At 46.3% G+C, this 55,476-nt stretch overlaps 3 protein-coding genes across 9 annotated transcripts in view; 1 reads left to right on the top strand and 2 right to left on the bottom strand.

Annotated features, from left to right (window-relative positions):
- CCDC61 (coiled-coil domain containing 61) overlaps nucleotides 1-2,695 on the bottom strand; it is a 20,381-nt gene extending 17,686 nt beyond the window's left edge. Inside the window, exons 1-2 of one of the 2 annotated variants that reach the window (XM_083753968.1) lie at nucleotides 2,627-2,695; nucleotides 914-1,133 (exon numbers count right to left, since the gene is read on the bottom strand). In XM_083753968.1, the coding sequence (XP_083610094.1) occupies nucleotides 914-1,061 (148 nt within the window). In that variant the 5' untranslated portion in view covers nucleotides 1,062-1,133; nucleotides 2,627-2,695. Of the gene's footprint in view, nucleotides 1-913; nucleotides 1,147-2,626 lie in introns of those variants that run through there. The other variant, XM_083753969.1, reaches the window with a different exon arrangement.
- Nucleotides 2,696-11,614: 8,919 nt separating this feature from the next.
- On the top strand, nucleotides 11,615-15,177 carry NANOS2 (nanos C2HC-type zinc finger 2). The gene is made up of 2 exons (XM_083754424.1): nucleotides 11,615-11,890; nucleotides 11,979-15,177. Exon 2 carries the CDS (start codon nucleotides 13,132-13,134, stop codon nucleotides 13,666-13,668), a length of 537 nt encoding a protein of 178 aa, XP_083610550.1. The 5' UTR covers nucleotides 11,615-11,890; nucleotides 11,979-13,131; the 3' UTR covers nucleotides 13,669-15,177.
- A 4,665-nt stretch (nucleotides 15,178-19,842) lies between these two features.
- On the bottom strand, nucleotides 19,843-51,468 carry LOC310851688 (uncharacterized protein). 6 transcript variants are annotated; one of them, XM_083754324.1, is made up of 8 exons: nucleotides 50,676-51,468; nucleotides 43,668-43,718; nucleotides 34,470-34,497; nucleotides 33,963-33,993; nucleotides 31,797-31,854; nucleotides 27,967-28,004; nucleotides 23,831-23,861; nucleotides 19,843-20,994 (listed from the first exon to the last, which is right to left on the bottom strand). In XM_083754324.1, the coding sequence occupies exons 1-8, from the start codon at nucleotides 50,682-50,684 to the stop codon at nucleotides 20,617-20,619; spliced, it is 624 nt and encodes a 207-aa protein (XP_083610450.1). In that variant the 5' UTR covers nucleotides 50,685-51,468; the 3' UTR covers nucleotides 19,843-20,616. The 6 variants fall into 6 exon arrangements, with proteins under 6 accessions (XP_083610450.1, XP_083610449.1, XP_083610451.1 ...); XM_083754323.1 differs by lacking the exon at nucleotides 50,676-51,468 and adding an exon at nucleotides 45,212-45,514; XM_083754326.1 differs by lacking the exon at nucleotides 50,676-51,468 and adding an exon at nucleotides 45,212-45,464 and having other exon boundaries at nucleotides 20,872-20,994; nucleotides 27,971-28,004.
- Between the last annotated feature and the right edge of the window lie 4,008 nt (nucleotides 51,469-55,476).

The raw sequence follows: 55,476 nt of genomic DNA, 5'->3' as shown, positions 1-55,476 counted from the left end.
ATTTGAATTCAGCCTGATCTTTTATTTCCCTTCGCTTCCCTCCCCCTCCCCTTTTATGAAGATCACCCGCTCTAAGACCCCACAGCTAATTCTCCCCTGACCTCCTCGCTGGTACAAGTAGGACCAATTCAGCCAGCTGGCCCTGGGGATTATCTAATTAATTTTTTGATTTTTATTGTTATTCATGTTTTTATATTGTATTTTATGCTGCTTTTATAATTAAGTGTTTTAAAGTGTTTTAAATTTGTTGTTAGCCGTCCTGAGCCCGGTTTTTGAACCGGGAAGGGCAGGGTATAAATAAAATTATTATTATTATTATTATTATTATTATTATTATTATTATTATTACAGTGGTGCCTCGCAAGACGAAATTAATCCGTTCCGTGAGGCTATTCATATAGCGGTTTTTTCATCTTGCGAAGCAAGACCATTGACAGCTTAGCGGATTAGCGCTATTAGCGGCTTTTAGCGATCAGCTGTTAAGCGGCTTATCAGCGGATCAGCTGATAAGCGGCTTAGGAAAAGGGGGGGAAGGGAAAAAAACCCGCAGGAACTCACAAGACATTTTCGCCTTGCGAAGCAAGCCCATAGGGAAATTCGTTTTGCGAAGCGCCTCCAAAACGGAAAACCCTTTCGTCTAGCGGGTTTTCCGTCTTGCGAGGCGTTCGTCTTGCGGGGCACCACTGTATTATTATTAAAGACACGGGGCTTCAAGTGCCCAGCAGAGGCAGGGACAAAGCAGAGCCAGAAGGGCAACTGGCTCATCTCTGCACATGCCAGATAGTCAAAGCAGAGAAAGGCGGTGTTTGGTTTCCCATCTAGCAGCACAGTGTAGCTGGGCATTTCACAGCTCTTCCCTCTCCTAAGCTGTTCACATCAGCGCAGCTTTCTCAGTGTCAGATTCTTTACTCACAAGCAGCATCAAACTCCCCCCGCCACTGGTCCGTGGTGAGCCGGTCCTCCACTTCGACTTCCAGAAGGTTCCCGTCCACCGACATCCGGACGATGTGCTCAACGCCACGGAAAACATAGTCCGCTTGCAGCCCGTGCAGCTTGGCCATGTTGCGACCAGCAATCTCTCTGCCCGCCTCACAGGGCAGAAAGTGGGCAGCCTTGAACAGCAGCCTTATTGTCTATGTGGGGGGAAACAAGAGCCCGGAGGTTTATCAGCAGGGTGTGAAGCAATCACAAAATCACACACAGACACACACATCAGATGTCCCTTGGACGATGCTTTCTCCCACCCCACAGGTTCAGAATTAAGAAAAATGTTTCTGCCAGGAGAGAATGGCCAGTAACTGAGAACTGTTAATTTTTTTTGTCTCCCCCATAGTGTCCGAGAGTCACTTAATGCCATTTTCCTGAATTTGTCTCATGGCCCAGTGTGGCCACGACTGACCAGACTGATGGAGGGACAGTGCTGGATTCAGTGAGATTGGGAAAACATAGCAAAATAAGGAGAGACAAGTGGGAGGGGAAATGGGATGCAAATCTAAATAATGGCAGCAAGGGACTGAAAAGCTCCACCCAGAGGATCTGCAACAGGGATACGGAAACTGTGATAATAAGCATAATGGTGGATTAATTAGCATCAAATTACTGTATTTTTTGCTCTATAAGACTCACTTTTTCCCTCCTAAAAAGTAAGGGGGAATTTGTGTGCGTCTTGTGGAGTGAATGCAGGCTGCGCAGCTATCTCAGAAGCCAGAAAAGCAAGAGGGATCGCTGCTTTCACTGCGCAGCGATCCCTCTTGCTGTTCTGGCTTCTGAGATTCAGGGAAAAAAAATTCTTGTTTTCCTCCTCCAAAAACTAGGTGCATCTTATGGTGTGTCTTATAGAGCGAAAAATACAGTATCTTTGCAGGTTCCCCATGTCCGAGGCAGGAAGCTGGACTTGACCGGCCTTTCGCCTGACCCAGCCAGGCTATCCATATATTTTTAACTGGGGGTGGGGACTTCAATTAGCATTTAGCAGTGACAAGGAGGGGATAATTACCCTTAAGGACAGGAGATGCTTGGCATTAATGGCAGGAGGCAATATTGGGAGTTACTGGAGTCCGAGAAAGCAGCCTTCCTATGGTCTTAATAGGGAGGGCGTTAATTAGCATTAACTGTGGGCAGGGCTACTGTTTGGGGTCGGAATCAGGATTCTTAATCTTTTAATGGGCGTTAATTAGCAAAAATTAGCATTCATTATGGGAGGGCTATTGATTGGGGTCTGAGGCATAGCTGTCAACTTTTCCCTTTTCTTGCGACGAATCCTATTCGGAATAAGGGAATTTCCCTTTAAAAAAAGGGAAAACGTTGACTGCTATGGTCTTCTCACGTCCTTAATAGGGGGGTTAATTAGTATTAATTAGTCTTAATTGCATATGGTTAATTAGCATTAATGGGGGGAGACGGTTATTAGGCCTAAGAGGGGCTCCTGTTTGGACTCTGAGGCTGAAGTCTAATTGCGGGGGGGGGGGGTCGTTAATTAGCGCTAATTGCCTGGGGTTAATTAGCATTAATGGGGGGAGGCGGCTATGAAGAGACTAGGAGAGGGGTTACTGGTTTGTGGGAGGCAGGAATGAGGTGGGTTCGGGGGTTTAAATAGGGGACGGAGCCCCCCCAAAAGCCAACTTACCTGCGCGCCGCCCCCACCTCAACTGCCGTCTCCAGCGAAAGCCGCCTCCTCGCCGCTCTCCCATTGGCCGCCCGCTCAACCACTCCCGCGTCGCTATTGGCTCGTGGCGACGTCAGTCACCTCCCAGAGCTCCCTCGGAAGCCACGCTGGCCGTCAGTCAGAGCGGTGGCTCCGCCCCTAACACTACAAGCCCCTCCCCTCCCTCTCCTCGAGTGTGTGGGCGGGCGAGGGGGCGTGGAGCACCCAATCCGAGACGGGAAGCTCGACCCGGCGGCGCTTATTGGTCCAAGGGACCTCGGACATCAAGGAAGAATCCCGCCCAGAGCTGCGCCCGCCTCTCGACGCCGGCTACTGGCGCCTCGGCTTGTCACTCCTCAAGGCACCGAACGTCCTCCTATGGCTGGGCGGGCGCGGAAACGCGCTGCTCTATTGCCCTCTAGGGGCTGTCGAGCGCGTTGCTCTTATAGCTGCTGAGCGATCCGGTCCGAGGGAAAGCTCTCCAGCTGGGATCGCGAGAGATCCAGGGCAGGTGAGAGCAGACGGTGGGAAGGGATCTTGCACGTGTACAGAAACAGAAAGTGAAAGCAGCACCTCGCGCACCTATTAGGGCCGAAGCGATTTTTCTTTCTTTGCCATAACTTTTATTGGGTTTTTAAGGAAAGTGATGTAAAGTAAAACCAAGACACAACAGTCAAACCAGGTAGGATGAAAATAGAGACCGAAAGTGATCATTATATCAGGTATGCCCTATATTGCATTAATTAATTAATGAAACACTATTTTTTTTAAGCTGCGTCAAACAGCAATAGCAAAGTGAGGAAGGACTTGAAAAGGCATGACGTGACTGAAAACTAGGTATATTTTCTATATGTCCAGCGAGGCTGAGAGAAGAGATGGGTGCAATTGCTAATTATAAACACGTGAGATGAAGGCCCAATATACAGCTGCAAAACAGCCCCATATAGGCGTTCAGCCAATGATCTTTATTTGCCAAGTGATTTTTCCCCCTGAAGCAAAGTCCAAAATGAACGAACAAATTATATTGCAATGTAGTGTTGTGAACCACCCTGAGGGTCTAGGGCAGTAAACAAAGGTGATTAATAATAATAATAATAATAATAATTAATAATTGGGACACCCTAAGGAAAAGCCTCAGATATGCAGATGACACAACCTTGAAGGCAGAAAGTGAGGAGGAATTAAAGAACCTTTTATTGAGGGTGAAAGAGGAGAGCGCAAAATATGGTCTGAAGCTCAACATCAAAAAAATGAAGATAATGGCCACTGGGCCCATCACCTCCTGGCAAATAGAAGGGGAAGAAATGGAGGCAGTGAGAGATTTTACTTTCTTGGGCTCCATGATCACTGCAGATGGTGACAGCAGCCAGGAAATTAAAAGACGCCTGCTTCTTGGAAGAAAAGCAATGACAAACCTAGACAGCATCTTAAAAAGTAGAGATATCACCTCGCCAACAAAGGTCCGTATAGTAAAAGCTATGGTTTTCCCAGTAGTGATGGATGGAAGTGAGAGGTGGACCATAAAGAAGGCTGATCGCCAAAGAATTGATGCTTTTGAATTCTGGTGCTGGAGGAGACTCTTGAGAGTCCCATGGACTGCAAACCTCTCCATTCTGAAGGAAATCAGCCCTGAGTGCTCACTGGAAGGACAGATCCTGAAGCTGAGGCTCCAAGACTTTGGCCACCTCAGGAGAAGAGAAGACTCCCTGGAAAAGACCCTGATGTTGGGAAAGATGGAGGGCACAAGGAGAAGGGGATGGCAGAGGAGGAGATGGCTGGACAGTGTTCTCAAAGCTACCAGCATGAGTTTGACCAAACTGCGGGAGGCAGTGGAAGACAGGAGGGCCTGGCGTGCTCTGGTCCAGGGGGGTCACAAAGAGTCAGACACGACTAAACGACTAAACAACAACAAGGAAAAGCAGGACATTCTGGGATCAAATCAGAAACCAGGGTGGCTTCTGTAAATGGAAAATAGGGACACTAGGAGGTCTGTTGCTGTCTGACAGTGAAGATAGAGGATGGGTAGGCAAACTAAGGATCGGGGGCCGGATCCGGCCCAATCACCTTCGGCCCATGGACGGTCCGGGAATCAGCATGTTTTTACATGAGTAGAATATGTCCTTTTATTTAAAATACATCTCTGGGTTATTTGTGGGGCATAGGAATTCGTTCATCCCCCCCCCCAAATATAGTCTGGGCCCCACAAGGTCTGAGGGACAGTGGACCGGCTCCCTGCTGAAAAAGTTTGCTGACCCCTGAGATAGAGCATAGCTGATCATATCCTCTGTGAGTTTGTCTTAACCCTAATTTAAAGCCATCCATGGACTCAGCTATACAGCTGCAAATATAACATTTTAAGTGTATTATACAATTGTGACACTACATGGCGCTGGTGAGCTAATGGCAAATTCAATGCATTTTTTTTAAAAAAAGATTTTTTTTAAAGAAGGATTTTCACAGCTTCAGTGGCGTAGCGTGGGTTGTCCGCACCCGGAGCAAGGCAAGTGTTTTGCGCCCCTAACCCGTGGATTTGCGCCCCCTAACCCTAACACCCAGATGTTGCGCCCGGTGCGGCCGGGCCCCCCCCTGCACCCCCCACGCTACGCCACTGCACAGCTTATACCGTATTGGCCCGAATATAAGACACACCTGCAAATAAGCTGCACCTTTAAAATTCAAGGCTTGCTTGTGGGTGTGGCCCACCTCCCGGCACTACTGCCTTCTGGCATTCCCAGCGCAAGCCGGCACCAGGGAAGGCTTGTGAGGAGGCTGCGCATCATTGCCCCATGCTGCTTGGCTGCTCTCGGGGGGGGGGGCGGAGCTGCGCCGCTTTGCCGGCAGCCTCCCCCCTTCCCCCTTCCTAAGGCAACTGGGGGAGGCTTGGGAGTGGTGGGCAAGCAACACACAGCTGCTTCCGGGGAAGGCTGTGAATATAAGCCATACTTTAACTTTTCACGGCCCAAATTGTGGGGGGGGGGGGGGGAGTGCGGCTTATATTCGAGTCAATACGGTATGTGTAGATTTCAGCTGAGTCCGTTCCTAGTCATGGTCCTTTTATTGCTGGGGCTGATGGGAGATGTAGTTCAGCAACTCCTGGAGAGCCTCAAGGTCCATCACCCCTGGAATCTCGGACCGCTCGGAGATTTCAGTGGCGTGCAACAGGCCAGCAACTTCCTAGACGGCTTTAAAAGGATTATAGACAAATTCCCTTCCAGATTAGACATCCCTTTTATTTCAGTGTATTATAGGAAAAAAGGATACTTTGTAATGGGTATGAACTTTTGTATACCTTTTGACAAGTATCGAGAAATATAATTAAATGCAAAAGAGAAAGAGAGGGAGGATTAGGAAGGGAAGCCAGGGGCTTTCAGCGGATGGTGCAGATGGCAGCCACTCTTCTGCCAGGCTCAGTGTTTGACAGATGAACATCTGGAAGAATTTGGGTGCTGGATCGGGGCCAAAGGGGGACCAGCATTGCCTCCATGGGCCGCTTGCAAGCGCCATAACCCGCTTCTGGTCCTGATACACAAGCAACAGGTATTTCCCATGCCAGAATTAAGATTGCCGGAAGAAATATCAACAACCTCAGATATGCAGATGACACAACCTTGACGGCAGAAAGTGAGGAGGAATTAAAGAACCTTTTATTGAGGGTGAAAAGACGTCTGCTGCTTGGGAGAAAGGCGATGGCAAACCTGGACAGCATTTTAAAAAGCAGAGACATCACCTTGCCAACAAAGGTCCGTAAAGTAAAAGCTCTGGTTTTCCCAGTAGTGATGTATGGAAGTGAGAGCTGGACCATAAAGAAGGCTGATCGCCGAAGAATGGATGCTTTTGAATTCTGGTGCTGGAGGAGACTCTTGAGAGTCTCATGGACTGCAAGAAGAAATCTGAAGGAAATCAGCCCTGAGTGCTCACTGGAAGGACAGATCCTGAAGCTGAGGCTCCAATACTTTGGCCACCTCATGAGAAGAGAAGACTCCCTGGAAAAGACCCTGATATTGGGAAAGATGGAGGGCACAAGGAGAAGGGGACGACAGAGTGCGAGATGGTTGGACAGTGTTCTCGAAGCTACCAGCATGAGTTTGACCAAACTGCGGGAGGCAGTGGAAGACAGGAGTGCCTGGTGTGCTCTGGTGCAGGGGGTCACGAAGAGTCGGACACGACTAAACAACAACAACAGTATGCAGCCACCATAGGAAACCCATGATCAGGATCCGAGCACAAGAGTCTTCTCCCTTCTTGCGGCTTCTAGCCATTGGGACTCAGAAGCGATGCTGCCCCTGACTTTGTAGGCAGAGCCGAGCCCTGTGGCTAGTAGCCTTTGATAGCGGATTTCTCCAGTCCTCTTTCAACAGCCTTCCAACTTGGTGGCAGTGACTGCCTCCTGTGGGAGGCAGTTCCACAGATTAGCTATGATGAAGGACTTTTGTTTATCTCTCCCGAATCTTTGCTGGATGTCCCCCTAGTGTTATAAGGAGGGGAGGAAAACTTTTCCACCCTGCTGTATATTGTCTTATAAATTCCTATCGGGCTTCTTCCCGCCGCTTTCTCTTTTTTTATTAAAAAAACGTTTTCATTAACCGATTTCAACATAACAAATTGTCAAACCGTATGTTATGTACTGAGTTGAATAGGAGCCAAAAAGCAGCAGTCTGATTGGTCCTAGAACAATAGGATTCAGAATGCAGCAGTCTGATTGGTTTTAGAACAATGCAGCAGTATGATTGGTCTGCAGGAACCACCCAATCCAGCTCCAGGTAGAAGTGAATCCACAACCTGATTGGCTTACAGGAGAATTCCGGAATTAGCCAATCACGTGCAGCCCATTGTGTAAATTATGTATATAAAGCAGATACTTTGAGGGAACTTCCATTTCCTCCTCACCACTCTGAGCTGAATAAAGAGCATGAAATCCACTCTCGACTCTGAGTATATTTCACCGTATAATCACAAACATAGTTTCCCCCCTTCCACTCCTCCATCCCCTCTCCCCTCTCCCCTCTAGGACTTCCCTCAGCTCCTCTCACTGATTTCTCTGTACATATTATTCTTTGCATGTTATAAAATTATATATATCCTTACCTTGTCTATCTATGATGTTATCAACCAATAAATTTGTGTATGTTTATTCAAAACCTGCCAAGGAGTTCAGTTCATTTTTTTTTTAATATTTTTTATTGATTTTCGCAAACATAAAAGATAACATAAAAAACAAAAATAACAAAACATACAAACACACATAACACGACTTCCCCAAACCTCCCCTTCACTGCACCCTTATTTTTAGAACAACAATTTTTAGCAATCCTTCGTTCAAATTCATAGCTAATTTTCTTTAAAAAAAAATTTTTTTTTTAAAAAAATTAAACTTTAACGGCTATAGTTCTCTATCTCATACCCCTTGACATCTTAACATTCCAAAATTTTGCAACAGTTCTTAAGATATACTTTAAATTTTCCCCAGTCCTCTTCCACCGTCTCTCTCCTCTGGTCACGGATTCTGCCGGTCATCTCAGCCAGTCCCATCAATTCAGTCACCTTGGTCTGCCATTCTTCCAGAGTAGGTAATTCTTGAGTCTTCCAATACTTTGCTAGTAGGATTCTTGCTGCCGTGGTTGCGTACATGAAGAACGTTCTGTCTTCCTTTGGTACCATTTGGCCGACCATGCCCAAGAGAAAAGCCTCCGGTTTCTTAGCAAATGTCCTCTTAAGGATTTTCTTAATTTCATTATAGATCATTTCCCAGTAGGCCTTAATCTTTGGGCAGGTCCACCAAAGGTGATAGAAAGTTCCTTCACATTCATTGCATTTCCAACAATTATTATTGGGCAAATGATATATCTTTGCTAGCTTGACTGGGGTCATGTACCACCTATATATCATTTTCATTATATTCTCTTTTAAGGCACTACATGCCGTGAATTTAATGCCTGTGGTTCAGTTCATTTTGTTGTCTTTTTAAATAATTTGTAAAAAGCCCCCATTCTACCTTAAAGTGACAGTTCTCCTTGTCCCGCAGTTTACCGTATTTTTTGCTCTATAAGAAGCACCAGGCCACAAGACGCACCTAGTTTTTGGAGGAGGAAAACAAGATTTTTTTTTTCCTGAATCTCAGAAGCCAGAACAGCAAGAGGGATCGCTGCGCAGTGAAAGCAGCAATCCCTCTTGCAGTTCTGGCTTCTGGGATAGCTGCGCAGCCTGCATTCACTCCATAAGACGCACACACATCTCCCCTTACTTATTAGGAGGGAAAAAGTGAGTCTTATAGAGCAAAAAATACGGTGTATGTCAATTTGGTCAGTTCTGCATAGCTCATCAAAACGCCCGAAATGCGGCAACTTTTCCTTGGGGGAAAGTGGCTCCAGCCACTTTTCTTCCACAGCACACGTAGAATCATAGAATCATAGAGTTGGAAGAGACCACAAGGGCCATCGAGTCCAACCCCCTGCCAAGCAGGAAACACTGTCAGAGCACTCCTGACATATGGTTGTCAAGCCTCTGCTTAAAGACCTCCAAAGAAGGAGACTCCACCACACTCCTTGGCAGCAAATTCCACTGTCAAACAGCTCTTACTGTCAGGAAGTTCTTCCTAATGTTTAGGTGGAATCTTCTTTCTAGTAGCTTGGAGCCATTGCTCCGTGTCCGCTTCTCTGGAGCAGCAGAAAACAACCTTTCTCCCTCCTCTATGTGACATCCTTTTATATATTTGAACATGGCTATCATATCACCCCTTAACCACCTCTTCTCCAGGCTAAACATGCCCAGCTCCCTTAGCCGTTCCTCATAAGGCATTGTTTCCAGGCCTTTAACCATTTTGGTTGCCCTTTCCTGGTTCTGCAGTATTCTTATTGGCATGCGCCAACCCAGAACTGTACATAATATTTCGAGTATGGGTGCAACCCCATTGATTTGTATACAGTAGGTAAACATACATGGGGGTTACAGTCGTAAGGATGGTGCCTAAAGCCAAAATCACACATAGTCAAAATGCACTGAGTTCAACAGTGGGTGGGATTGCCAAAGTATTTCTTCCCCTTTAATTTTTTAAAAATTGCCAAGCACCTAAAGCTGAATGCAGGCAAGTTAAATGCATGCAAATTGTGGGCTTACTGTAATGGGAGCTGTTAGTTTGTGGGTGCCAGAATTTAATCAAGGTTTGGCGTGCTAAGCTGTGCTGCAGACATTCCCAGCCTCTGTACTCAGCAAGTGTTAAAAGCCAATTAAAAGTGTTAATTGCTAATGAAGCCAGCCTGGCCTCTGGTGTTGAGGCAATTGCCGGGAGTGATGTGCCATTAATAATAATAATAATAATAATAATAATAATAATAATAATTTATTATTTGTACCCCGCCCATCTGGTTGGGTTTCCCCAGCCACTCTGGGCGGCTTCCAACAAAGATAAAAGATACACTGAAATGTCACATATTAAAAACTTCCCTGAACAGGGCTGCCTTCAGATGTCTTCTGAATGTCAGGTAGATGTTTATCGCTTTGACATCTGATGGGAGGGCATTCCACAGGGCGGGCGCCACTACCGAGAAGGCCCTCTGCCTGGTTCCCTGTAACTTGGCCTCTCGCAGTGAGGGAACCGCCAGAAGGCCCTCGGAGCTGGACCTCAGTGTCCGGGTAGAACGATGGGGGAGGAGACGCTCCTTCAGATATACTGGACCGAGGCCGTTTAGGGCTTTAAAGGTCAGCACCAACACTTTGAATTGTGCTCGTAAACGTACTGGGAGCCAATGTAATACTTTGGCATTAAGACAACAAAGGATCAGGGACCTCCGTGCTAGATGCAAAATGGGTGGCAAGCGGTAGAGTTGGAGCAATGGTTGATGTCTGTTTCAGGGCAGGGAAAAAGGACCTCTTGGGGTGTTAATGCTGTCAGCCCCTCCACCCTATGCCTAGGTTGTAAAGGTAAAGGTAAAGGGACCCCTGACCATGAGGTCCAGGCGTGGCCGACTCTGGGGTTGCGGCGCTCATCTCGCTTTATTGGCCGAGGGAGCCGGTGTACAGCTTCTGGGTCATGTGGCCAGCATGACTAAGCCGCTTCTGGCGAACCAGAGCAGCGCATGGAAATGCCGTTTACCTTCCCGCCGGAGTGGTACCTATTTATCTACTTGCACTTTGACATGCTTTCGAACTGCTAGATTGGCAGGAGCAGGGACCGAGCAACGGGAGCTCACCCTGTCATGGGGATTCGAACCGCCGACCTTCTGATTGGCAAGCCCTAGGCTCTGTGGTTTAACCCACAGCGCCACCCGTGTCCATTTAGAACAGCGGTTCTCAACCTGTGGGTCCCCAGATGTTGTTGGACTACAACTCCCATCCTCCCTGAGCTCTTGCCTTGTTAGCTAGGGGTGATGGGAGTTGAACTACATCTGGGGACCCACAGCTTGAGAAAGGCTGATTTAGAAACTAGCTAGCACCGCTGGAAGGTTGCAGCAGCTGCTGTGGGGCTGTTGAGACTGATACAGGAGAGACATGTTTCGTTGCAGCTGGGGCAGAAGAAGACATCTCTTTGTGCTGCTGAAGATGCCCCATGGCATTTTGACTCTCTGCGCTTCTCCCAGCGGTCATTCCTCCTCTGCTCACTGCAGCGGATGCACAGCCTGACTGTCTGTCTCCAGGCACTGCCGTCGTCTGCAAAAGATTCCCACATGGCGGGGTTGATGTTGCCAGTGTTCACGTCACGTTTGCAGACGTAACACCGAGTTGGCCTGCCAGAGGCCTGGTGCCTGAAGCCACCCCCCCTTAAAGGTAAAGGTAAAGGGACCCCTGACCATTAGGTCCAGTCGTGGCCGAGTCTGGGGTTGCGGCGCTCATCTCGCTTTATTGGCCGAGGGAGCCGGCGTACAGCTTCCGGATCATGTGGCCAGCATGATGAAGCCGCTTCTGGCGAACCACAGCAGCGCACGGAAACGCCGTTTACCTTCCCGCCAGAGTGGTACCTATTTATCTACTTGTACTTTGACGTGCCTTCGAACTGCTAGGTTGGCAGGAGCAGGGACCGAGCAACGGGAGCTCACCACGTCACGGGGATTCGATCCGCCAACCTTCTGATCGGCAAGCCCTAGGCTCTGTGGTTTAACCCACAGTGCCACCTGCGTCCTTTCGTTCAAAAGCTTAGTGAGACAGGACTCACCTTTGCAGAAGCCTTGCTGATTCTTCTCCAACAAATTCTTCGTTTTCTTCCATATGCTTGGCGATCTTATTCTTCATAACGCTTTCCACCCGTTTACAAATGTAATGCACCTTCAGCTAACTGGATCTCCCCGGATCCCTCCCTCCCCATGGTCACTTTCTAGTCCTCCAGAGCAGAGATCAGTCTTAGGACAGGTTTACATATTTTTGTACGGCAGCAATTTGGCATTTGATTTCTTTGACGAATTGGAGGGGGCAAGATACAGCCTTCACCTTGTCCTTTGTTCCCTTTTTAATTTGTAATTGCGGCCTAGAATTTCATCTCTTGGCAGCAGTATTTGCCTCGTTCTTCAGACTCCCCTCTTTGAAAAGTCAGTTTGGGCACAGGGATCACGTCTACGTTTTCTGCCAAAAGACAAAAGGCAAAGGATCCTCCTTTTCTGCAATCTCCTTCTCCTCCTTTAGCACACCTTTAAGTCTCCTGTCATCCTAACAGTCAAGCTGTTTCCCTACTTCTGAGGCATTTAAAGACTTTTGTACATGTTGATGTTAACATTTTAACGATGTGTCCCTCGATTGTTTTTATTTTCCAAGCCCTTTACGCTCTGCTAATATTTCTTTGGCCGGATTTTTAGGTTCCTATTTGTCCAAATTTCAGCAAGTCTTCCGTTTTCTGAAGGAAGCCTTGTTGCTTCTTGTAGCTTCTTTGACTCTTGCTAGTTAACCATGTCAACATCTTCTTTCCCTTGTAAACTTCTGGTATATATACCTAGCTCTCCTTCTATTATTATAGTTTTGAATAACCCCCTAAGCATCCTGGAGAGATTTCACCCTCTTGGCGTTCCCTTTCAACGCTCCTTTTTTTCTTCCTTTTTCTTTACCAATTCCCTTGTTTTGCAGGAAAGTTTCCAAAGTCCAGTGTCTTTCTGCAAGAAGCGCCACTTGGTTTTCCTAAAACCGGTCTTTTATCCGAGAGGGGAATGTGGCTGAGTCTAGGGTGCCCCATGGCACAAAAGGAGCTTTCAGTTGTGCTTGCAGAGAACCAGCTCTGGACGTTTTCAGGCGAATTTTGTGCCTAAAACATAGGGCAGTTCTCTCTCTCTCTCTCTCTCTGTGTGCTTGGTCAAGTCAAGAGTTCTTTGCAGAAAACCTTGCATGTCTAGACGTATAAAGGTTAAATTCAGGACATGGTGGGGACGTGTGGGGAGGTGGGGATGAATATTTTCATACCCCTGGCCCTTTAAATTGCAAACTCCACCTCCCCAATATTAACATTGTCTAAGCAGCATTTTGGGTGTCAGTTCCACATCACTTAAGAGAGTTGTGCATGTGTAGCGCTGGCCATGCTTTCATCCTTCTCGATGCCATCTTATCCCCCTGCCTTGACCGGGGGCCAGTATTTCGACAGGTTTAAAGACTATCTCAACCTGTCGAAGGTCATCATGGAGATCATTGAGGACCGGAAGAAGAGCCAGGCTGGTTTTCAGGTCTGGGACCCCCTTGACTGCAGTGATGTGCCTTTGGGACCCCTTGAAGACCCCTTGGGGGTCCTGGCTCAGTGGGCCATCAGCAGCGGGAGCAGCGGCTCGGAGGGTGGAGCGAACGGCGAGGCGTCGCAGACCCCCCAACAAGCCACCAAGGGGATGATCTGCAACTTTTGCAAGCACAACGGAGAGTCCAAGAACGTCTACACTTCCCACCCGCTGAAACGGGCCGACGGAGTGGTGGCCTGCCCCATCCTTCGCAACTACACCTGCCCGCTCTGCGGCGCCACAGCCGGCAAGGCCCACACGCTCAAATATTGCCCGCTCAACCAGGAGAAGCAGTCGCTGTATCGCAAGTGCGGACGCAACTCGGCCGGGCGCAAGGTGAAGAGATGAAGAGAGGGACCTCCCTGCCCAGGAACGAAGAACCACCAACCCACAACTACTGTAACTAAGAACCAGAGATAAGACGGAACACATCGCCAGGCAACATTTTTGATACCGGCAACTCCAAAAAGCCAGCTTCGTTTGCTCCTACCCAACCTCCCCTTTCAAAATACATTTAAATCAAGACATTTGTTTTGTATTATTTTGCATTCTATGCCAGGAAGATGACGGATGCTGCAACAAGTGATCTTTTTTAAAAGACATTGGGACACATACGGGATATCATGAAAATACACCCTGCTTTTCAGTTTGAAGAACGGAAATCAGCCTAGTTTGTTTCCCAAAATCTGTGAGTTTATAACACTTCTGTTTCTTGCTTTTTTTAATGTCTGCAATTGTCTTAAATCTTTTCAGGGCCGCTTGTTGCATGATGGAAGCAGCTATTCCCCCCCCCCCAAAGAATCCTAAAACAAATCCCAAAAGTTGCCATTTTGTTTCTTATATCATGTGTGTTTTGTATATGTGAGAAAAGTTTATATGCTTTGAAAAGAAATATTTATATATATATATTTTTTAAAAGAAAAGTATTTATATCTATATTTGTTCTTGTGGGTGGTGGTGTTTGCATTGCAGAAGTTTATTATGTTTTGTTCCGGTGACGTTTGAGACTGTTTAATAAACAAGTTTTTATTGTTCTTGCATCAAATCATTGCCTTTCTCAGTTTTGTTCTTGCATCAAACTGTTGAAATTTCTTCAAGCTGTTCCCTGCAAGAGTTCAGGCAACAACAGCCTGACCGTAACTTGGAAAGTTTACAGTACTTGGAAGTAGGTCCTGCTTAGGCCAATGAGGCATATTGCCTTGTAAATACCTCTAGGTCTGTGCATAAATCTCTAGGTATTTTGTTAATAAAATATTATATACTGTGCACAAACATGGAATCTAACTGGGTTAGATAGCAAGACTTTTGGGGAAGATCATCAGTTGAAAATGGGGAATCCTTAAATAATTGCAGCTGAATGTTCTAACATCCTTTGGAAACCTCTGCAACCCGAGTAAATTCCGAAAACTGGGATCTATATTTCCTTAACTCTGCAAAAAATTAATGCTTCCACTTATCATGTGTGGACCGTGCAAGGCATCAATGCCTCATATCCACTAACCAGTGAAAACTCCTACTTTGTCTACATTTTGTCTTCTCAGATCTCAATAGGCATTAATTGTACACCTTTAAGCCATCACGGGGAGTAGAAACTTCTTCTTTTTAAGGTTGGGGAGAACAAAAACGTGTACTCCCTTTCCTTTCACAGAATTCATGAAATTCACAGATTTTTTTCCCCCTTCTCAAACCTCCCTATATAGGGCTGGATTTTGCACCCTGGCATCTGCAGACACTGTTGAAATTAAGTGAAAGGGATTTGGTATTACAGATGCACTTGGCATTCACAAATCACATTCACCCCCTCTTTTTGGGGTGGGGTGGGGGTAAAGGTAAAGGGACCCCTGACTATTAGCTCCAGGCATGACCAACTCTGGGGTTGCGGCGCTCATCTCGCTTTATTGGCCGAGGAAGCCGGCGTACAGCTTCCGGGTCATGTGGCCAGCATGACTAAACCGCTTTTGGCGAACCAGAGCAGTGCACAGAAACGCCGTTTACCTTCCTGCCGGAGTGGTACCTATTTATCTACTTGCACTTTGACGTGCTTTCGAACTGCTAGGTTGGCAGGAGCTGGGACTGAACAACGGGAGCTCACCCCGTCACGGGGATTCGAACCTCTGACCTTCTGATCGGCAAGTCCTAGGCTCTGTGGTTTAACCCACAGCGCCACCCGCATCCCTGTGGGGAGGGGGTAGATGCATTTTTTTCCTGGATGTAGATGTTTTCCCACCACCACCCCACATAGTAGAATGCACGAAGTCCTGATCATGATTAATCAAAGTGAGGAAAACACTGTGTGTGGCCTCGAGCTGGAGGATTAAGGAATGGGAACCCTCCCCTTTCATGTTAAAAAGAATACCACGCAGACCCCAGAACATAACAGATGAACCCTTGTGAAGCAGGTAGCCCACCCCATCCCAGTTTTTGCATCAAAGCTCCCTGTCACCTCCATATCTGGTTTTCAGCATCATGGTCAAAGGCCTGGAAACGATGCCTTATGAGGAACGGCTAAGGGAGCTGGGCATGTTTAGCCTGGAGAAGAGGAGGTTAAGGGGTGATATGATAGCCATGTTCAAATCTATAAAAGGATGTCACATAGAGGAGGGAGAAAGGTTGTTTTCTGCTGCTCCAGAGAAGCGGACACGGAGCAATGGATCCAAGCTACTAGAAAGAAGATTCCACCTCAACATTAGGAAGAACTTCCTGACAGTAAGAGCTGTTCGACAGTGGAATTTGCTGCCCAGGAATGTGGTGGAGTCTCCTTCTTTGGAGGTCTTTAAGCAGAGGCTTGACAACCATATGTCAGGAGTGCTCTGATGGTGTTTCCTGCTTGGCAGGGGGTTGGACTCGATGGCCCTTCTGGTCTCTTCCAACTCTATGATTCTATGATATATCACTAGCTAAACATCGTGATACAGTGGACCCTCAGGATGCGAACGTGATCCGTGCGGGAAGCACGTTCGCAACCTGCAGCATTCGCAACCCGCAGCGCCGTGTCTGTGCACATGCAAGTCGCGATTCGGTGCTTCTGCACATGTGCGATTTAGAGCTTCGGCGCATGTGCCACAACCCAGAAGTACTTCCAGGTTCGGCGTGGTTCGCAACCCGAAATCACACAACCCGAAGCGCCTGTAACCTGAGGTATGACTGTATACCGATACATCACGATGTCTGAAACAAGGATGGAACGATGTGGATGTAAACACTGGACTTGGCAACCCTGTGGGGAAAAGGATGTTCTCCTAAACCAGCACGTCTTTTCCTCTGTTCACACAGGGCGGGTTGAGCTTCTAGGAGTGGATAACTTTTGAGCCACAGACATAGAACTGCAACCCACCATCAGCCCCTTGCTAGCATGGCCCATGAGCAAGGATGATGGGCGTTGTAGTTTCAGTAACACCTGGAAGGGGCCAAAGTTTCCCCACACCTGTTCCAGAAGCATCCATTCCCCTCATCGATTTGAGAAGCGATAGGATGCTGGAATATTGTTGTTGTTGTTTAGTCGTTTAGTTGTGTCCGACTCTTTGTGACCCCCTGGACCAGAGCACACCAGGCACTCCTGTCTTCCACTGCCTTGGTCAAACTCATGCTGGTAGCTTCAACAACACTGTCCCACCATCTCGTCCTCTGCCATTCCCTTCTCCTTCTGCCCTCCATCTTTCCCAGCATCAGGGTCTTTTCCAGGGAGTCTTCTCTTCTCATGAGGTGGCCAAAGTCTTGGAGTCTCAGCTTCAGCATCTGTCCTTCCAGTGAGCACTCAGGGCTGATTTCCTTCAGAATGGAGAGGTTTGATCTTCCTGCAGTCCTTGGGACTCTCAAGAGTCTCCATGCTGGAATATAAACAAGGCCTTTTTTTGCCTGTTGCAAGGTTTGTTATGGCTGCCATTCGCTCTGTTTTTACCCCTCCCCCCCCTCAGAGCAACTGGCAGAAAAGAGGAATTTTGTATCTTTAGTGGAGACGGCTGGTTTGCACCGTCTCCGACAGAAAGGCCTGATCTCTAGAAATGGGCGATGGGAAACAAGGGTCAATGGAGAGGGCTCCTCCCACAATCCGGCCTTTCAGGCCCACTTTTGATGATAAAATGGAGAAAGCAAATGGAACATTTGGTCGTCTCCCAAATGAAGGCTGGGACCCCAGGCTCTAAAAGGGGAAGGCAAGCTATGAGCACAAAGTGCACACTCAAATCCTAGAGACCCAAGCTGGCTTGGCCCTTCGCCTTGGATGCATGCAGTGTTTCACCCAAGTCCTGAGGATGAGGAAAGGGCATCTAGAAGGTGGGCAGAAGTGGACATCTGGTTGGCCAACTTGAGCAGTGCTAGATTAGAAGGGATTTGGGCATGATCCAGGGCTCATCTTACGTTCTTTAGGTGGCTCCACATCACTAGTGTTCGGCAGATGAGATTCAGGTACAAACCGGGAATTAGGATTTGCACAGTTACGTTGAATTGAAGCCCTTTGTCACTCTTAGCACAATCAAGGAACTTCTGTAGAAGCGACTTCCAGCAGTTAGGAAAGAGATAGGGAAATGTTGAAAAGTGTGGGGTGAGCAAAGGACCAAAGGGAAAACATCTAAAGGACCCTTCAAGGAAACTGGGATGAGTGAATTCTCATCGTGATGGAACCTGCCAGCAAAAGGAAGGATGGATAAGCAAAGTTATGGACGGTGTCAAATCAGCAAAGCTAACAGCTAAAATAAGAGAATGTAATGGAGACTGGGTTTTTTTTAAAAGACTTTTGAACCTTTTGTGGATTATTTTAAGAAATATAATAGGAAGAATCCACAAGTGGGATTTGATCTACAAGAAACAGAAAGAATGAGAGACTATCGCATGGGTAGGCAAACTAAGGCCCAGGGGCTGGATCCGGCCCAATCGCCTTCTCAATCTGGCCCCCGGATGATCCGGGAATCAGCATGTTTTTACATAAGTAGAATGTGTCCTTTTATTTAAAATGCACCTCTGGGTTATTTGTGGGGCTTGGTTGGTGTTTTTACATGAGTAGAATGTGTCCTTTTATTTCAAATGCATCTCTGGGTTATTTGTGGGGCATAGGAATTTGTTCATCCCGCCCCCCAAAAATAGTCCGCCCCCCCACAAGTTCTGAGAGACAGTGGAGTGGCCCCCTGCTGAAAAAGTTTGCTGACCCCTGGACTATTGTGTTATGATTATGATGTAAAAAAGGGAAGACCAGGTGCAGCAAGGGGGGGGTGAGGATAAGGAAAACATCATGGAAAATGGGATGGGAAGTTGATAATATATATATATATATATAAAAAATATGTATTGGAATTATATGTGGAATTTCTGGAAATTTATATTAAAAATAAATAAAGGGAGGGGGGAAACCCCTCCCTTTGAAGAAATCAGAAGAGATGCCTAGTAGGGATTGGATACAATATAGTGTCCCTGTGCAAGCATATTGGGATAAATGGTCAGTAAGTAGGTTGTCTACAGGAGCCCAGAGGTAAGAAGGGAGAGGAGGAAGATGGAGGGGGGGGGTTCAGAGGCTGGCGGTGGGGCCACCTTCTGGGGTGTGAGCCTTGGCAGAACTCCAGCAATGCTGACCCCCCCAAAAAAGCACTTCTCTTGTGCACATATTGGTGCAACCGCTGCAGAAAACACCAGTTGCCCTAAGTGCTTCTTGCAGCAGATTGCAAAATGTGCATGATGAACGCCCAGCCACAAGCCACAAGGAAGTACCTCTTGTGCATGTGGCTATTTTTAAACGGATTACAGCCCTGCAGATGCTTCTCCCTGGTTAGCAGTGCTATCCCAGTGGAGTTTGCAAAACACAGCTGGAATCCCTTGTGCAGCCAGTTGAAAATGGCGGCTGTGTTGATCCAGCAAGCTCAGCTCCCGGAGAGGCCTGAACTGCAACTTCGCCTTGAAGGCGAAACTGCCCACTGCAGAGAAGAAGAAAAGGACAGTCCGTGGTGAACATTTATCAGCTTGAGAGCCGGATTCCATTCAGGGCTGCCTTCCAGGGGCCACATACAAAGAGTGGGTGGGGTCAGAGTCCAGGGTGGGTGGAGCAATGAATATATATTTTTTGCCTTTGTACAGTTAGCTGTTTGAAACCCGCCCACACCCGACGATCTCTAACCTCCTTCCAGGCATTATCCGAATTCAAGGCTGCGTTCTAGCCAGGAAAAAACAGGGTGTGACCTGGAGCGAATATTGAGGGCCAGGTAAATAAGCGTAGAGGGCCACATTTTACCTTGGACCTGAGGTTCCCTTGCTCTAGGACATGTCTACATGCCAAAGCAAAGCCATTTTCAAATCTTAAAAATAAAAATGCATTTGCCACTGAAAGACACTTTTTGGAACTGTAGTTCTTCATAACAACGAACACAGGAGCTAGATAAATATTAGACAACTCAGTTGGATAGAGCATGGTGCTAACAACGCCAAGGTTGCAGGTTCGATCCCCGTAAGGGGACGGTTTCATATTCCTGCATTGCAGGGGGTTGAGCTAGATGACCCCCAGAGTCCCTTCCTTGATTGATTGATTGATTGATTGATTGATTGATTGAATTTATATACTGCCCTATACCCGAAGGTCTCAGGGCGGTTCACAGAACAAAATCAGAATATAAAACCACAAAATATATAATCAAAATAAAAACAACAATCCAACAGCCTTTCATTATTCTGTGAGCCTTCTGTACCTAGTCAGACCATTGGTCCAACTACCTTAGTACTGCCTACACGGACTGGCAGCAGCTTATCTGACTTTCAGGCAGGGGAGCTGGGCCCTTGTTATGTACCGAGTTGAATAGGATCCAAAAGGCAGCAGTCTGATTGGTCCTAGAACAATAGGGTCCAGAATGCAGCAGTCTGATTGGTCCTAGAACAATAGGATTCAGAATGCAGCAGTCTGATTGGTCCTAGAACAATAGGATTCAGAATGCAGCAGTCTGATTGGTCCTAGGACAATAGGATTCAGAATGCAGCAGTCTGATTGGTCCTAGAACAATAGGATCCAGAATGCAGCAGTCTGATTGGTCCTAGAACAATAGGATCCAGAATGCAGCAGTCTGATTGGTCCTAGAACAATAGGATTCAGAATGCAGCAGTCTGATTGGTCCTAGGACAATAGGATCCAGAATGCAGCAGTCTGATTGGTCCTAGAACAATGCAGCAGTATGATTGGTCCGCAGGAGCCACCCAATCCAGCTCCAGGTGGAAGTGAATCCGCAACCTGATTGGCCTACAGGAGAATCCCAGAATTAGCCAATCACATGTCAATAATGTATATAAAGCAGACATTCTGGGGGAACTTCCATTTCCTCCGCACCACTATGAGTTGAATAAAGAGCATGAAATCCACTCTTGACCCCGAGTATATTTCAGCCCTTCTGCCTGCCAAGCAGTTGTCCTTACCACTGGGGGTGTGGTGTTAGCATGCGCGTTGTCAGAGGATTCAAACTGGACAGGGATCGGCGGGGCGGGGGCAGCAAGCTCCGCTTCCAGTGGGCAAACTGCCCACGCCTCCTTCAGAAGGCTAGCCTTACACGTCAGAACTTCAGTGTCACCCTTCCTAATCCAAAAATTGCAAACAGAAGACGAGTTTATTCCAGAAGCTGCTGTTTGCACCCCACAGTGGCAAAGAACTGGCGTTGATCTCTCCGCTGCCTCTGACCTGGTCACAGGCTCAGTGGCTCGGTGTTTTCTCGTCTGAGGAGAAATGAAAAGGAAAGGAGTGATTAGCCCCCATCTGTGCTAATTAAGATGCAGCAACCGCTCTCAATTCCCCATGGTCTAATCTGCAAAGGCCAGACTGCAAGATCCCTGCCTCTGGGCCTTGCTGATGTGGTCCAAACGATAGCAGACCAAGACATTTGGCACCAGCTGGGATGAAGGAATTGCTGGGAGGAGGCGTGCAAGACGCCATCCAACCGCCTTCGGGACTCCGGATTTGTGTAGGGTCTACTCCTGAGCCTTTTCTCCTCCCAAAGGATGGATGGCCGCTAACAGATTGAGGTTGAATCCTGACAAGACAGAAGTACTGTTTTGGGGGGACCGCAGGCGGGCGGGTGTGGAGGACTCCCTGGTCCTGAATGGGGTAACTGTGCCCCTGAAGGACCAGGTGCGCAGCCTGGGAGTCATTTTGAACTCCATGGAGGCGCAGGTCAATTCTGTGTCCAGGGCAGCTGTTGACCAGCTCCATCTGGTACGCAGGATGAGACCCTATCTGCCCGCGGACTGTCTCGCCAGAATGGTGCATGCTCAGGTTATCTCCCGCTTGGACTACTGCAATGCGCTCTACGTGGGGCTACCTTTGAAGGTGACCCACAAACTACAACTAATCCAGAATGCGGCAGCTAGACTGGTGACTGGGAGCGGCCGCTGAGACCACATAACACTGGTCTTGAGAGATCTACATTGGCTCCTAGTATGTTTCCGAGCACGATTCAAAGTGTTGGTGCTGACCTTTAAAGCCCTAAATGGCCTCGGCTCAGTATATCTGAAGGAGCGTCTCCACCCCCATCGTTCAGCCCAGACACTGAGGTCCAGCGCTAAGGGCCTTCTGGCAGTTCCCTCATTGTGAGAAGCCAAGTTACAGGGAACCAGGAAGAGGGCCTTCTCGGAAGTGGCACCCGCCCTGTGGAACACCCTCCCACCAGATGTCAAAGAGAAGAACAGCTGCCAGACTTTTATAAGACATCTGAAAGCAGCCCGGTTTAGGGAAGCTTTTAATGTTTAACAGACCACTGTATTTTAATACTTTGTTGCGAGCCTCCCAAAGTGGCTGGGGAAACCCAGCCAAATGAGCGGGGTACAAATAATAAATTATTATTATTATTATTATCCCGCAAGGCAGCAGAGGTTTAGGATCGGAGATGGGCTCTCTTCCCGGGTGGACGAGCCCCACCCGCCCCTCACTCCCCTCTATAGCACATGCAGAAACTGCCTTCTTGACCACTGGATCTAGTCTTTGTCTTGACCGCTCAATCCACCGGAGTCTGGCTTTGCATGCAGGGAAGTTCCTAACCCACCGAGGGTTTGGCATGCCCTGGGATCTTTGGATGAAGGGTGGCATGCAAATTTAATAATCATAAAATAAGTATAATAGTGTTGGGCTTGCCAATCAGAAGGTTGGCGGTTCAAATCCCTGCAATGGGGCAAGCTCCTGTTGCTCTGTCCCATCTCCTGCCAACCTAGTGGTTTGAAAGCATGCCAGTGTAAGTAGATAAATAGGTATCACTGCGGCGGGAAGGTAAACGGCGTTTCCTTGCGCTCCGGCTTCCGTCATGTTATTCCTTTGCACCAGAAACAGTTTAGTCCTGCTGGCCACGTGACCTGGAAAGCTGTCTGTGGACAAACGCCGGCTCCCTCGGCCTGAAGTGAGATGAGCACCGCAACCCCATAGTTGCCTTTGATAGGACTTAACCATCCAGGGGTCCTTTACCTTTACCTTTACAGTTCCCAGGATTCTTCGGAGGAAGTCATGCACCTTAAATGTGAGGTGTATAAAGAGCATTTAAAGCGCATGAGTCCTCCCAAAGAATCCTGGGAACTGTAGTATGCTAAGATTGCTGGGAATTATAAATCTGTTAGGGGTAAACTACCGTTCCCAGTAGGGACGCGGGTGGCACTGTGGGTTAAACCACAGAGCCTAGGGCTTGCCGATCAGAAGGTCGGCGGTTCGAATCCCCACAACGGGGTGAGCTCCCGTTGCTCGGTCCCTGCTCCTGCCAACCTAGCAGTTCGAAAGCACGTCGATAAATAGGTACCACTCCGGCAAGAAGGTAAACAGCACTGTTATAATCACCAAGGAATGCGTCGCCACAAATGTGCTAGGATCACGTGCAGGCAGATCCAGGAAAGGGAAAACCACTGGTTTGGGACAGGAAGAAGAGATTTGAGAGTAGGGGAAGTCCAGCTACAACAGACAGTGCCTTACTTTTTCTTTTGTAAGGTAGGTTTTATTTTCATCTTTAAACTGTTTTCAACTTTAAGCGCGGTGGCACTGAGATATATCTTTGCACTGGAGCATACAACATAATGATAGTTTACATGAAAACAGAAATTAAACAACAATTAGAAATAAAAATAGAAATTCAACAGAAACAGAACAGAAATTAAACAAACATTTCTGAATGTGTTAACAACATTGCGTCAAGGTGCGTATACCAAAATTATTACGGGTGCTACTGATATGAAATGATGTCTATTACTGTGTGTTCCTTAGACTGGGGGCTGGTATTTTGGATCAGTAGCGATTAGAATTTATAGGAAAGGGGAAAGGAAAAATAAAATGTGCTTCACGCACTCCAGACTGTGCTCTAGACCAGTGTTTCCCAACCTTGTGCCTCCAGATGTTTTTGGCCTACAACTCCCATCATCCCTAGCTAGCAAGACCAGTGGTCAGGGATGATGGGAGTTGTAGGCCAAAAACATCTGGAGGCACAAGGTTGGGAAACACTGCACTATGGGTGCTGTTTTACCACATGCCTCGTTATTTGTGTAATCGAGAAAGTCACACCAAAAGGCATGAAAGGGCCCTTACCTTTTGCTCTCCCCTTGGCAAGTACAGGAACCTGGGGGAGGGGGGGAAAGGACACGACTAAACGATTAAACAACAACAAAAGATAAGCCACGGCCCACATAATTGATCGCATTACACCGGTGCTTTTTTTTCTGGGGGGACGCAGGCGTTCACATAACCCCTAAACATTTTGTGAATCTAAGTTTGGCTTCTGTGTATGGTAACACTTTAAATGGGTCCTTCAACAGCATCTCGTGTGCATCTTTTCTTAGAATCATAGAATCCTAGAGTTGGAAGAGACCACAAGGGCCATCGAGTCCAACCCCCTGCCAAGCAGGAAACACCATCAGAGCACTCCTGACATATGGTTGTCAAGCCTCTGCTTAAAGACCTCCAAAGAAGGAGACTCCACCACACTCCTGGGCAGCAAATTCCACTGGCGAACAGCTCTTACTGTCAGGAAGTTCTTCCTAATGTTTAGGTGGAATCTTCTTTCTTGTAGTTTGGAACCATTGCTCCGTGTCCGCTTCTCTGGAGCAGCAGAAAACAACCTTTCTCCCTCCTCTATGTGACATCCTTTTATATATTTGAGCATGGCTATCATATCGCCCCTTAACCTCCTCTTCTCCAGGCTAAACATGCCCAGCTCCCTTAGCCGTTCCTCATAAGGCATCGTTTCCAGGCCTTTGACCATTTTGGTTGCCCTCCTCTGGACACATTCCAGTTTGTCAGTGTCCTTCTTGAACTGTGGTGCCCAGAACTGGACACAGTACTCCAGGTGAGGTCTGACCAGAGCAGAATACAGTGGCACTATTACTTCCCTTGATCTAGATGCTATACTCCTATTGATGCAGCCCAGAATTGCATTGGCTTTTTTAGCTGCCGCGTCACACTGTTGGCTCATGTCAAGTTTGTGGTCAGCCAAGACTCCTAGATCCTTTTCACACGTACTGCTCTCAAGCCAGGTGTCACCCATCTTGTATTTGTGCCTCTCATGTTTTTTTGCCCAAGTGCTATACTTTACATTTCTCCCTGTTAAAATTCATCTTGTTTGTTTGGGCCCAGTTCTCTAATCTGTCAAGGTCGTTTTGACAGATTCGTCTAATCTGTCTTGTCGTTCTTTGTGTTGGATCCCAAATTATGAAAATCCTTCCCCACAGAGGTGAGTCTAGTACCTTCGTCATGCAGCTATTGCTGTATGCAGCGACAGACTTTGGGCTTTTAAAATTTCAGCAGCACCCTGTGAGGCTCAGCTGCTTCTGTGAATGCACACCTCTTGATCCCGGTCTTTGTCAGGTAAGGTATTTTGTTTTCTGCGGGGTGGGGTGTGGGACACACAAAAGCACACACATTCTGCTGCAGTGGCGTAGCGTGGGGGGTGCAGGGGGGCCGGCCGCACCGGGCACAACATCTAGGGGTTAGGGTTAGGGGGCGCAAATCCACGGGTTAGGGGGTGCAAATTACTTGCCTTGCCCTGGGTGCTGACAACCCACAGTACGCCACTGCTCTGCTGCTTTCACTAAATGTATACTTTGGCCGGAACGAATTTCCTTTTCTTAAAAATAATAATAATAATAATTGCAACAGTTTTATCTGTTTTGATACTGTCAGGGACTCAGGAGCAGAGGCACAGGAGAGGGAGGAAATGGAGAGCGAGGGGGAGGAATCCGAGGGGAGCGTAGGCGGTGACAGTGATCAGAGGGATTCCATGAGCCTCTCCAGCGAATCGGAAGATTCACAGAAGGGAGCGCCGATGGCCAGGGCAAGGGGGGTGCCAAGGGGGAAACCCCAGAAGGAAGGGGCCAGCGGGGACTCCCAGAGCAGCAGTTGGAAATCAGGACCAGCTTCCCCACCAGAGCGCAGTGGGGGGGAGGAGTCCCAGGCATCGGGACCAGTGTTCTCACCACCAGCGAGAGGAGATGAGTCAGGATTGACCACGCCTCCATCGGAGAGCGGGGAAACGGTCAAGAGGAAAGTTACCGGCTGGGCGCACGCGCCAAGTTCAAATGTACAGGCGAGCGGCACAGCAGGCAGCCCGGATAGGGAGCCAGGTCCTAAAGCCCGCCGGAAGGAGGGGCAAGACTCAGGGGGGTCAGCGTCAGAAGAGTCCAGAAAGGAGGAAACCCCAGGGGGCAGAAGGACCCAGAGGAGGAAAGAACAACGGAAGAGGTGGAGTAAGGCTAGAGTCTTAAACTGGTGTCTAAGAGGCGGAGACTCAGATGGAGCTTCGCCGGTCTAGGTTCTAAGACGTAGAGTTGCACGCTGCGGTTTGGAAATGGAAACTAATCTCCAATAAAGACTTTTATACGTTATTACTGTGAGCTGGGACCTGGAGGCAACTCTGACAGATACGTTATATTGTTATAACCTGTCCTGGGCCCTTATATGGTGGAGAGTGGATAAGGAATATTTTGAACAGGGCTGCCATATTTCAAAAAGTGAAAAAGTTGTGGAGCTTTCTTTTGCAAAATCTTTACCCCCTCCCCTCCCACCGCAAAAAAAAAATGAAGTTTTGGAGCTATTTTTAAAGGAAATTGCCAAAAAAAAACCCCACCCCAACAGTTCGATATGGGGTGCCATGCCATGCTCCTGGGTTTCCCCAGACATCATTTTCGACGAGTGAAGGTCCGGGATATTCCGGACATACGGTAGCCCTATTTTAAATGGAAAACTAAATCTACTCCTGATGCAGAAACGCCCTCTCCATCCCTGGAACCTAAGCTATAAATAAGTTCCATTTTGTTTTGATAGTCACTAGGCAACTGCCTCTCACTCCAGGGACATTTTCTCTCTCTCTCTCTCTCTCTCTCTCTCTCTCTCCTTCCACTCAGCATCTGCTAACTCAAGGAGTGCGTAAGAAAGATCACTGAACCGTGGGCGCCTTTTCACTTCCTTCTCCTTGGAAATGCGAGTTGTATTTGAAGACCAGATGCCAGGTTGCATTAGATCTCAAAATCAAGTCTGTTTCCTCCTGCCCCGTGTGTGTGTGTAAGTGTGTTGCGTACGTACGTACGTACGTACGTACACACACACACACACACACACACAGACGGGGGATTTGAAGGGCCGATTTTTGAAATGTCGCAGGTAAACAAAACAAAACAACAATTCGAAAATGAAACATTTCCTTCGCGTGCTACCAGTTCCGGAACATTCTCCCGTGCAAACACACAAATGCGCACCCGTCAAAATGAAGGGGAACGATGTGCATGCGCTTCAGGCATGGATCGTGGCCTATCGCACAGATTTCGCTTTGAGTCCTTTACAGTGGTACCTCGGGTTAAGTACTTAATTCGTTCCAGAGGTCCGTTCTTAACCTGAAACTGTTCTTAACCTGAAGCACCACTTAGCTAATGAGGCCTCCTGCTGCCGCCGCGCCACCGGAGCACGATTTCTGTTCTCATCCTGAAGCAAAGTTCTTAACCTGAAGCACTATTTCTGGGTTAGCGGAGTCTGTAACCTGAAGCTTATGTAACCCGAGGTACCACTGTATTTAATAAACCGTTTGCAATTTAAAACCCAGCCCACCCGAAAGGCTTGAGTAAACATTTCGAATGAAACCCCAAATTATCTTATTCGTTATTGCATATGTTTGTTTATATTAAATGAATTTATTAAATTTCTACCCCACCTTTCCACCAAAAGGCTCAGCAAGGTGTACACCCCCCCCCCATTTTATCCTGACGACAACCTTGTGAGGTATATTAGGTTAACAGAGAGCAACTGGCTCAACGTCGTTCAGTGAATCCTGGTCTCCCCACATCCTAGCCCCAAGTTCACAGCAGATGAGAAAACGGCACCGTATTTTTCGCTCTATAAGACGCACCAGACCACAAGATGCACCTAGTTTTTGGAGGAGAAAAACAAGAAAAAAAATATTCTGAATCTCAGAAGCCAGAACAGCAAGAGGGATTGCTGCGCAGTGAAAGCAGCAATCCCTCTTGCTGTTCTGGCTTCTGGGATAGCTGCGCAGCCTGCAATCGCTCCATAAGACGCACACACATTTCCCCTTACTTTTTAGGAGGGAAAAAGTGAGTCTTACAGAGCAAAAAATACGGTATTTTAAAAGAGCCATTTCAGACCAGGTTGCTTAAAAGGAAAGGGGGATAAGGGGGTTGAAAACGCAGCCTCAAGCCAAGGACTCTTGATTGACTTACGTACACAGCTGCTCTTCGAGAACATAAATATCGTCTTGCTGTAAAGAAGGAGAGAAAGAGTTGATCAGAAAAACGGCCGCTAAGTGTAGACAACACCTGTAGAAATCAAGTCACTCCAGGGAGCTAAATAGTTAAAGGTTTGTATTGAGGCAGGTCTGCACCCATGATTTCTGGGCCAGCGTTTATGATTTTAGACCTCAAAAAATATTCCATGGTGAGACAGAATACAAATACAGTGGTACCTCAGGTTATGAACTTAATTCGTTCCAGAGGTCCGTTCTAAATCTGAAACTGTTCCTAACCTGAGATACCACTTTAGCTAATGGGGCCTCCCACCTCTGCGGCCGCGATTTCTGTTCTCTCTTTTTTTTAAAAAAATATTTTTATTAAGGTTTCAAAGATTATATAAAAAACAAAACAAAACAATAGTACAAACAAACAAAAACAAAAACAAGTATAATTTCAATCCCTTATTTTCTTGTAACTTACTTCCCCGACTTCCTCATACCTCCCCTTTCTGTATTCCAATTTCTAATTATTAATTCAGCAAATCCTTTCCCTTATTTTTCACTTAATTTTTAGCCTTTCTTTTCTTTTTACTTAACCATTACAGCTGGAAACCACATAATTTCTAAACCAACGTCATTCTAACATTTGCAATGTTTCCTAAGATAGTCCTTAAATTTCTTCCGATCTTCTTCCGCTGTCTCTCTTCCCTGGTCTCGGATTCTGCCAGTCATTTCTGCCAGTCCCGTATAGTCTATCACCTTCATCTGCCATTCTTCCAAGGTGGGTAGATCTTGTGTCTTCCAATACTTTGTGATGCGTATTCTTGCTGCTGTTGTAGCATACATAAAGAATGTTCTATCCTTCTTTGGCACCAATTGGCCGACCATACCCAAGAGAAGGGCCTCTGGTTTCTGATTTCTGTTCTCGTCCTGAGGTAAAGTTCTTAACCCAAGGGGTTACATCTGGGTTAGCGGAGTCTGTAATCCGAAATGTTTGTAACCTGACGTGTTTGTAACCTGAGGTACCACTGTATCTGCAACACCACACGTCAGCAGAACATGGGTTTTGAAGCTGTGTTTTGCTCTACTACATCGGAAGCAGGGGCGTCAACTATGGGAGCAGAAAGGCCTTCAGGTCCCGAAATATTGGTGGCCAGGGGTCTTTGTAAGTACTCTACGAGGAACTGCCTTCAGACCCCAGGCCCGTTGGTAGACCAACTCCGTGTTGCAAACATAACATGAAGTCTGGCAACATCAGTCTCGCCATGTAGGAATCCCTTGCAGACAGTCAGGTTGTGTCTCCATTACAGAACAGCAAACCCCTGTGTTGCAAACTTAACACAACAAGCAACACAAGCAACACGATGACCAGTATACTAGATAGCACTGCACTTATTATTGTATAATATACATGTTTTAGTACAATAAAAACAAAAACAGTGTCCACTTGTAAATTCTCTAATATATTTGAAATCAAATGAACACACGTCTGTCAATCTTTGAAAGTCCGTAAGATTATATAGTTTAATTTCGTGACTGCTGTCACCGTCTGCAGTGATCATGGAGCCCAAGAAAGTAAAATCACACACTGCCTCCATTTCTTCCCCTTCTATTTGCCAGGAGGTGATGGGCACAGTATAGTTAAAGCTATGGTTTTCCCAGTAGTGATGTATGGAAGTGAGAGCTGGACCCTAAAGAAGGCTGATCGCCGAAGAAAGGATGCTTTTGAATTCTGGTCCTGGAGGAGACTCTTGAGAGTCCCATGGACTGCAAGAAGATCAAACCTATCCATTCTTAAGGAAATTAGCCCTGAGTGCTCACTGGAAGGACAGATCCTGAAGCTGAGGCTCCAATACTTTGGCCACCGCATGAAAAGAGAAGACTCCCTGGAAAAGACCCTGATGTTGGGAAAGATGGAGGGCACAAGGAGAAGGGGACAACAGAGGAGGAGACGGTTGGACAGTGTTCTCAAAGCTACCAGCATGAGTCTGACCAAACTGCAGGAGGCAGTGGAAGACAGGAGTGCCTGGCGTGCTCTGGTCCAGGGGCTCACTAAGAGTCGGATACGAATAAATGACTAAACAACAATAGATGCTATCCTGTGGGCTAAGCGGTAAAAACCTTTTAGGTGTTCAGGTGCTGAAGTAGTAAGTGAATAACAATGTAGGACAGTGATCCCGGATGATCTGACTGTTTTGCTGGTCATAAGGATATGTAACCACTCATGACCACTGCTCCTTGTGCATTTTCCTAATCTATGAGTTGTGCTGAAGAAGATTCCAGCAAAACAGTCAGATTATCCGGGATCACTGTCCTACATTGTTATTCTCTTACTACTTCGGCACCTAAACACCTAAAAATTTTTACCGCTTAGCCCACAGGATAGCATCTATTACTTTGTTTGAATTATAGACTTATTATACTTTTACAGACTTTCAAAGATTGACAGACGTGTGTTCATTTGATTTCAAATATATTAGAGAATTTACAAGTGTACACAGTTTATTTTTGTTACTAAATCATGTATATTATGCAATAAGAATTACAGTGCTATCTAGTATACTGGTCCTTGTGTTGCTTGTGTTGTTTGTTGTAGCAGGGACCAGAGGAGGAATGACCGCTGGGAGGAACAGAGAGAGAATAAATGCCCTGGTGCATCTGCAGCAGCACAACCGGACACCTTCCTCTGCCCCGGCTGCAACGAAACATGTCTCTCCTGTATCGGTCTCAACAGCCATAGCAGGCGCTGCAAGCTCCCAGCAGTTTGAACTCACCCAAAAGCCGCACCCCTCCATTGTCTCCTGGGACAGACAGATGCCAGCGACAACTTCACACCAGCGCTGGCTAGTTTCTGAATGGTTGTTAGGAATAGTAACTGCGGCACCTGGAACCCTTCAAGGGAAATGATGTGCTCTGAATGTGCCTTAAAGGTGTAGCATGGTGTTATGTACTGAGTTGAATAGGATCCAAAATGCAGCAGTCTGATTGGTCCTAGAACAATAGGATTCAGAATGCAGCAGTCTGATTTGTCCTAGAACAATAGGATCCAGAACGCAGCAGTCTGATTGGTCCTAGAACAATAGGATCCAGAATGCAGCAGTCTGATTGGTCCTAGAACAATAGGATCCAGAATGCAAAACATTGTTCAAACGCAGGTGTTTTTTCTTTCTTTCTTTAAAAGAAGGAGAAGAGGAGTTTGGATTTGATATCCCGCCTTTCACTCCCCTTCAGGAGTCTCAAAGCGGCTAACATTCTCCTTTCCCTGATTGGTCCTAGAACAATAGGATCCAGAATGCAGCAGTCTGATTGGTCCTAGAACAATAGGATCCAGAACGCAGCAGTCTGATTGGTCCTAGAACAATAGGATCCAAAATGCAGCAGTCTGATTGGTCCTAGAACAATAGGATCCAAAATGCAGCAGTCTGATTGGTCAGGAGCCACCCAATCCAACTCCAGGTGGAAGTGAATCCGCAACCTGATTGGCCTACAGGAGAATCCCGGAATTAGCCAATCACATGGGGCCCATTGTGTAAATAATGTATATAAAGCAGACATTTCAGGGGAACTTCCATTCCTTACTACTATGAGCTGAATAAAGAGCATGAAATCCACACTTGACTCCGAGTATATTTCACATGCATATGCTTGCCTTGGAACGCCACCCAGGGATTTATTCCTGTTCTTCGCTGCTGCCAGCAGGAATGAGGCCACGGGTCATATTTCTGCCTGTTCCCTTCTGTGTCTTTGGTTGGCTTTCCTCCCCACCTAGCATAAAGATCCCAGGGTCCTGAGTGAAGAATGGCAGTGCCAAGGGCGACTCACCAGAGATTCCTGAAGCTCCTTCAGCTGTTGAACTTTCTTCTTGATCTTGTCGTTGTCTCTGAAAGTCAAGGAAGGGCGGGGGTTTCGGATGAGTGGATGGGCAAAAGGCAGCATTTTTCCTGGTCATACGAGAACTTTAGGTTTCCACCTTTCATTTAGATCGGAAGCACCTGGACACCTCCAACGCCAGACATTCATCCTGGTCTGCTTGCACCAGGTTCACATGGAAGTTACCGTATTTTTCGCTCTATAAGACGCACCAGACCACAAGACGCACCTAGTTTTGGGAGGAGGAAAACAAGAAAAAAAATATTCTGAATCTCAGAAGCCAGAACAGCAAGAGGGATTGCTGCGCAGTGAAAGCAGCGATCCCTCTTGCTGTTCTGGCTTCTGGGATAGCTGCGCAGCCTGCATTCGCTCCATAAGATGCACACACATTTCCCCTTACTTTTTAGGAGGGAAAAAGTGAGTCTTATAGAGCAAAAAATACAGTATGTTCTATCTGGTTTTTATTGAGCATTTGTTCCGATTTGTTGACGGGGCGGTTACACGGCAAGGAACATTTGCTCCACATCTACCTTGACATCTACTTACTTTCTTTCTTTCTTTCTTTCTTTCTTTCTTTCTTTCTTTCTTTCTTTCCGTCATTGAAAAAAGAAGTGGATTTCTTGTGCTAGGCCAGCAGAGCGCTTTAACTTAATCTAAGCAAACTAGTGTGTGACTGAATTACTCCTGCAAATAAATGATAGCTTGCATCAAGATAAATGCAAGACACTGTTTACACTGGCTGGCAGCAGGGATAAAGAGGCGTGAGTTCAGATCATTGATCCATCAAGCTTGATACTGCCTGCACTGGCTGGCAGTGGCTCTCCGAGGATTTAGGCAGGACTCTTCAGGATATGGTGGCGTTGTGGGTTAAACCACAGAGCCTAGGACTTGCCAATCAGAAGGTTGGTGGTTCGAATCCCTGTGACGGGGTGAGCTCCCGTTGCTCGGTCCCTGCTCCTGCCAACCTAGCAGTTCAAAAGCACCTAAAAGTGCAAGTAGATAAATAGGTATCGCTCCGGCGGGAAGGTAAACGGCGTTTCCGTGCACTGCTCTGGTTCGCCAGAAGCGGCTTAGTCATGCTGGCCACATGACCCGGAAGCTGTATGCCGGCTCCCTCGGCCAGTAAAGCGAGATGAGTGCCGCAACCCCAGAGTCACTCACGACTGGACCTAATGGTCAGGGGTCCCCTTTACCTTTACCTTCAGGATAAGAGCAGATGCTCTACCACTGAGGCACAATTTCTCCTCTTCTTTCCTCCACCCCCCTTCTTTAAAAAAAAATCCAAGGCTTTTAATGGGTGGGTACTGTTTTCCCTGATCTGCTTACAGATGGCAAGACAGCAGCAAACACCCACATTTAGGATTAACACCATCACCTGAAAGTTCATCCCTAACCGCTTTCAATCTTTTGACTAGAAAAGCAACATATTCATATTTTCAATAACCATATGTATGGTTCCCCACCCTTAAAGTGCATTTGTAGAGCATGTGAGTTTGAATTTTTAAATATATGCATATTTTATTGGGCTGTTGTTTTTATTCTGATTATATATATTGTGGTTTTTATGTTGATGCCTGAAATATACTCAGGAGTCGAGAGTGGATTTCATGCTCTTTATTCAGCTCATAGTGGAGAGGAGGAATGGAAGTACCCCCAGAATGTCTGCTTTATATACGTGATTTACACAAGGGGACCCACATGATTGGCTAATTCCGGGATTCTCCTGTAGGCCAATCAGGTTGTGGATTCACTTCCACCTGGAGCTGGACTGGGTGGCTCCTGTGGACCAATCAGACTGCTGCATTCTGGATCCTATTGTTCTAGGACCAATCAGACTGCTGCATTCTGGATCCTATTGTTCTAGGACCAATCAGACTGCTGCATTCTGGGTCCTATTGTTCTAGGACCAATCAGACTGCTGCATTCTGAATCCTATTGTTCTAGGACCAATCAGACTGCTGCATTCTGGGTCCTATTGCTCTAGGACCAATCAGACTGCTGCATTCTGAATCCTATTGTTCTAGGACCAATCAGACTGCTGCATTTTGGATCCTATTCAACTCAGTACATAACAATGCCCCACATCAATAAATAAGCAAATACATAAATCAGAAATACCTAAGTAAGATTTCTTCTGTTGACTTGAAAACTGAAGGAGAGAAAGGAAAGATAGTAAAAAAAAGGCAAATTCTCCTAAGACAAGATTGGTGACTATTAACTAAGAATCTGTCTGGAGCAAGCGGCAATTCAGATATTGCTGGACTACAGCTCCCATCATTCCCTTGACCACTGAGCAGGGGCTGATGGGAGTTGGAGTCCAACAGCATCAGCGGGTGGGATGCTCTCGTTTCCCACTGAACCCAGAGCTAGCTTGGAATTAACTGAGTTGGGAGAATCCTAGCAAATAGCTTCAAGTTAAGTCCAGCCCTGGATGACCTGTTGAGAAGGGGGAGGACCTGGCCGGGACGCTCAGCTGGTGAACCAAACCTCTCCATGTGGGAAAGACGCCACTGCAGGACCAACACGTCTTCGCATGTCTGGTCCTCAAAACAAGTCGGTCCCTTCCCTCCCTACCCACCCTGTTCTGTTCCCACCGCAGCCCTGCAGGGAAGCAAAACGTCTCACCTTCATTTTCCTCCCTTAGCCTTGAATTCTGCAAAGGTCAGGAGAAGAGGAACTTGATTAGTAGACAGTGATAATGTGGGATGTAATCCATTGCTACAGTCAAGTGCAACATTCCTTATTTCCCTAGCATGGAGGTGGAGCCAGAGAGCCAATGATGGGCAAAACCACCCCGAGTGAATGGAGGTGTAAATAAGAAAGTGTAGCACCCTGCTTGTGGTTAACGCTTAGCTGGAATGAAATATTCAACGCAGCATTAGAGAAATTAAAATAATAATTTATTTGTCAGACAAATAAATGAGAGGCATAGTGGTATATGGTTACCAAGCTCTGGCCTGCCCTCCTGCTATTATGGCCAGCACTTATATTTCCTTAATCCAGCCCCCTTGCTCCTCCTGTGGCTGCCTCTGTCCAATCAGCCTGGTTGAAATTCCTATTGGCTGTTTGCTAGAACCAATCACAAAAGATACACCCATTTCCTTTTGCCTATTATGGGAAATAAAAGCTATATATTCTTCTATCTATAAATGACAAATAAGTAGTCATATATCTTACATTTGTCTCAACAATGAACCTTAATTACCAGCTCACCTCTTGCCCTCCTTGCCCTATAGCCCTCCAAAACAGATGGTTTAATAGTTTTAAATTTTTATCTTAAACAGATGTCAAGGATCTTGAGTTCACATCATCATTGAAAGATCTCCTTCTTTTGGAGGTCTTTAAACAAAGGCCTGACAACCATATGTGTGCTCTAATGATGTTTCCTGCTTGGCAGGGGGGCTGGGCTGATGGCTGACTTAATTTCAGGATAGTTACAACTCTTACAACTATATGAAATAAGAATCCAACATTTCTTAAATCCTTTGCATAATTACATTTAAGCCAATATATTTAATACATTATCATAGATAGCTTTTTAGAAGAATAAACCTTCTCAAAGTAAAAAGGAAGGAACAGTTTACAGCCTCAAAATAAAATAGGAAGAAGCCTCTTCTTCTGTTTACACCCCCCCTTTTCCAGCCAAGCCAGTTGCTTTTTCCATTTGCTCTTGACCTTTTAACCTTAGGAAAATATGGCTCAAGTTTAATGGGAGGCACATGGTTTTATTTTACTATTTACCAACTCTTAATTATGTTTTTCTCAGCTTTTTTATATTCTGTAATATGTAGGGTCAGTGTAACCTTTGCTCTCAGCCTGTAATTCCCTTTTTACGACTTTGAGAATTGTTTTCTGCTATAAATCAGGGGCCCCCCTTGTCCAGGAGGATAAACATCTTGCCAAAGTACTTAGGCAGCTGGTCTTCTGCCTGGCATAAAACATTTGTGAATTTGAGCTCATTTTTAAGATACAACCTTGATAAAAATATATATATATAAGCCTTGATTTAAAATGCAGGCTATTATTAGATGCCTCAAAAGCAGGTTGGTTGGCGTTTCCTCTTCATCGCAATGGACCAGCCTCTCCTGGACACAGCGACCCAGGAATAGTAATAATAATAATAATAATAATAGTAATAATAATAATAATAATAATAATTTATCATTTATCATTTATCATTTATACCCTGCCCATCTCAGCCACTGGGTGGCTCCCAACAGAGTAGTAGTAGTAATAATAATAATAATAATAATAATAATAATAATAATGTGATAAAACATCAAACATTAAAAACTTCCTTAAACACTGCTGCCTTCAGGTGTCTTCTAAAAGCCAGATAGTTGTTTATTTCCTTGACATCTGGTGGGAGGGTGTTCCACAGGACGGGTGCCACTACCGAGAAGGCCTTGTGCCTTGTTCCCTATAACCTCACTTCTCGCAGGGAGGCAACCGCCAGAAGGCCCTCGGCGTGGACCTCAGCCGTGTCCGGGCTGAACGATGGGGGTGGAGATGCTCCTTCAGGTATACTGGGCCTTTGAGGCTGTTGAGGGCTTTAAAAGGTCAGCACCAGCACTTTGAATGGTGCTCGGAAACGTACTGGGAGCCAGTGTAGGTCTTTCAGGACCGGTGTTATGTGGTCTCTGTGGCCACTTCCACGAGGAACAACCAAAGAGGTGCTGCCCCAGCAGGGCTGCCAACTTGAATGAAGTACTGTGGGGGCCAAGGTAAGCTCCGCAGTGCATAATCGATCACATGACGCAGTGCACACAAACACCATTTTAATGGGGCTGCCCATCCACTTTGTGGGCCCCCGGGCCCCTCAAATATTTTATTGTGGGGGCTTAAGCCCCTATGGCCCCTGGGATGTGGCTCCTATGTGCCCCAGTGGCAGAAAGTGGCAGAAAGCAATGTCTCTGCCATAAGCTGAGTTGTACCAAGTCTGACTGTTTCTCCACCTGGCTTAATACAGTGGTACCTCAGGTTAAGTACTTAATTCGTTCCGGAGGTCCGTTTAACCTGAAACTGTTCTTAACCTGAAGCACCACTTTAGCTAATGGGGCCTCCTGCTGCCGCCGCGCCGCACGAGCACAATTTCTGTTCTCATCCTGAAGCAAAGTTCTTAACCTGAGGCATTATTTCTGGGTTAGCAGAACCTGTAACCTGAAGCGTATGTAACCATAAATACTGTATTGTCTCTACAGATCTCTGTGGTTACAGTCTGGCTTCTCTCCCAGCATTGCCAAGAGATGCTGCCAGGATGAGACCTGTGACCTTCTGCTAAGCTATAAACCTGCCACTCATGGGACGCCAAGAAGCCCCTTAAAGGTGAGGACTTCCGGAGGCGGCGCGAACGGTAATGGCTGCCCTTTCCTAACCGGGAGAGGGAAGCTACGCTGGAAAAGGGTCGTCCGCTACGGCGAAGCGGAGACCCATTCTGGAAAACCGCAGGCAGCGGAAGCCTGCGGTCTCGGGACCCGGCGGGCGCCAGGAGCTACCCCCGAAACGTTGAGGGAACCCCGTAAGGGGCTCCGGATCGCAGAGGGGGTAGCGGCGCTGTGGGTCTATGCGCATTCAGCGGAGCGAAGCCGCGTTGCCGTTGCCGGTGAGCGCCGACCTTTCTTCCTTCAACACAAGATTCCAAAACGTAACAACCCGTGAGTAATTAAGGACTTTACTAAATTTCGGGACTAAAATATTGAAAATAAGCTGAAAGCGGAGAGACGAGGAAAAGGAAGTCCGTCCTCCGCAGCCATTGATTTTTAAAGCAAAGAGCAGGAGGAGTGGAGGCATAGAGAGAACTTTTGACAGCTCAGATTGAGCACCCGCAGAAATTACTTTTCCTTTTAAAGACTGTAAGCAATTGATTTTTGGACTTTTATTAGGACTTATATATTCCTTTCTTTGTGGATTACAATTCTGTTTAAGAAGCCCAGGTGTCAGAACTGCCTGAGCAGTAGAACTGTCAGACTGCAAATTTGGATACATTCTATTTAAACTTGGAGACAGTCTGAGGGAGTTCAGAATGGTTACGTTCTTGCATTTTGGAACTCCAGTAAGCACAACTTGAAATATTGTGGCAAACCTAAAACCAACTCTGCTAAAACTACTTTTGTGAAGATCCCTAAGAATTGGTTTAGATTTTGTATGTGGAATGGACTCTTCTTCCTAGGACATTTTATGCTCCCCCTAGAGGATTGAGGACTTACAACAAAAACATTGTTTTACTTTCTATTTCCCGGCCCTCTGTTTGATTGCTACCATCTGGGCCGTAGCTTTCCCATGGGAATAACTCAGCTTGACCTTGACTGCTAGATATTTTTGGAATGAGTGGCGCAAAAAGAAAGGGATTAAGAACCAGACAAACAACTCTGACAACCGTAACTGCAGCCTCACAAGCACGCAGATCATCTGTGCCCACTTTGCCCTCGGAGGAAAAAGTTACCTCCCTGTCACAGGCAGGGGAGGAAGAAACTGAGGATTTACAACTAGAAGAGATGGCCTCAGGAGGATCTGGTTCTGTATTAGAGAGAATTCTTGAGAAATTGGAGTCTTTGGAGAGGAAAGTTGACCAACAAACTGCGAAAATTGACCTTAATACAGAAACTTTAAACAAATTATCTGGGCAAGTTGCACAGAATGCACAAGCAATCGGACAATTGAAGGAGGCTGCAGGTGAAAATCAGAAACTGGCCGAAGAGACCAGCCAAAGAGTGGGAGAGTTGGAAAAAGAAGTAAGGCCGCTCAGTAAGCAGGTCGGAGAACATCAGACCTATCTCTCTATGTTGGAACTTCGGAACAGGGAGATTAATTTAAGGATAAGATCGATACCAGAAGTGGAAGAAGGTAATCTAGCTGAGTTTCTGACCAAAGAATTCTCCAAGTTCTGGGGTTTAGAGGAGGAAGATTTTAAAATTGTGTCAGCCTTCAGACTTGGAAGACTTACAAAGAGAGAAAGGCCCAGAGACTGTTTGATTACGTTGAGATCAAAGGAGGAAAGGGACAAGATTTTGGGCCTGCACTACGGAAGCTCTTTGAACATTTCGGACAAAAGAATTGAGATTTTTAAGGACATTCCTAAACAGCTGTTGGATCTTAGATCTGAATATTTGGACTTAGTAAAACTGCTGAGAAGCAACTCAATCATCTTTAGGTGGGACTTTCCCCAAGGACTATCTTTTACCTTTAGAGGGAAGAAGATCAAAATTAGAACTTTGGAAGATAGGGATAAGTTTTTGACTGCCTACGGTGAGGACCTTCATAAAGGACTTGAACTACCCTCAGGGTCTGAACCACCACAGGTGCCTGTACCTCAGAACCCTGAAGACTCACAGAACAAAATACCATCCCAAGGAAACTAAACAGATCAATCCAGGATGTCTCTGCAACTTTTAAGTTGGAATATAAATGGCTGCAACAGCCCGGAAAAAAGGAAGAAAATCTTTCACTTATTAAAAAAGGAGCAACTAGACATTACTTGTTTACAAGAAACACATGTGACTAGGCTCCACAGAAAAATATTGGTAAATAAAAGGATAGGCCAAGAATTTATATCTTCGGATTTAGTTAAGAAGAGAGGAGTGGTGATATATGCAAAGGAGAGCCTCTCACCAAAATTTCTATTTAAAGATGAACATGGAAGAATTTTGGCAATTGAAATACAGCACCAAGGAGAGAAAATTTTGATATTAGGAATCTACGCTCCAAATGAAGGGAAATCAGAATTCTACAAGAAGTTGCATGAGATTATGCTGGATTATCTGGACTATGATAACATCATTATGATGGGAGATATGAATGGGATCGTTTCTACAAACATGGATAGGTCACAAAGCCAAAAGGTTACTAAAGAAGGCAGACTACCAAAGACCTTTTTTGAAATGACAGACAACATGGACTGGATTGATATATGGAGGACAAAGAACCCCTTAGGGAAAGAAGGAACATTTTTCTCTGAAGCCCAACTGACTTGGACAAGAATTGACCAAATATGGATTTCTAGAGGTCTGGCTCCTAAGGTGAAGAAAGTGGAAATCTGCCCAAAGACCTGCTCCGATCATAACGCGTTGAAAATGGACATGACATTATTACCAACCGGCTCCTTTAGATGGAAGATGAATGACAACTTGTTTAGAGATCAGGAGATTATCAAGAAGGCCCAAAAAACAATAAAGGACTATTTTGAGATAAATTTGAACACTGCTGTGGAAAAAAGAACAATCTGGGATGCAAGCAAAGCTGTGATGAGAGGGTTCTTGATACAACAGAACGCCATAAAGAAAAGACTACAAAATGAGAAAAAGGACAAGATTTTGGGGAAAATTAAAGAGTTAGAGAAGAAACTAAGAGTAAACCCGAAGTCACAGCCGATTTTGAGAGAAATTAAACTTCATCAGGCACAATATTCCAAACTGATAAATCAGGAAATAGAATGGAAGATTAAATCAATGAAACAAAAAACATTTGAATCGGCTAATAAATGTGGGAAACTGCTGGCTTGGCAGTTGAAGAAGAGACAAAAGCTGAACATAGTAACAAATTTGGAAATAGAAGGAAGGAATATTCAGAACCCGGTGGAAATTAGAAAATGTTTCCAGAAATATTTCAAGAAATTATACACTCAAGGGCCACAAAAGGAGGAAGAGATTGCAAAATTTTTGGAGAAAAATGGACTTAAAAAACTATCACAAGAAAATAGATCACTCCTGAATAGTAAAATAACACGACTAGAGATAGAACAGGCCATTCAGAATATGAAGTTGGGCAAGTCTCCAGGGCCAGATGGCTTGACCTCCAAGTACTATAAGACATTAAGTGACTATTTGATTCAACCACTGCTGGAGGTCAGCAATGAAATTATGGAGGGAAAGAAGGCGCCCGAATCGTGGAAGGAAGCTTTCATCACATTGATACCAAAATCAGAAACTGAAAAGACACAACTTAAGAACTACCGCCCCATTTCCCTTTTAAATGTGGATTACAAAATATTTGCTGACGTTTTGGCAGGAAGATTCAAAAGAGTTTTAAATGAGATAATTCATAAAGACCAGGCAGGCTTTCTCCCAGGAAGACATTTATTTGCTAATACAAGGAACATTATTGACATTTTGGAACTCTTGCAAACAAATATTAACACTAAAGCAGTTCTAATTTTTATAGACGCGGAGAAGGCCTTTGATAATATTTCTTGGAAATTTATGAAGGGGAATTTAAAAGAAATGGGAGTGGGGCGGGGTTTTGAAAATGGGATTGACGCGATTTACTCAGAACAAAAGGCAAAACTGATAGTTAACAATGTGGTTACAGAAGAGTTTAAGATTGAAAAAGGGACACGACAAGGCTGCCCGATTTCCCCCTTGCTGTTTATTTCTGTCCTGGAGGTGCTCTTGAACTTGATTAGAGGGGACCGGTTGGTGCAAGGGATTCAGATCGGAGTGAAACAATATAAACTTAAAGCTTTTGCAGATGACCTTGTTTTGACATTGCAAGAGCCAGAATCTAGTACAAAAAGAGTGTTACAATTGATTCAGGACTTTGGTCGGGTAGCGGGCTTTAAACTAAACAAACAGAAAACTAAGGTGTTGGGAAAAAACTTGACAGATGCAGAGTCAGAACGGTTTCAGAGAGAAACAGAACTAACTGTGGTTAAAAAAGTAAAGTACCTAGGGGTAAACATAACAGCAAAAAATCTGAGTCTATTTAAGGATAATTATGAAAAATGTTGGTCTGAAATTAAGAGAGACTTGGACAGTTGGTCAAAATTGAAGCTTTCTTTGTTAGGCCGAATTGCTGCTATTAAGATGAATGTATTGCCTAAGATGTTGTTTTTATTTCAAACATTGCAAATTGTGGATAAGACGGAGTGCTTCAGGAAGTGGCAGAGAGATATTTCTAAATTTGTCTGGCAGGGCAAAAAGCCCAGAATTAAGTTTAAGATATTAACTGATGCGAAAGAAAGAGGGGGCTTTGCCCTGCCAGACTTAAGGTTGTACTACGAAGCCGCAGCTTTCTGCTGGCTAAAAGACTGGCTACTTCTAGAGGACACTGATGTGTTAGATTTAGAAGGTTTTAACAATGCATTTGGCTGGCATGCATACTTATGGTATGACAAAGTTAAGATCAATAAGGCCTTTAAGAACCATATTGTCAGGAAAGCAGTGTTTAATGTCTGGACAAAATACAAAGACCTATTGGAAAATAAAACTCCAAGATGGCTATCACCTCTGGAGGCTAAGGCCCGAAAAAGACCCAATATGGAGGCCAAATGGCCGAAATATTGGGAAATAATAGAGAAAGAGGGTAACAATTGGAAATTGCAGAGTTTGGAAAAAATGAAAGATAAAGTGCGAGACTGGTTACATTACGCTCAGATTCAAGAAATTTTTAAAAAGGATAAAAAGTTAGGATTCCAGGTGGAGAAATCGAAGTTGGAAACAGAATTGTTAGAACCTAAGACTAAAGTACTTTCAAGAATGTATAACTTGCTGTTGAAATGGAATACACAAGATGAAATGGTTAAGTCGGCTATGATAAAGTGGGCACAGGATATTGGGCATAATATTATGTTTGAGGATTGGGAAAGGTTGTGGACCACGGGGATGAACTTCACGGCATGTAATGCTCTGAAGGAAAATGTAATGAAAATGATTTATAGGTGGTACATGACCCCAGTTAAACTAGCCAAAATATGCCATGTGCCAGACAACAAATGCTGGAAATGTAAGGAAAATGAAGGAACATTCTTTCACCTCTGGTGGACTTGTCCCAGGGTGAAGGTCTTCTGGGAAATGATATATAATGAGCTGAAAAAGGTATTTAAGTATACCTTCCTTAAGAAACCAGAGGCCTTCCTCCTGGGCATTGTCGGCCAGATGGTGCCAAAGAAGGACCGAACATTCTTTTTGTACGCAACAGCAGCAGCAAGGATACTTATCGCCAAGAAGTGGAAAACTCAAGATCTACCCACTCTGGAAGAATGGCAGATGCAGCTGATGGACTATATGCAACTGGCCGAGATGACTGGCAGAATTCGAGACCTGGGAGAAGAGAGGGTTGAAGAAGATTGGAGGAAATTTAAGATTTATTTACAAAAATATTGTGATTTGGCGGAAAGTTAAGTAGGATGTTTGATCATAAATAATTGGCCACCACAAAATCGGATCGAAATGGGATGTAAAGTGAGATTAAGAGAAACTAATTTATAGAGGATTATATTTAAATGAGTGGTTATAAAATTTGCAAATTAGATGATAAATTGCTGGGAAAAATTTATGATGATGAAAATGGCAGCGGGAGATGTGAGGAAGTCCAAAGAAGTTATGAAACTTTGTTGAGATAAAAGAAAGGTTGTTTATTTCTGTACTTTATTTTGTAAAAACCCCTAATAAAAATTTATTAAAAAAAAAAGAAGCCCCTTAAAGGTAATGGTATAGGGACCCCTGTCCATTAGGTCCAGTCGTGGCCGACTCTGGGGTTGCGGCGCTCATCTCGCTTTATTGGCCAAGGGAGCCGGCGTTCAGCTTCTGGGTCATGTGCCCAGCATGACTAAGCCGTTTCTGGCGAACCAAGGCAGCACACAGAAACGCCATTGACCTTCCTGCCGGAGTGGTACCTATTTATCTACTTGCACTTTGACGTGCTTTCAAACTGCTAGGTTGGCAGGAGCAGGAACCAAGCAACGGGAGCTCACCCCGTTGTGGGGATTCGAACTGCCGACCTTCTGATCGGCATGTCCTAGGCTCTGTGGTTTAACCCACAGCGCCACCCGCATCCCTTAAGGCCCCTTATCTCTCCCCTTATCCCTCTGAGCAGTTTTACGGTGCTCACCATTTGCCGCAAGTTTGCGTTGGCCTTCTGAAGGGATCTGATCTTTTCCATCTGTAGGAAAATTGAAAAAAATAAACAATGAACAGGAGACGAAACATGAGAACCCGTAACACCCTTCTCAAATATATACTTTGCTGTAAAAAAATTGTTTCCAGATTCCCCTCCAAAACGTTCAGCTGATAAAGCTGACCTTGAATACCCTCAATTATTCCTTAAATGCTCAAGCATTTGCTGAAACCTGATGTCCATATTTAGCATCCTTTTGTATATGACAGAATGTGGCTATTGGGGGGACGCGGGTGGCACTGTGGGTTAAACCACAGAGCCTAGGACTTGCCAATCAGAAGGTCGGCAGTTCGAATCCCCACAACGGGGTGAGCTCCTGTTGTTCGGTCCCTGCTCCTGCCAACCTAGCAGTTTGAAAGCACGTCAAAGTGCAAGTAGATACATAGGTACCGCTCCGGCGGGAAGGTAAACGGCGTTTCCGTGCGCTGCTCTGGTTCGCCAGAAGCAGCTTAGTCATGCTGGCCACATGACCCGGAAGCTGAACGCTGGCTCCCTCGGCCAATAAAGCGAGATGAGCGCCGCAACCCCAGAGTCGGCCACGACTGGACCTAATGGTCAGGGCTCCCTTTACCTTTACCTTTACCTTTATGTGGCTATTGGTACCCCTTGGCATTTGCCTGGATTTGATGGATGACACTGAATAACATATATGCAGCAGTCTTTGCTTCCATAAAATTGAGGGGCGGGGTTGTTGCTATTGGGTTGTTCTTATTTTTATTTTGGTTATGTATTTTGTGTTTTTATATTGTGATTTTATCCTGTGAACTGCCCTGAGACCTGTGGATATAGGGCAGCAACAACAACAACAAACAAATAATAATAATAATAATAATAATAATAATAATAATAATAATTGAAGTTGGCTATCATTTCTCCTCTCATGCTTAGGTTGTATATAAAGGAATAAAAATAACATGTAAATAACTAAAAGCCTGTAGCCTCAGGACGCCACAGTTTCTGCTGACCTTCCTTCCATGGAAACTGCGAGTGTCTGGGCAAGTGTTGAAACCCCTGGAGATGCCTCACCGCTCAGAGACTGGGGTGGTGTGCAACGTTATGTTCTTGTGGTCATCACGAATCACCCCAATTGCACATTAAAAAGGACGTCCAATGAGGCCTTAGAAGCCTGAAGGAGCATCTCCACCCCCATCGTTCTGCCCAGACACTGAGATCCAGGGCCTTCTGGCGGTTCCCTCATTGCGAGAAGCCAAGTTACAGGGAACCAGGCAGAGGGCCTTCTCGGTGGTGGCACCCGCCCTGTTGAATGCCCTCCCATCAGATGTCAAGGAAATAAACAACTGCCTGACATTTAGAGGACATCTGAAGGCAAGTTTTTAATGTGTGACATTTCAATGTATTTTTAATCTTTCTTGGAAGCTGCCCAGAGTGGCTGGGGAAACCCAGTCAGATGGGCAGGGTACAAATAATACATTATTATTATTATTATTATTATTATTCCGACTCCGAAGGATGCTCACCAGGTTCTGATTCCTCTGTTCCAGTAAGAGAAGCCTCCTCCCTCGTTCTGCCATGGTGGGCAGCTACATGCAGAAAGAACCGTGAGCAGAGGGCAAAGGATGCCACGGTCCCATAAGACGGCCCAGTTTTTCTCCTCTCAACTTGTAGCAGAAATCTGGGCTGGTCTTGCGAGTTCCTCACTAAGCGGGTGCCTGTTGCCCTCAGCACCCAGTGCCCCTCCATCTTGCCTTGTGACGGTGCCCGTGATGTCATAGGAGACTTGAGGGTTTATTTTTGACAAATAAATATAACATCCTACGGGGACATGGCTTTTGGGTACCTTCGGAGGCAGGAGAGGAGAAGGACTGATGGTCTCTGTTGCATCTTAGGTGCACGACTGAATGTTTTAATAATAATAATAATAATAATAATAATAATAATTTATTATTTATACCCCGCCCATCTGGCTGGATTTCCCCAGCCACACTGGGCAGCTTCCAGCAAAATATTAAAATACAGAAGTCCATCATACATTAAAAGCTTCCATAAGCAGGGCTGCCTTCAGATGTCTTCTAAAAGTCAGATAGTTGTTTATTTCCTTGACATCTGGTGGGAGGGCGTTCCACAGGGCGGGTGCCACCACTGAGAAGGCCCTCTGCCTGGTTCCCTGCAACTTGGCTTCTCACAGGGAGCGAACCGCCAGAAGGCCCTCAGCACTGGACCTCAGTGTCCGGGCAGAACAATGGGGGTGGAGACGCTCCTTCAGGTATACAGGACCGAGGCCATTTAGGGCTTTAAAGGTCAGCACCAACACTTTGAATTGTGCTTGGAAACTTACTGGGGGCCAATGCAGATCTCTCAGGACTGGTGTTATGTGGTCCTGGAGGCCATTCCCAGTCACCAGTCTAGCTGCTGCATTCTAGATTAATTGCAGTTTCCGGGTCACCTTCAAAGGTAGCCCCACGTAGAGCGCATTGCAGTAGTCCAAGCGGGAGATAACCAGAGCATGCGCCACTCTGGCAAGACAGTCTGCGGGCAGGGAGGGTGTCAGCCTGCGTACCAGGTGGAGCTGGCACTTGCCTGCTAAACCAGAGGCAAAAAAACCTTTCTAGTGCCAGGGGAACATTGATATGGATGGACTTTTCCTCCATTGTTGACATCCATCCTCCATGGATCAGTCTGATTCTTTTTCGAAGTTGGTAGCGACCGCTGTTTTCCTGTGGGAGAGAGTTCCGCAGTTTAACTACATGAAGATGTGCTTTCTTTTATCGGCCCCAAATCTTCCGACATTCAGCTTCGCTGGGTTGCTCACGAGTTCTGGTCTTATGAGAGAGGGAGAAAACATTTTCTCTTTCCAATTTCCCCGTGCCCGGCACAATCTCACAAATTTCTTACCGTATCGCCTCTTACGCACCTTTTCTCTCAGTGAAAAAGTCACAAATGCTGCAATCTTTCCTCATAGGAGAGCCTCAAAAAAGTATTGACCATTTTGGTTGCCCTTTTTTCCGTACCTTTTCCAACTCTACGACATCCTTTTCCTCGAGGTGAGGTGACCTCTCCAATAAAACTTGAGATGCATATCGACAAATTCTGGTTAAACGCCTTCTCAATTTCTCCCCCCGCAATTGCAACATTGCTGGTATTCACCCAGGTTCATATATATATATCAAAATATATTTTAGCGATACACTAGGTTTCAAAACCTGCCTCAAGACTTTACACACACACACACACACACACACACACACACACACACACACACAATTTTTATTAATTTTTTAACATATCATTTCCAACAGCCATTTAACATAACTTCTTATCTTACACAATATTTTAGACTTCCGTCAACAACCTCTGAATATTTTTCTTTCTTTATCACTTATTCTGAATTTCTCAATTTCTCAATTACTTTTAATTATCATTAACTAATAATTCTCTTCATAGTCTTCCTTGCAACATTTCATATAACCCTCCTTACAGAACTTCTCGCAGTCCTACTATCGTAATCTGTTGGTTACAATTGCTTTTCAAATAGTTCAAATATTCACTCCAGTCTTCTAAGAATCTCTGGCTCCGCAGCTTTCGAATCCTCCCTGTTAGTTTATCCAATTCTGCATAGTCCATTAATTTCATTTGCCATACTTCTTTTGTCGGTAATTCTTCTTGCTTCCGTTTTTGTGCCAATAGTATCCCTGCTGCCGAAAACCTGCCTCAAGACTTTTGCCTGCCCTGAATCCTTGCAGACGGCGAACCCCTTCCGCCCCAAATTATTCACCCCCCTGGTTCCCCATCCATCTCCCAGTCCAAGAATGGAGTGGGGAAAGAATTTGGGAAAAGGCCAGGAGAGAACAGAGGCCTTGTTTGCCTAGGCCAGAAAGATGCCACCACCTCCATCGCCATGGCAACCACTATGGGCCTGCGGTGTGGCTGACGTAGCCATAGGAATGGGGTGGGGAGAGATGTATAGGATTTGGGTGTGGGGTCCCAGGCAGAGTAAATAGAGGGCGAGACCCTGTCATGGGAAAGGGAGAAGGAAGGAGGAGGATTGAAATGATGAAGGAAAAAAAGAGAAGCACTGAATCCAATTTGGACTTAGACGTTCTCACAGCCTCCAACATTTTCCCGATGAAAATAGGGACGTCCTATTCCATAATCATAATCATACTATTAACAATAATTTTATTATTTATACCCCAGCCATCTCACTGGGTTGCCCCAGCCACTCTGAGTGGCTTCCAACATATATAAAAACATAATAAAACATTAAGCGTTAAAAACGTCCCTCTATAGGGCTGCCTTCAGATGTCTTCTACATGTTGTATAGCTACTGTTATGTACTGAAGTTCTCACCCTGGGCCAGCAGGGGATACTGTAGATAGTTTTCACTCAGGCCCACATATGCAAATAAGGAATTGAAAGTGACGTTCAGTGATCGGCTAGTTACAGAAAGTTGTTACTGTTGCGTTGTAGTGGAGCTCTATATAAGCAGGCTGGCTGAACCCTTCAGTTCAGTTCTGTTCTGGCCTGTGAATAAACAAGAGCTGCTTGAAGAATTGCTGTGTCGTCTGATATGTTCACCCACAACTTAACAGTTACTTTTCTCTTTAGCAGGACATTCTGGGATCAAATCAGAAACTGGGACGGCTTCTGTAAATCCGGGACTGTCCCTGGAAGATAGGGACACTTGGAGGTTTTGTGTTCTCGTGTTTTGAACTGAGTCTGAATTATTGGGACTCAGGTTTGCAAGCCGCACCCTATAAGTGTCTAGGAAGCCACCACGGAGGGGCTCCGTGGTGATGAAGAGGCCGTCAGCGCATGCTCAGAAAAGCTCTCGGTTTCCTGAAAAAGTGTGGATTTGTTTAAAACCAGGGCAGCCTAGGGTGTTGGGCCAAGACTGAGGAGACGGAGGCTCGAATTCCCACAAAGCCAGGAAGCTTTGGCTTTGAGCCAGTCACACAAGGCTCTGGTTGTGAGGTTAAAAGCAGGGGATAATTAGGTCAACCGCTCTAAGCTCCTTGTAGGAAGGCCAGGAAGTGAACGTAATATTCCTCCAAGAAGTTCAGAACTCCATATATTGGGGATGGGGGTAGATATTCCTTTCCCACCCCCTCACAACCAATGATGCAATTATAGGAACATAAGGAAGGTATTTGAAGGATGCAGGTGGCGCTGTGGGTTAAACCACAGAGCCTAGGACTTGCCGATCAGAAGGTCGGCGGTTTGAATCCCCACGATGGGGTGAGCTCCCGTTGCTCGGTCCCTGCTCCTGCCAACCTAGCAGTTCGAAAGCACACCAGTGCAAGTAGATAAATAGGTACCACTCTGGCAGGAAGATAAACGGCGTTTCCGTGCGCTGCTCTGGTTTGCCAGAAGCGGCTTAGTCATGCTGGCCACATGACCCGGAAGCTGTACGCCGGCTCCCTTGGTCAGTAAAGGGAGATGAGCGCCGCAACCCCAGAGTCGGCCACGACTGGACCTAATGGTCAGGGGTCCCTTTACCTTTACCTTTAAGGAAGGTATTTAAAGCTCATCACTATACCCAAAGAATCTTGGGAACCGTAGTTTACCCCTCACTGGCTTACAATTCCCAGCGCTCTTAAACTATGTTCCCCAGGGTTCTGTAGGGGAAATCATGTGTTTTAAATGTGCTTTATACAGCTCACATTTAAAGTGCAGGCTTCCCCCCAAAGAATCCTGGGCACTGCAGTTCACCCCTCACAGAGTTATAATTCTCAGCACGCGTAAAACTACAGTTCCCAAGATTCTCAGAGGGATGCTGTGTGTACTTTGTACCTATGGTGTGTGTAACACAGCAAGTCAGGCCACTGGTCATCTAGTTCAGTCTTGTCAACACTGACCATCCCTGGTTCTCCAGGGCTTCAGACAGGATATCCGTAGCAAACTATGGCAAGTTCTTAAAGAAATGGGAGTGCCTGATCACCTCATCTGTCTCCTGAGAAATCTCTATGTGGGACAAGAAGCTACAGTTAGAACTGGATATGGAACAACTGTTTGGTTCAAAATTGGGAAAGGAATGTGGCAAGGCTGTATATTGTCTCCCTGCTTATTTAACTTATATGCAGAATTCATCATGAAAAAGTCTGGGCTGGATGAATCCCAAGCCGGAATTAAGATCGCCCGAAGAAATATCAACAACCTCAGATATGCAGATGACACAACGTTGATGGCAGAAAGTGAGGAGTAAAAGAACCTTTTAATGGGGGTGAAAGAGGAGAGTGCAAAATATGGTCTGAAGCTCAACATCAAAAAAAAACAAAGATCATGGCCACTGGGCCTATCACCTCCTGGCAAATAGAAGGGGAAGAAAGGGAGGCAGCCAGAGATTTTACTTTCTTGGGCTCCATGATCACTGCAGATGGTGACAGCAGCCACGAAATTAAAAGACGCCTGCTTCTTGGGAGAAAAGCAATGACAAACCTAGACAGCATCTTAAAAAGCAGAGACATCACCCTGCCAACAAAGGTCCGTATAGTTAAAGCTCTGGTTTTCCCAGTAGTGATGTATGGAAGTGAAAGTTGGACCATAAAGAAGGCTGATCGCCGAAGAATTGATGCTTTTGAATTCTGGTGCTGGAGGAGCCTCTTGAGAGTCCCATAGATTGCAAGAAGATCAAACCTCTCCATTCTGGAGGAAATCAGCCCTGAGTGCTCCCTGGAAGGACAGATCCTGAAGCTGAGACTCCAATACTTTGGCCACCGCATGAAAAGAGAAGACTCCCTGGAAAAGACCCTGATGTTGGGAAAGATGGAGGGCACAAGGAGAAGGGGACGACAGAGGATGAGATGGTTGGACAGTGTTCTCGAAGCTACCAGCATGTGTTTGACCAAACTGCGGGAGGCAGTGGAAGACAGAAGTGTCTGGCGTGCTCTGGTCCACGAGGTCACGAAGAGTTGGACACGACTAAACGACTAAACAACAACAACAACAACACCAGGAGCCGCTGACAGGATTTGAACTCAGGACCTTTTGCATGCAAGGCAGGTGCTCTGTCGCTGAGCCGCAGTCCTTCCCCAGCCAGGACAGGTCTTTGGGGAGGCCTCCAGGCCTTCGACTCCGAAAGATGAGCAGGAGCGTCCCCTGCAAAACCACTGTGAGCAGAGTCTCAAATCACCGAAGCCCATCGTCCTAACGGCAACGCTTTTCGCAGGGCAGGTCATGGTGAAAAGCAGAGGAGCTGTGTCAGAAAAAGAAGCTGGCAACCCTAGCTGCTTAACGGAGCCCCAGCTCTGAAGCTACATTGCATCACCCGGCATAGAAAGCGTTTGCAACCTGGCCCAGCAGGTGATGTGCGATTCGTATTGCTGTTGCTAAGCAACCAGCCTACCCTCCGGGTACCACAAGAGAGACTCCCAATTGGCGGCTGAGACCAAAACACAGTTGCAGATGCCAACTTTTCTTGCTGTGCCGTTTTCTCAAAGCGCCACTAGAGAGCACCAGAGTCCTTTAGCTTAGCTGGTTGGGTTAGTGTGGGGTGGTTGGGAAGAAGAAATTTGGGCAGAATTTTGTTCAGATCAGACATCATCTCTTCTTCATATGTTCCTTGCAAAAACCAACACCTACAGCTGGTCTTTAAATAATCCCCAAATCATGTAAACCTTCCGTTTTTAAGTCTTATCTTCTGGGGCCAGAACTGGGGCGGAGGGTGTGGAATAGGAGATCGTTTTAGGAACGGCTGATCAATGTGCTTTGTAGCATATCCATATGCCCGTTCTTTTTCAGATTTTGAATTAAAATAAGACTGCACCCGTTAAGTTCATATTTCGGAGGAGGAGAGAGAGTCCTAGCATTTAGCTCAGGAGGGAGATTCCCAAAAATCTAAGAAGATTTGAGTTACGGAGAATAAGAGGCTTAAAAAAGGCTTGCCTCGATATACAAGCTAGGTCAAATTTGCCAACCTGACACCCTCCAGATGTTTTAGGTTTTTTTATTGAATTTGTAGTCCGCCCTTCATCCGCACATCTCAGGGCTGTGAACTACAACTCCCATCAGCCCCAGCCATATTGATTTGCAGGGAGGAAACTTAAAATCATTTGCAGTGGTCCAAGGCAAGATTGCTATCATCCAGCTATATCTCTCTTTCCATCTCAACGGGCCATTTCAGATGAGGACCTTGGAGTGAGGATGCAATACGCGTTAGGAAAGGGATTGAAAAAAACAAATTGCCCAAGATCCTGATGCCATTTTGCAAATCTATGGTGTGACCGTATTTGGAATACCATGCAGATCACATTGGCCTAGGTCCCTCATACCTACTGGACCGCCTCTCCTGGTATGTCCCACAGAGGATTTTACGGTCTTCAAACAAAAACATCTTGGAGGCCCCGGGCCATAGGGAGGTTAGGCTGGCCTCAACCAGAGCCAGGGCTTTTTCGGTTGTGGCCCCGATCTGGTGGAACGCTCTGTCCCAAGAGACTAGGGCCCTGCAGGACTTGACATCTTTCCGCAGGGCCTGCAAGACAGAGCTGTTCCACCAGGCCTTTGGCCAAGGCACAGCCTGACCCCCTCCTTTGGTAATCCTCACAGAACTCTAGCCCAATGTTTGCCATTAATTTGATTGGAATTAATTTTATAATGAAATGATTCTAGAATGTTTTATCATTTTACTGTTGTTAGCCACTTTGAGCCCGGCTTCGGCTGGGGAGGGAAGGATATAAATATAAATAAAAATTATTATTATTATTATTATTATTATTATTATTATTATTATTAGTTCTGGTTGCCTTGCCTCAAAAAGGATATCCCAGAGTTGGAAAAGGTTCAGAAAAGGGCCACTGAAAGAATCAAGCAGGTGGAGGAGCAACCCTATGAGGAATGGTTGAAGCATTTGGGACCTTTTAGTTTAGAGAAAAGGCGACCAAGGGGCAAGACGATAAGCGGAGATGTAACAGAAGCCAGATAGGTGGGGTATACTGATGATGATGATGATGATGATGATGATGATGATGGGCTGGGTTTCCCCAGCCACTCTTGGCGGCTTCCAACACAATATTAAAATACAGTAACGCATCAAACTTTAAAAGCATCCCTAAACAGGGCTGCCTTCAGATGTCTTCTAAAAATCTGGTAGTTGTTTTTCTCTCTGACATCTGGTGGGAGGGTGTTCCACAGGGCGAGTGCTGCTACCGAGAAAGCCCTCTGCCTGGTTCCCTGTAACTTGGCTTCTCGCAATGAGGGAACCGCCAGAAGGCCCTCGGCGCTGGACCTCAGTTTCCGGGCAGAACGATGGGGGTGGAGATGTTCCTTCAGGTATACAGGACCGAGGCCGTTTAGGGCTTTAAAGGTCAGCACCAACACTTTGAATTGTGCTCGGAAACGCACTGGGAGCCAATGAAGATCTCTCAGGACCGGTGTTATATGGTCTCAGCTGCCGCTCCCAGTCACCAGTCTAGCTGCCACATTCTGGATTACGTAGTTGTAGTTTCCAGGTCACCTTCAAAGGCAGCCCCACCTAGAGCGCATTGCAGTAGTCCAAGCGGGAGATAACCTGAGCATGCACCATTCTGGCGAGACAGTCCGCGGGCAGATAGGGTCTCAGCCTGCGTACCAGGTGGAGCTGGGAGACAGCCGCCCTGGACACAGAATTGACCTGCGCCTGCATGGACAGCTGTGAGTCCAAAATGACTCCCAGGCTGCGCACCTGGTCCTTCAGGGGCACAGTTACCCCATTCAGGACCAGGGAGTCCTCATACCTGCCCGCCCCCTGTCCCCCGAAAACATGATGATGATGACTTGGAAAAAGAGGATAGAGGAAAGCTTCTCTCCCTCTTTCACAACACTAGAATGTGCGGACATTCAATGAAGCTGAACACTGGAAGATTCAGGACAGATGAAACTTTCCCCAGGCAGCACCTAGTTGGACTGTGGAACTCCCTCCCACAAGAATCAGTGAGGGCCCACCAGCTTCAAAAGAGAGTTAGACAACTTGAGCGATGGCCGTGAACCTGGGCGGCTTTGAAAGAGGGTTAGGCGGAGAAGGACTATATGACTGCAGCCCTTGCCACGGAGATGGCTGAGGGGCAGGCGATGGGGGGCGGAGGGCAGGCGAGGTGCTGCAGCCGCCCTCCTGTTTACGTTTCGATATTTTCTCGTCCTAAGCAGCCTTGAAATAAAATGGCACAGCTGCGGCTTGGAGGCCCTTCCTCAGTTCCCTCTCCTTTCCTGTCCAAATCCATCCGCCTCCCCTAAGCCCGGCCTGCATCCCGTTGCCATGGCAACGCGGTCCAGATGAAAACCCTCCAGTCTCCTTGAGGAGAAGGCTGCTGGAATGTGAAGGAAGGTGAGAAAAGGAGAGAAGGAAAGGGAGGGAGGAAGGGAGGGAAAGAGAGAGAGAAGAGGCTTTCTGGGGTGCTTCACCAGGAAGGCCTAATCCACCCCACATCTTCCTGTGGGTTTCGGCAACAGAGCCTGATCCTGCTTCTGGGGTGCCATTAAAAAGGTCCCACCCAGTCTATTTTGGTACTTGAGGCCGGAAACCTAAATTCTACCCCTCACTAACACAAAACACAAATATAGCATGGGTCTATCCGCACTCTGTCTAAAGCAGTATCGTACCACTTTAAACAGTCATGGCTTCTTCTCCCCGCCCCCCCAAAGAATCCTGGGAACTATAGTTTGTTAAGGGTGTTTGCAAGGAGATTAGACGCGGGTGGCGCTGTGGGTTAAACCATAGAGCTAGGGCTTGCCGATCAGAAGGTCGGTGGTTCAAATCCCCGTGACGGGGTGAGCTCCCGTTGCTCAGTCCCTTCTCCTGTCAACCTAGCAGTTTGAAAGCACATCAAAGTGCAAGTAGATAAATAGACACCACTCCGGTGGGAAGGTAAACGGTGTTTCCGTGCACTGCTCTGGTTCACCAGAAGCGGCTTTGTCATACTGGCCACATGACCCAGAAGCTGTACGCCGGCTCCCTCGGTCAGTAAAGCGAGATGAGTGCCGCAAACCCAGAGTCGGCCACGACTGGACCTAACGGTCAGGGGTCCCTTTACCCTTTACCTAGATATTTTGGCTATTTAAGGAGCATCATTGTTTGCAGAGAGATTAGATGAGAAGTCTGCAATCTTTTGGGGAAGAGGGTTTTGATGTGCAAGACCCCCCCCGATTGGCTGCAATTGCGCAACCTAAATTTGTGGTTTGATCCCATAGGGGGCTGAATCCCACCAGAAAAATAGCGAGAGAGCCTGGAATCGCCCCAAGGGTTATTCAATATCCGCTGTTACACAGACAGGGAATGTGAAGTTAGGACAAGGGAACATGAGAAGCCTCGAAGGGTGCTACCGCTGCATTAATGGATTTCAAAGCTACTCAGGGTGAGACGAGGTCAAAAAAATTAACCGTTATTTGTGTCTATTTTTAAAGAGAGGGGTGGGAATCATGTGACTGAAAGCAGTAAACTTGGAAGAGTTGCTCCAGAATCTGGAGATGGGCTGTGACTATTTAGTATTGGAGAAGGGAGGGTGCACTCCATATATGCTCAGAGACCCTCTCTTAACGTTCCTTGACATGTTCAAGGGTTTGGCAGGTAGCAGGTGAAGGACTCGACTTACCAGGGGGGCAAAAGCGCCTTGGTTTTTATTTTAAGGAAGAAAACTATGCATGCAGCTTGCAGAGTTCAGCCCGGCAGGAACCGCCTGCAAATTATAGCATAGAAGAAGAGTTTGGATTTGATATCCTGCTTTATCACTACCCGAAGGAGTCTCAAAGCGGCTAACAATCTCCTTTCCCTTCCTCCCCCACAACAAACACTCTGGGAAGTGAGTGGGGCTGAGAG

Source organism: Podarcis gaigeae, assembly GCF_964106915.1.
Source record: "Podarcis gaigeae genome assembly, chromosome: 8".
NCBI classification, from domain to species: domain Eukaryota; kingdom Metazoa; phylum Chordata; class Lepidosauria; order Squamata; family Lacertidae; genus Podarcis; species Podarcis gaigeae.
This window is presented reverse-complemented; position numbering and strand designations above follow the sequence as displayed.

Bases quoted from the DNA above. Each gene is read 5' to 3' on its own strand.
- NANOS2 (XM_083754424.1), top strand. From the start codon at position 13,132: ATGCTTTCATCCTTCTCGATGCCATCTTATCCCCCTGCCTTGACCGGG.
- LOC310851688 (XM_083754323.1), bottom strand. From the start codon at position 45,265: ATGGCAGAACGAGGGAGGAGGCTTCTCTTACTGGAACAGAGGAATCAG. The intron at 31,855-33,962 runs GTATTTCTGATT...CTTGACTTTCAG, and splicing joins ACAGAAGAAATCTTACTTAG to AGACAACGACAAGATCAAGA. The intron at 20,995-23,830 runs GTAAGGGCCCTT...ATTTCTCCTCAG, and splicing joins TGCCAAGGGGAGAGCAAAAG to ACGAGAAAACACCGAGCCAC.